Source organism: Symphalangus syndactylus, chromosome 13, assembly GCF_028878055.3.
Source record: "Symphalangus syndactylus isolate Jambi chromosome 13, NHGRI_mSymSyn1-v2.1_pri, whole genome shotgun sequence".
NCBI classification, from domain to species: domain Eukaryota; kingdom Metazoa; phylum Chordata; class Mammalia; order Primates; family Hylobatidae; genus Symphalangus; species Symphalangus syndactylus.
Genome location: NC_072435.2, coordinates 64,368,257 through 64,440,345, shown reverse-complemented (window position 1 = coordinate 64,440,345; position 72,089 = coordinate 64,368,257). Strand labels below are relative to the sequence as shown.

Here is a 72,089-nt window from a genome sequence, read left to right as displayed (position 1 = left end):
TTATTCCCTAGCTCCTTCTGTACCAGGCTATCATTTGGCTGTAGCTACTTTTCTCTACGTAATACTGCCACCCAAGTCAGAGCACTTGTCAGGTTAGCCCCAGGCCACCAGCAACAGCTCTCGCTGGTAACTGCCTTCCCTTACCCTTTCAGGGCCAGTAGTATTAATGACTTCCCATTGATTCTAGTCACGGAATGTAATTACCATTCTCCACCTTTGCAAGAATACTGGTTACTGAGTGTGCTGTTTGTTTACTGCTTGAACACAGACTTCGGAATGATCGCTAGAGTCTCCAGAGACCATTCGCCCGTGCATTCCACCACCTCTTGCACAGCACCATGCTTTACAGATTCCATATTCCACCTAACGGATCAGACTTTCTTCCTTGCATTGAAGCTGAGACAGCTTCTTCAGGAGTGGTGCTCCCAGTACATGAGGTAGCTGTGGCTCCACATAAAGTGTCTTGAAAACAAGTGAGCTGGCTTTGAGAGGATAATGACTGCCATTGGTTGGATATGTGGTTCCAGGCATTCAAGTGCTCAATTTCAGTTCCTCACCTGTAAAGGGGAGAATAGCAACCACTGTCAGGATTGAATAAGGTTAAGTATGCAAAACAGCGGGGGTAAACAGCAGACAGCTTTACGAATATTAGCTATCACCTTTCGGGAGCTTGGCACTCTTTCCATTTATCTCCACTATTACATTTTTCCTTGTGCTAATTAAGTTTCTTATTGGTAACAAATTGATGTTTTAATTAGTACTACAATCCTGGTGGTCTAAATCTTTGTCCCAGCAAGAAAGGAATGAGAAAAGAAAAAAAGGCAAGCCTGGGGTCGCTAATGAAAAGTCATTTTCACTCCTGAAAAGATAACACTGTGCCAGGGGCCCTAAACTTTCTCACTTATTAACTTGTGGTGGACAATTGGCAAAAAAAATTTTGCTGTGGTTTGTAACTTTGGTCAGTCAACAGAGCCTTTGGCCTTGGGCTGAAATAGATAGTTTAGAGTCATTTTGACGGAATGAAACCAGAGTAAAGTGTGGCCAATCTGCTGATTTCCACGGCACTTTGGGTCCCAGTTGTTCCAGATCTCTTCCAGATCTCAGACAGCTTTTAGGATTTCAGCTAAAAGAGTGGCCGGGACAGCTGGACAACATGGCAGAGTTTTAATAGGTTTTGAATCCTGACTTTCCATTTTATTAAAGAATCATTTAAAATATTTAGGGGGCTCTAATTACAACCAATAACAAAGGACATCTTAAAGAAGGCAAGCTTCATATAATTATAAAAGATTAAGGTTTTTAAAGAATTCACAGGTCTAGAGAGAATGATGTAATTGTATGGGAAAGGTGAAGATTTGCTTACAAGATGCAGGTAAAATTTACCAAAATTCTTCAGGATATTATTTAAAAAGAGAAGGTCTACATGATGAATTATTCTAATATCATCAAATATTCCAAATCTAAACTGAGTCACAGCCAGGCACGGTAGCTCACATCTGTAATCCCAGTGCTTCGGGAGAACAAGGCAGGAAGATCACTTGAGTCCAGGAGGTCGAGACCAACCTGGGCAACATAGTAAGACTCTGTCTCTACAGAACATTTAAAATATTAGCTGGGCATGGTGGTGTGCACCTGTAGTTCTAGCTACTCTGGAGGCTGAGGCAGGAGGATCACTTGAGCCTAGGAGTTTGAGATTATAGTGAGCTACGATTGCACCACTGCACTCCAGCCTGGGTGACAGAGAGACCCTGTCTCTATAGACAAACAAACACAGTCACATTTAAGCCCCAAACTAAGGCATGCCTGAACTAAAACCTATGGCATTAACTCTTCCATTATGGTAAGAATTTACAACTCAGTGACTAAACATAAACAGGCTTAAGAGAACAACGAGAAAGGTACCTGTCTGCTGACATAGCTATTTAACGTACACCTACCTGTAGGAAAGATGGCCCAAGCATTTAATAATTGGCATTGCTTGGCACAAGTACCAACCGGGTAGAGCAGACTTTACCATGATCTGCTATTCGGCTGAACCAGGGCACGCCACCTGAACACCATCTCTGCCTACATTCTATGAAACAGCTCTCTGCTCATCACCTGCAGCGGCTCCTCAGCCTATGACAAAACCATCCACCATTCACAGCACTCCATGTTTCCCAAAAATGAAGCCTTTTTTTCCCCAAAAAAGTCCAAATTCTTTAGCATTATTTTATTCTTCACTGTCTGTCTTCTCCATTCCACCACCAAAGCCAACTTTGTAACTTCTTGGCAACTTGCAAGCAGATGGTTCTCCCAAGCAAGCAGAGAATGCTGTCCTGAATTAAGAGATGCCGCCTTGAAGGGGGCAGCTGGCCTCAGTGAGTCATTGCTCCTGTCTCTTGAGGATGCAGCTCTCCTCACCTTTGAAAGGGTGATGAGGGCGTGGGCAGCTGAGCAGAATCAGGCCTGTTGAGACGTCTCTTACCACTCAAGCCTGGTTACACTGAACTCCATCCTGATTAGCCCAGCGAAAAATAAAAAACAAAGAGTTCCAGTCACCAAGGAGTTGGCAAGCTCAGCAGCGAGTAGGTTAGGTGGATTTATTTATTTGTTATTTATTTATTTATTTTACTTGAGTGGCTTTTCTGGGCTTTCATAACCCGCTGCAGTTAGCTTTTGCTGTTCCTGTGCTGGATGGAAATCATTTCCTTAGACTTCTGTCTTTGCTGCTACTACTCCTTAAGGGCAGGAGCTTTGTCTCATTCTTTGCTATATTCCCAGAGCCTAATCCAGTGCCAGGCATACCTGCCATGTACTCAGAAAAGATTCGTTGAGCAAAACAGGATTGGGCTTAGAGTAAAGAAAAGATTGCACTGCTCTAAAACAGCAGTCTCTCTGGATCCACTTTGTGGTTAATCCAATATAAGAAAATGATAATTAGATTACATTTAATGTTTTATAATTATATATTTCTAGCCTAAGAATTTTAGTAGCTGGTGAGAATAAACTTGACGCCCACGGACTGAAGCTCTCAAAGCATACTTTTAGTATTATACATATAAACATGAATCAAAAGTAAACCAGTATTTAGAAAATATATTTTAAATTGCTTAGCATTCTCTTTTTAGAAATTATCAGCCAAGCATGGTGGCTCACGCCTGTAATCTCAGCACTTTGGGAGGCTAAGGTGGGTGGATCACTTGAGATCAGGAGTTTGAGACCAGCCTGGCCAACATGGTGAAACCCCATCTCTACTAAAAATACAAAAATTAGCCAGGCATGGTGGCGGGCACCTGTAATCCCGGGTGGCTACTCGGGAGGCTAAAACAGGAGAATCATTCGAAACCGGGAGGCGGAGGTTGCAGTGAGCCGAGATTGCACCACTGTACTCCAGCCTGGGACACAGCGAGATTCCATCTCCAAAAAACAAAACAAAACAAAACAAAAACAAAAAACAAAAAACCCACAAAATTATCTATAAAATCATTTTCTTTACAAACAGCAAAGTAATCAGTTTAGTAAAAAAAATTTTTTTAGTGATCCTGGAATAAAGTTTCCCACAAATGAAAGTTATAACTTACTAGGAGATAAATAGAGATGTGAATTGTAGGAAACAGGTCCTGTTCCTTCTATTAAAAAAAAAAAAAAGCAACAAGCTTTTACTGGTTTGTTTTTTATTTTAAAAGGAACAACTTTTCATTGATAAAACTTTGACAAATATGTATGAGGGATTTAAAAAAATCATCCTAATCTACATTCCATAATCAGTTCAGAGAGTTTGAGTATTTCTTTTTAGTCTTATTTCTATACATCAACATAATTATTACATGGTTGAGATTGTATTGTTTACATGGTTTTACATCTGGTTCCTTTTTTACTTAATGTCATAGCTTGAGCCCCATTTAAAAAACGGTGATGCTGATACACTTTTGGTCAAGACCATGTTTGGCCTTGCCTTTTTCATGTCGGTGAGTGACAAACTGACCATCTCACCCTTGTCCCAGTACCATTCCTGGGGTAGAGATGGGCTGGGCTTAGCAGTATAGTCTCTGGCTTTATGCACAACTGGGCCTTATTTTTAATGTATCTGGTGATGTCTCAAAACACGTGACCAAATATCGCATCTTAGGAGGGGCAGGAGGAAGAGCAGTACCCAGAGGAAAGCAAAAAATGTGAAAGGGTCGTTTAAGGAAGGAAAGAACTGGGTTGCTTTCCCTGAACAAAGAGGAGAATAGTAAGAGTGAGTGGCCTGGCTCACTGGGAGTCACGACTGATTTGCTTTCGCTACTCTGCTAGGTGTCTGCCTGGGCTCCTCCCACCCTCTCCACCTGCTTGGTTCCTGGGAGGCTGACCCGCTGGAGCGGCTCCACAAGCTCTCTTGCCCTGGGACTTCGAGCTGGGCTGGCCAGTGGGGAGACCTGATGGGCTTAAGGAGAATGACACTGGTATATTCACTCTCCAGCTCTCTTTTGGTGGAGTCATTGCAGACTGGCTGTATCTCCCCACTAAAAGCCACACATGCCCGGTCATGCGCCCTCTCCATGGGGCCCTCTGACTCTGCCTTCTGGTAAGCACCCTCTCCTCTTGTCCTGTCAGGTCTGGGCATGGATGGGGGACAGAGGGGTGGTAGCAGTGCTTGTCATTACTAATTCTGGGCACTGCACTACCCTTTTCCCTACACTTTGCCGATCTTTTTAAATAGCCTTCTTTTAAACTCTTCAAATTATCCAATATGAGGGCACCCTCTATTTCCTGCCAAGATTCTGAAAGAAATACTGAAACCACAGGTCCCTCCTCCAAGGCTAGCATATTTCATTCAATATTCAGAATCCAACTATTACCTGAGTTTCCTCAGCAGGGTCATTTGAGGATAATAAATGTATAAATAACCCATCTCCAGTTCCAGCAAGTGGCTGTTTCTAACGGCACTGCTGCTGCTGGCAATGATGAACAGTAATGCCAGCTGCCGTCATGTACCCATTCAATGCCTGGGCCACATACTCTTTATGACTGGGCTTGATCCTCAGAATAATTCATTAACAAGGTGGCTTTTGTTCCCACTTTGGAGTTGAGTAAATCAAGTATCTAGAAATTTAGACTAATGTGTGCATATCCATTGCCTCACCTCCTTTAAACCTTGACTCAAATGACATTTGCTCAGTTAGGCCTTTCCAGGCTACTCCAATTTTAACACTTCCTATGCCCCTTCTCTGCTTTATTTTTCTCCTCAGCATATCATTGGCTAATATACCTTTTTCTCCTCATTTGTCTTGATTAATGTCTATCTCACTCCACTTGAATGTAAGCTCCATGAAGACAGTGTTTTTTTTTTGTTTGTTTTTTTGTTTTTTTTTTTATACAGTCTTGCTCTGTTGCCCAGGCTGGAGTGCAGTGGCTCAATCACAGCTCACTGCAGCCTCGAACTCCTGGGCTCAAGTGATCCTCCCACCTCAGCCTCCCAAGTAGCTGGGCAGCTGGGACTATAAGCATGTGCCACCATGCTCAGCTAATTTTTAAAAAGTTTTTCTTAGATATGGGGGCCTTGCCATGTTGCCCAGGCTGGTCCTAAACTCCTAGCCTCAAGTCATCCTCCTGTCTCACCCTCCCAAAGCACTGGGATTAGAGGTGTGAGCAACCATGTCTGGTGTTTTATTCACTGCTTTATCCCAGCACTTAAAATGACCCCTGGCACATAGTAGGTCCTGAGTGTGTGTGTGTATGTATATATATATGTATGTGTGTGTATATATATATATACACGTGTATATATATATACGTGTATATATATATATATACATGTGTATATATGTATATGTATATATGTATGTATATATGTATATATATGTATGTGTATATATATATACATGTGTATATATATGTATATACATATATATATATATATATACACATATATACACACACATATTTATTCAGGACCTACTATGTGCCAGGCATATATCAATCAATACATTATTATTGCTGGCACATAGTAGGTCCTGATATATATAGCAACTCTTCTCCCTCAGCCTAACAAGTAGCTGAGATTACAGGCGTGTGCCACCATGCCTAGCGAATTTTTTGTATTTTTTAGTAGAGATGGGGTTTCACCATGTTGGCCAGGCTGGTCTTGAACTCCTGACCTCAGGTGATCCATCCGCCTCGGATTCCCAAAGTGTGGGACTACAGCTATGAGCCTCCGCGCCTGGCCTTGAATAAATATTTTTAAATGAATGGATGATAAAGCCAGAATTCAGAGTCAGGTCTGTTTACCTTGAAGTTCTTTGTTTTTCTACAATATCCTCCTTAGCTAGTCACAAGCAATGTAACTAGATAATAGCCTCAAAGAGAAAAGACAATAGCATTATTTTGTACTAGATGTAACAATTATGCAACCTGTTATGACTGTAACATGAGACCACTAATGAAAGAAAACAAAATGATGCTGACATATTTGTTTTTAAAAATGTGTTTATTACCAAGACAACCAGACATATGGTAAGATCATGTGGGCTTTCACAGAAGTGAGGAACCATTTGGAGTGCAGAAGAAAGAATATTGAGCAATGGATTTTGGTGCAGACAGCAGCCACTCACTATTGACTCAGTGCAGGTGCAGGTGCTCATGGAGTGAATAGAAGCTTTCTTCAGGGTCAGGAGAGACAGATGACATAGGCATGCAAGCTGAGAATGCATGGCCAACTGGTGGGAGCATGGGTCTGGAAGAGGCAGACATTCTGGAACTGAATCCTGAATGTTGCCTTCTCCTTGGTCTTTGAGTGCTTTATGCTTCATTTCCCATGGTATTTAGGAAAGGGGAAAGGAATAGTAATGACTGAACAGATTGGTGGTAAGAAATACATTCAGTGGCGCCTGGGCGTGGCGGCTTATGCCTGTAATCTCTGCACTTTGGGAGGCCAAGGTGGGTGGGTCACAAGGTCAAGAGATCGAGACCATCCTGGCCAACATGGTGAAACCCCGTCTCTACTAAAAATACAAAAATTAGCTGTGCGTGTTGGTGTGTACCTGTAGTCCCAGCTACAGGGGAGGCTGAGGCAGGAGAATCGCTTGAACCTGGGAGGTGGAGGTTACAATAAGCCAAGATCACGCCACTGCACTCCAGCCTAGTGACAGAGCGAGACTCGGTCTAAAAAAAGAAAAGAAATACATTCAGCAGCAAGTTGCAAAGTCCTTGCTTTCCAACTGTGGATATTCCAGAGAGATCAATGATTACCTGCTGACTAGAGCATAGGCTGTGGCCTCAGACACACCTGGGTTTACCTGCTTGCTCCACCACTCACCTTGATCCATGAGCAAGCTACTTAACCTTGCTAAGCATCAGTTTCCTTGGTTACATAATTGGATAATAATAGTATTGATTTCATTGTTATAAAGATTCCAGGAGATAACCCTTGCGCCTAGCACAGAAGAGGTGCCCAATAAATAAGTGTTCAAAATCACAGTTATGTTGGACTAATAACTGGATTTGGATGTAGTCAAATTGCTGACCAGAGGGAGTTACCATTTTCTCCAGCATAAGGTCTCCTGTCATTATAGGGAAGGGTAATAGTGATAGAGGACCTCAGGAACTTATCCTGCCCAGGATCTGGGACCTCTGACATCACTAGGTAACAGTTTTTCCTTCTCATAGAAAGCGGGTAGAATTAAAGGACTGGACTATTGGTTCAAAGTTCTCTGGGTGCCCCTTCCCAGAGAAAGGCTCTATTTTGCCCAAAATCTTCTTAAAGATTGTGCCTGCTTGCTGTTTAACATTTCTATTAGAAATATGTAGAAGCTTGCCCTTTGGCATCCCAAACGACATAGGAAAATTATGAGTGATTGTCACAAAGGGTCTATAATTTATTCCTTGAAAAAAATAATAAAATGACTGAGAAGACGCCTCCCACCTTAGGAAATGCAGCCCACCAGGACTGCTGGAATCATCAGCAATGCATGAGCATGCCCTCTCTTTTCTACCCCCAAGAATGTAGACATTACCTACTAGCCACGTGAGGGTATTTAAATTTAAATTGATTTAAAAATACTAAAAAGTCAGCTGTTCAGTGGCATTGACCACATTTCTAGTGCTCCATAGCTGTATGTGGCTAGTAGATACCGTATTGGATTCTGCAGATATGGAATATTTCTATCATCATGGAAGGATCTACTGGATTGTGCTGTCTAGTGGGTAATGCCAGCTCAAGGCTCAGAGTCATTCAGACAAAATAAAAAGCTTCATTTTCAGACCAGTGTTGCAAGTGGTAAGGGCAAATTGAATATTGCTTAGCATGGAATATCATGGAGAAAATAAGAGACCAGGTAGGGGAGGAGCCAAGATGGCCGAATAGGAACAGCTCCGGTCTACAGCTCCCAGCGTGAGTGACACAGAAGACGGGTGATTTCTGCATTTCCAACTGAGCTTCGAAGAGAGTAGTGGTTCTCCCAGCATGCAGCTTGAGATCTGAGATCGGGCAGACTGCCTCCTCAAGTGCGTCCCTGACCCCTGAGTAGCCTAACTGGGAGGCACCCCCCAGTAGGGGCAGACTGACACCTCACACAGCTGGGTACTCCTCTGAGACAAAACTTCCAGAGGAACGATCAGGCAGCAGCATCTGTGGTTCACCGACATCCACTGTTCTGCAGCCACCGCTGCTGATATCCAGGCAGACGGGGTCTGGAGTGGACCTCTAGCAAACTCCAACAGACCTGCAGCTGAGGTTCCTGTCTGTTAGAAGGAAAACTAACAAACAGAAAGGACATCCACACCAAAAACCCATCTGTACGTCACCATCATCAAAGACCAAAGATAGATAAAACCACAAAGATGGGAAAAAAACAGAGCAGAAAAACTGGAAACTCTAAAAATCAGAGCACTTCTCCTCCTCCAAAGGAATGCAGCTCCTCACCAGCAACGGAACAAAGCTGGACGGAGAATGACTTTGACAAGTTGAGAGAAGAAGGCTTCAGACAATCAAACTACTCCAAGCTACAGGAGGAAATTCGAACCAATGGCAAAAAAGTTAAAAGCTTTGAAAAAAAATTAGACAAATGGATAACTAGAATAACCAATGCAGAGAAGTCCTTAAAGGACCTGGATGGAGCTGAAAACCAAGGCACGAGAGCTACATGACAAATGCAGAAGCCTCAGTAGCTGATGCTATCAACTGGAAGAAAGGGTATCAGCGATGGAAGATGAAATGAATGAAATGAAGCAAGAAGAGAAGTTTAGAGAAAAAAGAATAAGAAGAAACGAACAAAGCCTCCAAGAAATATGGGACTATGTGAAAAGACCAAACCTACGTCTGATTGGTGTACCTGAAAGTGATGAGGAGAATGGAACCAAGTTGGAAAACACTCTGCAGCATATTATCCAGGAGAACTTCCCCTATCTAGCAAGGCAGGCCAACATTCAAATTAAGGAAATACAGAGAATGCCACAAAGATTCCTCAAGAAGAGCAACTCCAAGACACATAATTGTCAGATTCACCAAAGTTGAAATGAAGGAAAAAATGTTAAGGGCAGCCAGAGAGAAAGGTCGGGTTACTCACAAAGGGAAGCCCAACAGACTAACAGCTGATCTCTTGGCAGAAACTCTACAAGCCAGAAGAGAGTGGGGACCAATATTCAACATTCTTAAAGAAAAGAATTTTCAACCCAGAATCTCATATCCAGCCAAACTAAGCTTCATAAGTGAAGGAGAAATAAAATACTTTACAGACAAGCAAATGCTGAGAGATTTTGTCACCACCAGGCCTGCCCTAAAAGAGCTCCTGAAGGAAGCACTAAACATGGAAAGGAACAACCGGTACCAGCCACTGCAAAAACATGCCAAATTGTGAAGACCATCAAGGCTAGGAAGAAACTGCATCAACTAACGAGCAAAATAACCAGTTAGCATCATAATGACGGGATCAAATTCACACGTAACAATATTAACTTTAAATGTAAATAGGCTAAATGCTCCAATTAAAAGACACAGACTGGCAAATTGGATAAAGAGTCAAGACCCATCAGCGTGCTGTATTCAGGAAACCCATCTCACGTGCAGAGACACACATAGACTCAAAATAAAGGGATGGAGGAAGATCTACCAAGCAAATGGAAAACAAAAAAAGGCAGGGGTTGCAATCCTAGTCTCTGATAAAACAGACTTTAAACCAACAAAGATCAAAAGAGACAAAGAAGGCCATTACATAGTGGTAAAGGGATCAATTCATCAAGAAGAGCTAACTATCCTAAATATATATGCACCCAACACAGGAGCACCCAGATTCATAAAGCAAGTCCTTAGTGACCTACAAAGAGACTCAGACTCCCACACAATAATAGTGGGAGACTTTAACACCCCACTGTCAACATTAGACAGATCAATGAGACAAAGTTAACAAGGATACCCAGGAATTGAACTCAGCTCTGCACCAAGCAGAACTAATAGACATCTACAGAACTCTCCACCCCAAATCAACAGAATATACATTCTTTTCAGCACGACACCACACCTCCTCTAAAATTGACCACATAGTTGGAAGTAAAGCACTCCTCAGCAAATGTAAAAGAACAGAAATTATAACAAACTGTCTCTCAGACCACAGTGCAATCAACCTAGAACTCAGGATTAAGAAACTCACTCAAAACCGCTCAACTACATGGAAACTGAACAACCTGCTCCTGAATGACTACCGGGTAAATAACGAAATGAAGGCAGAAATAAAGATGTTCTTTGAAACCAACGAGAACAAAGACACAACATACCAGAATCTCTGGGACACATTCAAAGCAGTGTGTGGAGGGAAATTTATAGCACTAAATGGCCATAAGAGAAAGCAGGAAAGATCCGAAATTGACACCCTAACATCACAATTAAAAGAACTAGAAAAGCAAGAGCAAACACATTCAAAAGCTAGCAGAAGGCAAGAAATAACTAAGATCAGAGCAGAACTGAAGGAAATAGAGATACAAAAAACCCTTCAAAAAATAAATGAATACAGGAGCTGGTTTTTTGAAAAGATCAACAAAATTGATAGACTGCTAGCAAGACTAATAAAGAAGAAAAGAGAGAAGAATCAAATAGATGCAATAAAAAATGATAAAGGGGATATCACCACCGATCCCACAGAAATACAAACTACCATCAGAGGATACTATAAACACCTCTATGCAAATAAATTAGAAAATCTAGAAGAAATGGATAAATTCCTCGACACATACATCTTCCCAAGACTAAACCAGGAAGAAGTTGAATCTCTGAATAGACCAATAACAGGCTCTGAAATTGAGGCAATAATCAATAGCTTATCAACCAAAAAAAGTCCAGGACCAGATGGATTCACAGCCGAATTCTACCAGAAGTACAAAGAGGAGCTGGTACCGTTCCTTCTGAAACTATTCCAATCAACAGAAAAAGAGGGAATCCTCCCTAACTCATTTTATGAGGCCAACATCATCCTGATACCAAAGCGTGGCAGAGACACAACCAAAAAAGAGAATTTTAGACCAATATCCTTGATGAACATCAATGCAAAAATCCTCAATAAAATACTGGCAAACCAAATCCAGCAGCACATCAAAAAGCTTATCCAACATGATCAAGTGGGCGTCATCCCTGGGATGCAAGGCTGGTTCAACATATGAAAATCAATAAATGTAATCCATCATATAAACAGAAACAAAGACAAAAACCACATGATTATCTCAATAGATGCAGAAAAGACCTTTGACAAAATTCAACAACTCTTCATGCTAAAAACTCTCAATAAATTAGGTATTGATGGGATGTATCTCAAAATAATAAGAGCTGTCTATGACAAACCCACAGCCAATATCATACTGAATGGGCAAAAACTGGAAGCATTCCTTTTGAAAATGGACACACGACAGGGATGCCCTCTCTCACCACTCCTATTCAACATAGTGTTGGAAGTTCTGGCCAGGGCAATCAGGCAGGAGAAGGAAATAAAGGGTATTCCGATTAGGAAAAGAGGAAATCAAATTGTCCCTGTTTGCAGATGACATGATTGTATATCTAGAAAGCCCCATCGTCTCAGCCCAAAATCTCCTGAAGCTGATAGGCAACTTCAGCAAAATCTCAGGATACAAAGTCAATGTACAAAAATCACAAGCATTCTTATACAGAATGTCTTATAACAGACAAACAGAGAGCCAAATTATGAGTGAACTCCCATTCACAATTGCTTCAAAGAGAATAAAATACCTAGGAATCCAACTTACAAGGGATGTGAAGGACCTCTTCAAGGAGAACTACAAACCACTGCTCAATGAAATAAAAGACGATACAAACAAATGGAAGAACATTCCATGCTCATGGGTAGGAAGAATCAGTATCGTGAAAATGGCCATACTGCCCAGGGTAATTTATAGATTCAATGCCATCCCCATCAATGACTTTCTTCACAGAATTGGAAAAAACTACTTTGAAGTTCATATGGAACCAAAAAAGAGCCCGCATCACCAAGTCAATCCTAAGCCAAAAGAACAAAGCTGGAGGCATCACGCTACCTGACTTCAAACTATACTACAAGGCTACAGTAACCAAAACAGCATGGTACTGGTATCACAACAGAGACATAGATCAATGGAACAGAACAGAGCCCTCAGAAATGATGCCGCATAGCTACAACTATCTGATCTTTGACAAACCTGACAAAAACAAGAAATGGGGAAAGGATTCCCTATTTAATAAATGGTGCTGGGAAAACTGGCTAGCCATATGTAGAAAGCTGCAACTGGATCCCTTCCTTACACCTTATACAAAAATTAATTCAAGATGGATTAAAGACTTATATGTTAGACCTAAAACCATTAAAATCCTACAAGAAAACCTAGGCAATACCATTCAGGACATAGGCGTGGGCAAGGACTTCATGTCTAAAACACCAAAAGCAATGGCAACAAAAGCCAAAATCGACAAATGGGATCTCATTAAACTAAAGAGCTTCTGCACAGCAAAAGAAACTACCATCAGAGTGAACAGGCAACCTACAGAATGGGAGAAAATTTTTGCAACCTACTCATCTGACAAAGGGCTAATATCCAGAATCTACAATGAACTCAAACAAATTTACAAGAAAAAAACAACCCCATCAAAAAGTGGGTGAAGGATATGAACAGAGAGCCTTCTCAAAAGAAGACATTTATGCAGCCAAAAAACATATGAAAAAATGCTCATCATCACAGGCCATCAGAGAAATGCAAATCAAAACCACAATGAGATACCATCTCACACCAGTTAGAATGGCCATCATTAAAAAGTCAGGAAACAACAAGTGCTGGAGAGGATGTGGAGAAATAGGAACACTTTTACACTGTTGGTGGGACTGTAAACTAGTTCAACCATTGTGGAAGTCAGTGTGGCGATTCCTCAGGGATCTAGAACTAGAAATACCATTTGACCCAGACATCCCATTACTGGGTATATACCCAAAGGACTATAAATCATGCTGCTATAAAGACACATGCACATGTGTGTTTATTGCGGCACTATTCACAATAGCAAAGACTTGGAACCAACTCAAATGTCCAACAATGATAGACTGGATTAAGAAAATGTGGCACATATACACCATGGAATACTCTACAGCCATAAAAGATGATGAGTTCATGTCCTTTGTAGGGACATGGATGAAACTGGAAACCATCATTCTCAGCAAACTATCACAAGGACAAAAAACCAAACACCGCATGTTCTCACTCATAGGTGGGAATTGAACAATGAGAACACATGGACACAGGAAGGGGAACATCACACACTGGGGACTGTTGTGGGGTGGAGGGAGGGGGGAGGGATAGTATTAGGAGATATACCTAATGCTAAATGATGAGTTAATGGGTGCAACACACCAACATGGCACATGGATACATATGTAACAAACCTGCACATTCTGCACATGTACCCTAAAACTTAAAGTATAATAATAATAAAATTTAAAAAAAATTGGAAAAAAAAGAAAAAAAAAAAGTAAGAGACCAGAAAATCTTTTCAACTGGACTCTAAGTGTCCTCAAACTTCCGTGTCATTGTGATTTTTTTTAAAGTGTGATCCAATCTAGAGAGAGCATTGTGACTGCATTTTGCCACATCTTAAAATAACGGTTCAAATCTTCTCTAAAATATAATTTTATTGTAGAGCTGTAAGTCAAGCACACACTTACAATCCTGAAGAACCCTCACTCAGGTCCTTACTGAAGGCTCAAACCCTGTGTTTCAACTAAGGCAAAAAAGGTTTTGGAGATTTTTAATGAAACAGGGCCCTGGCTCTAGAGGCCTGGGTACCTCACGTGACTCAGATCACCACCTACTACCCTGACACCCCTCTCCCTTATGTCTTCTTCCCCCAAAACACATTCCCTCGGCCATCTCTAACCCTTTCTATTCCACTTCCTGTGTTGCCTCCCAACCTCTGCCTCGGTTATTGGTCATTAGTATTGGTCATTCTCAGTCAATTAAAGCTCCTGTGATGGATGAGGGATGGGTCAAGTAGGGTGGAAGGTCCTTAAAACCTTGAAAAGTGGGCCGGGCATGGTGGCTCACACCTGTAATCCCAGCACTTTGGGAGGCTGAGGTGGGTGGATCACCTGAGGTCAGGAGTTCAAGACCAGCCTGGCCAACATGATGAAACCCCGTCTCTACTAAAAATACAAAAAAAATGAGCCAGGCTGGTGGTGGGCACCTGTAATCCCAGCTACTCAGGAGGCTGAGGCAAGAGAATTGCTTGAATCCAGGAGGTGGAGGTTGCAGTGAGCTGAAATCACGTCATCGCACTCCAGCCTAGGTGACAAGAGCAAGACTCTGTCAAAATAAATTAAAATAAAACCTTGAAAGGTGAATGGAACAAGAGAGTCGCAGAGGCCCCTGTGGCAGTCTGATTGCAAGGCCACAGAATAAAGCATCTAAAAAACAACCTGAGCTTTTGCACACAGTGAAAAACACAAACACAAAAACAAAACCTCCTACTAGCATTTTCGTATTATGCTAAGAGTTGTTGTCTTCTTCTTGGTTTTGAGTTAAATTTTAAACAGCTCTCTCTTATTACTTTAGCCTCAGTAGCTGTTGAGCACTAGGAAAGCAGGCATAAAAAGACTTGTTCTGCCACACTGGCAACCTTGAATAGCCCACAGGCACACATGGCTATGCTACATCATCAGTGCCAAATAAAATGAGAGAAGTTTCTGAATATAAGCAAGAAGAGTCTTCAAATATCCAAGCAAACAAGAACGATCTTATTTCCAAAGGAAATAATGTAGGGTGGTTGCCCCCATAGTTTAGTTAAAGGGCTAATAAATTCCCCAAGTCAGTGTTTGTGAAGTTCTTTATATTTCTTAGAAAAAAAACAGCCCAGTGGTCCCTCAAGTTAATATCATCCCATTGGGCAGTTTACATTCCTCACACAGTGTTTCCACTGCTCTGGAAAAAGCCTACTGTGGCCCAGTGGTTTTCAGAATCTGCAAAGCTATGAAAGCTGCTCTTAAATGAAATCTGACAAGAAGCCTGATATGTAAAAGAGATGGAAGTGAAGCTGCTCTGGTTGAAGGAGGAAGGAGGCCCAGGCTGTCGCCTCGGAGTCCCTGTGGAACCTGGAGGGCTTGTGGAGCACCATTCAAGCTTCACTACCCCATATGGACTTATTAGAAACCTCACACTGCAAATTTCAATATCAAGGATACTCGGGTTGGGGAAGATTATCATCTGTCACTTTCAAAAGAAGTTTGTAAAGGATGCTGCAAGCGATTACTTCAAGGACCAAACAAATTCAAGGATGCCGAGAATAAAAAGAATTATTCATCCACATTTATTATTCGTCTGCCACACTCATGCAAAAGAGTGAATTCTTTGCAGCTTTAGTGTTATTTTAATAGGTTATTGCTATTGCTTTTACCTTTATGGCATGAGAGGGCTTCTGTACCTGTACAGACCGATGTCCAGAAGTCCAGTAAGTGACCACATGAAAGAATAAAGCAAACATTTCATTAAAACTTTTTTCTTTTTCCTTTTTTTATTGAGGTAAAATATACATATGAAATTTACCATCTTTACCATTTTTTTTCTTTTTCTTTTTGAGACGGAGTCTCGCTCTGTCGCCCAGGCTAGAGTGCAGTGGTGAGATATCAGCTCACTGCAACCTCCACCTCCTGGGTTCAAGGATTCCCCAGCCTCAGCCTCCCGAGTAGCTGGGATTACAGGCACCCGCACCACACCCAGTTAATTTTTGTATTTTTAGTAGAGATGGGATTTCGCCATGTTGGCCAGACTGGTCTCGAACTCCTGACCTCAGGTGATCCACCCACCTTGGCCTCCCAATGTGCTGGGATTACAGGCATGAGCCACCCAACCTGGCCTCATCTTTACCATTTTTAAACATACAATTCTGTGGTAATAAATCTGCTTAGAATCTTTTTCCCTTTATTTTCCTCTCCTGCAAAGGTCTCATTTTCAATTTACAAAACTTTTTACGAATTATTGCTTAAAGATGATCACATTCTAAATTTTTATTTTACAATGCATAGCATTTTGGTGCTAGGAGAAGAAAAAGAAGATATTGGTGTCAGGGGCAGCTACAGGACAATAGGGGAAAAAAGAAGAAAATTTTCAGGGGAGATTTTTGGTGCTCTTAGAGGTGGCTTTCATGCCCTGTAAAGATTGCTCAGGTCTTTTCTACATTCCTTTACATTTTAAATGACAACTGAAAAAGTTTTGTTCTTTCTTAAGATGTCAACTTATAAATCTTATTGTTGCATTTATTAATACAAATCTAGAAGAGTTCAATAATCACATTTTAGCTTTTACAGCTTAATCTTTTAAGCAGTTAAAATTATACTTATAATTTTAATATAAATAAATTTTTTTGCCTTAGTTGGTTATCAAATGAACTTTATTGTATATTTATGTAATTCTTGTACATCTAATTAAATTTACAAAGATGATTAAACTTAAGTTCTTTTAATTATTCCATTATTGCTTATAATCCAAGTAAAATTATCTTATTCTCTGAAGTCTAAATCACCCCAATTAACTCTTTCTAAATTGGAATCACAGCTTGCTAGATTCCTTAAAATGCCAAATTCTTAAATACTGCAAGCACTTAGAATACCAGAAAAACACGGATTATTCTAAACTTAACATAAAAGTATAAATAATTTGAGTTTTATTTATTTCATCATTTTTCTATTTAATAATAAATCTTTTCAATGAGAAAATAATGTCAGCCCAAACCATAGTTGATGTTTTTGACCCAGTGCACTGAGCTTCTTAATTGTACACAGAAAGCTCCTGTCCAGACCACAGGATTCCATCCTTTTACTTAATTCTAATGGGTCACATGAAGCCCAAGTCCTATTAATAGTGACCATAATGAGGTTCTATAATTTTCAAAAAGGGTGGGTGTCCTAGACCATCTCCTTGAGTTTAAATCATATTATTACCTAATTATCTTTATTACTGGAAATCTGTAACTCCATTAAAATTGTAACTAACTCTTGACTTCTCTGGGTCTCCTAAGATAGAAATTTTGTTTAATTCTTCTTGCCTTGAGGATTGGTCTAATTAGTCACAAATAAAATCATGCTGATAACAAATAATAAAGAAAAGGACTGTGGAATTAAATACAATTTTATAGAAAAGCTTTGAGCCCAAAAAGAGAAAACACAATCGCAGATGAAGGAAATAACTAAAAAGTTAGTTAAGTGGGCATTATTTAAGACCTTTTTTGGAGACAGAGTCTTGCTCTGTCACCCAGGCTGGAGTGCAGTGGGCAATCTCGAAATCTCGGCTTACTGCAACCTCCACCTCCTGTGCTCAAGCAATTCTCCTGCCTCAGCCTCCTGAGTAGCTGGGATTACAGACACACGCTACCACATCTGGCTAATTTTTGTATTTTTAGTAGAGACGGGGTTTCACCATGTTGACCAGGCTGGTCTGGAATTTCTGACCTCAGGTGATCCACCTCCCTCAGCCTCCCAAAGTGCTAGAATTACAAGTGTGAGCCACCACGCCCGGCCTCTATTTAAGACCATTTAAACTAAGTGTACCATCTGGTGGGATTGTAAACATAGAATAAAGGATAAAGAAAAAGAGAATTTAATTCCAGATGTGCCATTAATTACTAGAAACAGTTTTGTCAACACGGCTAAATATTTAGCTACATAAATTTATAGCTCTGTCACCTGAGCCTGAATAAATCCAAACAGGAAAGTCCTCTGGGTTGTTATTAGAAAATCCAGGTCACTATTTAGAATACCTAAACTCTACTATTTAGAGTTTTGCCACAGACAGATTTCATGAGAAAGTAAACATTTTGACCAGCCTGGCCAACATGGTGAAACCTCATCTCTACTAAAAGTGCAAAAATTAGCCGGGCGTGATGGTGGGTGCCTGTAGTCCTGGCTACTCGGGAGACTGAGGCAGGAGAATCCCTTGAACCCAGGGAGGCGGAGGTTGCAGTGAGCCAAGATTGCACCACTGCACTCCAGCCTGGGTGACAAGAGTGAGACTCCATCTCAAAAACAAAACAAAAACAAAAAAGTAAACATTTTATGCATTTAATGTATCCATTTTATTCATCTACTTATTTATGTATATTAGTTACTGCTCTTACCCTAAACAATCAGTGGTTGAACACAGCATAAGTTTAATGCACAATCATCTCATGCAGTAGTCCAATGTAGGTTGGAGAGGGGTTAGACTCTCCTCCCCACAGTCATTCAAGGACCCAGACTTCTTATATTCAATGTCCTCTGTTGAATCTCTGAGTTCTGCCCAGCAAATGGGAGTAGGGAAATCACATGGCAAACTCTGGGAGAGGTTTTATGGGTCACCCTCCTGACTTCTACCTGCCTCCTTTTAGTCAGAACTCAACCACGTGGCCCCACCTGCCTGGAAGAATGTCTACTGGATCCAGGAGGAAAATAGAACAGCATGGTGAACACCTAGCCAGTCTGCCACATTATAGCATAGCTGTAGACTGATATTTAGGGTTTCATTCTGTAATTAAATCAAATAGATAAAGTTTATCATCAACATACAAATTGATGTGGTAAAAGAAAAGCGAGTATAATTTTATCACGCATGAAGGTCATGCCACAGCCAGATAAGTAATGACGTTCACACTCCTGTATCACTTAACTTCTGATGCACCACATTTTCACAAGTGCCTGCAAGTTGAGACTAACTACAACATTGAAATAGATACTGTGAAAGTGAACTTTTTTTTTAAAAGACGACAGTTATGGTCAAATTTTCAAATACAAAATTTTTAGTAGATCACCATGATTACTTGATAAGAGTTCATCTTCATATAATGCTTCACTTTATGAAGTATGGGTTTATAAGAAGGGAAATAATTTACTATGCCTTATGTTTAGCATGAAGAATGGAGGAGGGAGACATGGAAGACGTGAAGGCTACTACCTGATATTTCTTGGTCTGAATCAGGCCTGGAAATGAGGAGAGGAAGGATATGGGAGGTTGGTAGAGATGCTCTGAGGAAGTGACAGAGCCATTGTGAGGTTTCTGGGTTTCTGCTACAAGACACAAGGAGGACAACAACATCATTAGTTGTGATGGGTAGCTCTGGAGAACTGGGTAGAAAAAACAAGGTTTAGTTTTTTAAAACAAGATTTTGAGATTTCACAACATAGATAAGTGATGAAAAGCATGTGTTTGTTTGTGGCCAGTAAGACCTAGTTTTGAGTCTCTGATGCACCACTTGCTAGCTCTGAGACCTTGGACATATTAACCTCTATAACTATCTGTAAAATGTGGATAAGACCTATCTCAAAGAGATGTCATAATAATTAAAATACCTATTTTTCTCACTAAAATTTAAAGTTTATGAGGCTGGAAACCTCTTTCTTACTCATTGTTATATTCCTGCCACATGCTAAGCTCCCAGTATCAGATAGTTTTATGATTTTAATAACAGTTTACTATTATCATCCATGTAAATATGTCTAGCAGGTAGCCAATAATTAAAGTTTATAATTCAGGAGCAGGGCTCCCCTGAGACACACAAAAGAGGGGCCCTTGCCTTGGGCCTGGGTTTCAGAGCAGTGCAATTCATGAGGTGGTCTAGGGATCAGTCAGTCCACAGATGGCTTGTTACTAGGTCACTGAAATAAGCACAGAAATTGAGAGTAAGCATTTAGAAACCTTTGTACCAATCTGACATTGGTTCATTGTCTCATTAAATAGGGTATAGACCAGCTATGGTATGGTCTATACTGAATCACACATGATGTAGATTCCATACTGTTATGGACAATACAACTGCTTTTCAACATGTGATATATTCAGGTTAGTCACCTGTAACCTAAAAGTTAGTAAAATATAAATAGATGAGAGCATTTCTTTTTAAGTTTTTTAAAACTTATTTTTAAATTTACAAATAAAATATATTTAGTTGAAAGCATTTATTTTTATAACTTATGATTTATATCATTTTCATATTAATTAAGCTAGTCTTTAAAAAATATATATATATATATATATATATTTGGCTGGGCATGATGGCTCATGCCTATAATCCCAGCACTTTGGGAGGCCGAGGCAGGCAGATCACTTGAGGTCAGGAGCTTGAGACCAATTCCACCAACATGGCGAAAGCTTGTCTCTACTAAAAACACAAAAATTAGCTGGGTGTGGTGGCACATGCCTGTAGCCCCAGCTACTCGGGAGGATAAGGCAGGAGAATCGCTTGAACCCAGGAGGTAGAGGCTGCAGTGAACCGAGATCACACCACTGCACTCCAGCCTGGGAGACAGAGTGAGATTCTATCTCAAAAAAACAAACAAAAAAAGTATATATATTTTAACCTAATGGCTAAAGTAAGAATATAAACTTTATAAAATTTATTTTTAACCTTAATTGGCTAATTGGGAAACAAGTTTTACAAGATTTCTTTTTCAAGAAGCAACACACATTGCAAATGTTGTAGTTGTAGTAAACCAAATGACAATGGAAGTTGATTCTGAAGAAATAGAGACCAAAAAAGTTCATACTCATTTTATTTGGATGTATAATTCTCATGTGTTGAGTTCACTTTGTAGTCATCATTGATGATAAAATGCTAAAACTATAGTGTATTATTCATAGCACTGTGCTGACTAATGAAGCAATGAAACCATTAAAATTTAAGTGGCATTTGCATACCATATGTAAAAAATAAGAGCAAAATCAAAAGAATTCTTTGAAAGAAGGAGTATTGAATTTAAAACCTGACAGAAGCAGATGTTAAGTATTTCACATGAAAGAAACTTTGCAGGCTTCTTATAAAGTAGTATTTGGGATTGCTAAGATCAAACATATATACAATTGCCAAGATATGAATGCAAGACTGCATCAAAGATATTGGCTTAAAAATGTTGGGTGATACTGTGCAAGAGAAGTAGCTCAAATGCCATTTTCTAGTGAAACTATAGCTCAACACATTTGGGAATTGGCTAGTGATATGGAAAGTTAACTCACAGGGAAAAAATGAAATTAGCAGAGTATTTCTCATTGCAACTAGATGAATGCACAGATCTAGTTATGGCCATTTGGTTATTATATGTATGATTTCAATGTGATTGCTATTGGAAGAAATAGTTCTTTTATTTTTTTAGCCTCATAGCCAATAAATACAACTGTGAATTGTATAAAACTCTAAAGGATTCCATTGTTCATAAATGTGTCTGGAGTTTAGGATTTTGTGTAGGATTATATTCTGATGGCACAGCTGCCATGACTGGAAAACATTCTGGATTAGTTACCCAGTTTAAGGAACTTGTGCCAGAATGTAAATCAACATTCTGCTTCGTTCATCAAGAAAGAAGTCAGCTGAACATAGGCTGGTCTCAATTCATGAGCCTGAAATGCCTTTCATAGAAAGATAATTTAAATTTCATTATAATTTTAGAAGGTAAGCTGTTGGAACTGGCTACTGATGAAGGATTGAAGATGAATTTTGCTCCATTTTGTATAAAAATCAAAAATGAATGACCTGAGCTTGCTGAAATTACTCTGAAATATCATTCCATCCATCCATCAAAATACCCCTGTGAGACCGGTTTTGTTACAAAGCATGAAAACAATTTAGAGGTATGTTATTACCTATAAGTGGTATTTTATCAACTCAACCAAGATTGAACAGGCAATAGGCAAACTCATTTGTCACATTAAAACTCTTAAATATTGAAATGAATGGTGCTGTGTGCTATAGACATCTAATACTTGGGAATCCTATTTTATTCATAAAGTTTTTTTATGGCCATGGAGCAATCAAAGTTATGAAGAGGGTAGTGATTGCACATGTTAATTATCTGTACACATACAGCAACAATGTTGATTTTGTGATTTTTTTCTCTTTTATGTTTTTATTATATTTATGGAAATGTTATTTTATGCCTAATAATAAGAAACATGGATTTGTATTTTGTACGTCTTTGTTTTTATTTCACTTTTTTAGCAATTCTTTTTTTCTTTTTTTTTTTTTGAGAGGGAGTCTTGCTCTGTTGCCCAGGCTGGGCTCACTGTAGCTTTGACCCCCCCAGACTCAGTCATCCTCTCATCTCAGCCTCCAGAATCGCTGGGACCACAGGTACGTACCACCATACTGCCTAATTTTTAAAAAAAATTTTTTGTAGAGACGAGGTCTTCCTATGTTGCCCAGGCTGGTCTCAAACTCCTGGGCTCAAGCAATCCTCCTGCCTCAGCCTCCTAAAGTTTTGGGAATACAAGTGTGAGTCACCGTGCCTGGCTACTATTCATTTTGTTGCAGTACAAAAAGTGTTGATCTGTAACAGATAGGAAGTCAAAAAAAAGGAGGAAAGATCTTTCATGACAAATTGAAAAACGCTGCTTTAGAGGGTCAGTCTAGTGCAAGGGGTCTGTGGGGCCAACAGAGCATGCTTATCCAGAGCCCATGGTCAGTGTTCCCAAAGAATCCCAGCCCCAGAGGCCCGAGTCTTCCTGGGAGGCCCATGCAAGTTTCTTCCTTGGGAGTACATGCTGGGGTGAATGGTACCACCAGTGTGCAAAGCCCAGAACCTAGAGTGCTTGTGGGATGTGTGAGTAGAGCTGGGAAGTGCAGTCTGTGTGTGCACAAGGCCTTTCACAGTGTGCAGGGAAAGGAGGGGGCAGTCCAGGGGCAAGAGCCAGCTTGTTCCATGCCACTGTGTTCCAGCATGAACTCCACAGAGTCCAAGAAGTCTAAATTTAATCTGTATTGTTAAGAAGATATATTTGTCAAGCAGGATAATAGAATGTACTTAACAGTTGATAGTTTCACTTATAACTTTAAAAGTTTCAGACATTTAGAATGCAAGCTCCATTTTGGTTTTTGTATGAGCCCCATAAATGTTAGGAAAGAACATGTCCAGGAGTTACATCAAAACTACAGCCATAGGTCAGGGGTGGCGGCTCACACCTGTAATCCCAGCACTTTGGAAGGCCGAGGTGGGAGGACTGCTTGAGGCCAGGAGTTTGAGATCAGCCTGGGCAACATAGTGAGACCCCATCTCTACTAAAAATAAAAAAAATTAGCCAGACTTCATAGCATGTCCCTGTAGCCCCAGCTACTCAGGAGGCTGAAGTGGTAGGATCCCTTGAGCCCGGGAGTTCGAGGTTGCAATGAGCTATGATCACACCACTGCATTTCAGCCTGGGTTACCAAGGGAGACCTCATTTCAAAGATAAAAGCGAAGCAAAGCAAAACAAAACAAAACAAAAATAACTGAAGTCATAGATGGAGCAGTCAGCATGGAGGAGATATTTGAAGCTGAGGGAGACGCAGTAGAGTGTAAAGAGGGCAAGTTCTACATTCAGACTGCCTGGTTCTAATCCCAGATCGGCCACCTACTAGCTGTAGTACTTAGGGCTACCTTCTGTACCTTGATTTTCTCATTTGTGAAATGGAGATATTAACAGCACCTCATGGGAATGTTTCAAATGTCCAGTGAATTCATCCATGTGAAGCACTTAGAAAAGAGTGGCATAGAGTAAGCTCTCAATACCATGCAAGTGGCTAAATAACCTGCAGAAGGAGCACAGAGCAAGAACAGAAGATGCTCAGGGAAGCCTTGGAAAGAAAGCCTAGAGGCGCATGGAGGGCAGACAGTGTCCCCAGCACCCAATGCAGTGCCGGGCAGGTGGCAAGTGCTCAGTAACTGTGGATGGATTTGTAAAAGATCCTGGAAAGGAGACTGAGAAGGAGCACTTAACACATCAAATGAAGCAGAAAGGTCAAATGATGGGAGCCCTTAGATTCCTAATCGGGAAATACCTTTAAAAGGACATTTCGATTCACAGAAAGTCAGATGGCAGTAGATTAAAGAATAAGTGGGTAGATACTTCTCTTTTTACTTTAGCTTAGTAACTCTAGTGGAAGTTACTCTTTTTAAAGAGTTGACAATGAAGGGAATGAGAGGAATAAAATAGTAGCTGAAGGGGGATGCAAGGTTGACAGAACTTCCTTTTATGTTAGAGGAAATATGTGCAGACATGTTGCTAAGAGAAAGAAACCAGCGGAGAGGAAGGGATGATTAATGGAGCAAGAATCTAGGAGAAGGATGGGAGGAAATGGAATCAAGAGAAAAAAGCATAGGAGTCAGTCTTATAAAAGAATGCCATGCCTGAGGTGAAAGGAAGCAGGATGATCAATGAGGATATAGAGAAGTATTGAGGCATAATAAGTTGAAGAAATTCTTTCAGTTCAGGGGAACTTGCATTACTGGAAGAGCAAATACGCACAGCTGACTAATAGGGAGCACATTCCTTTACCCATTGTGGTGAGACTCTAAAGAGGCTCACGCACTGTAGCCTCTGCCTAGCTTGTGTCCCTATTCCATGGAGCGGTAGTTGGCAAACTACAGCCTACGGGCCAGATTTAGCCTGCTGCCTGTTTGTGCACAGCCCCTGAGCTAGGAGTAGTTTTTGCTTTTTTTTTTTTTAATTGTGATAAAATATCCATAACATAACATTTACCATTTTACCCACTTTTAAGTGTACAATTCAGTGGAATTAAGTAAATTCACAATATTATGTGACCATCACCACTATCCATTTCCAGAATGTCATCATCCCAGACAGAAACTCTGTATCTATTAAACACCAACTCTCCATTCCCCTCTCGTCCCAGCCCCTGGAAACATCTATTGTACTTTCTATCTCTATGAATCTGCCTATTCTAGGTACCTCATGTAAGTGGAATGATACAATATTTGTCTTTCTGTGTCTGCCTTGTTTCACTTAGCATAATGCTTTCAAGGTTCATCCATGTTGTAGCATTTATCAGGATTTCGTTTCTTTTTATGCCTGAAAAATATTCTATTGAGTGTATATACTATACTTTATTCATTCATCTGTTGAACGTTTGGGTTGTTTCCACAGTTTGGCTATTGTGAATAATGCTGCTGTGAACGTTGGGACATAAGTATCTAATTGAGTTCCTGCTTTAAATTCTTTGGGTTACATACTGTATTAGTCCATTCTCACACTGCTGTAAAGAACTACCTGAGACTGGGTAATTTATGAAGCAAAGAGGTTTAACTGGCTCACAGTTTCTCAGGCTGTTCAGGAAGCATGGTTCGGGAGGCCTCAGGAAACTTACAATCATGGCAGAAGGGCAAAGGGGAAGCAAGCACCTTCTCCACATGGCAGAGCAGGAGAGAGAGAGAGCCAAGGGGGAAGTACTACACACTGTTAAACAACCAGAGAACACATTGACTATCATGAGAACAGCAAGAGGGAAGTCCGCCCTCATGATCCAATCACTTCCCACCAGGCCTCTCCTCCAACATGTGGGGATTACAATTCAACATGAGATCTGGGTGGAAACACAGAGCCAAACCATATCACATACCTAGGAGTGGAATTGTCAGATCATACAGTAATTCTTGAGAAACAGCTAAACTGCTTTCCACAGCAGTTGCATCATTTTACATTCCCACTAGCAAGACACAAGGGATTTGATTTCCCCACATCTTCATAGTACTTGTTATTTTCTGGGTTTTTAAAAATTAGGATGGCTGCTAATGAGTAGTCATGCTAACAGATATGAGGTGAGATCTCATTGTAGTTTTGATTTGCATTTCCCCATTGGCTAGAGAGGCTGAGCATCTTTTCTTGTGCTTATTGGTCATTTGTATGTTTTCTTTAGATAAATGTTTATTCAAGTCCTTTGCCCATTTTTAAAGCAGGTTGTTTTGTTATTGTCATTGTTGTTGAGTTTTAGGAGTTCTTTATACATTTTGTATATTAATCTCTTATCTGATATGTGATTTGCAAATTTTTTCCCATTCTGTGGGTTGCCTTTTCACTCTTTTGACTGTATATGTGAGAGTTTGAATTATCATAAAAACTCATATGTGAGTTTATGTGTGTTAGATGTGAGCTACCTAATACTCCTTCAATAAAACTCTTCCTGCCTCAACAGTTAGGGTGGCCTCTGTTGTCTGCAATCAAGAACTCTGATTGATACATCCAGTGAAGACAATTATATTATACTTGGCAATATTTCCTTAAAAGGTAGTGTTTTATGAGAAACCCTTAATTTCGATTGGGACTTTTGTACCAATGTTTATAGCTCCTAACCTTCCAATGTTTGTAAAACTGGTTTAATAGAATTTATATGTCACAAAGGGGGTACAATGAAGATTATAAAACTAATAGATGAAATTTAGACACAAAAAAGTAAAACTCTGAATGAGAAACCATAACTGAAATAGCACATTTAATTGTAGGAGTTTAACTCCACATACACTCGATTTTGCTGCAACTGGAAAAGAAAGAGATACATTTCTGAGAAAAAAGCAAAGAAAATCAAGTCCCAGGAGTCTAAGTTTTTAGAGCAGAAATCCTAAGAGTATCTCAAAAGAAGCGAGATTGTTGATCATGGAAGTGATTGATTATCATGAGGTTAACACACCTTGGAGGAGATGGAAATAAGCAGGTAGAGAAGGAGGTAAATGCTCCAGGCCCAAGGTAACAATTCAGGATTCTAATCTCAGTTATTTCACTTACATGCTGAGTAAGTTTCATTCAGAGCTGCTCCTATTAATTCCAGCCAATGATTATACTCTTAAAAAAACAAGGTGCGCAAATTAGAATGCTTGCTTTCTTGTTATTTATGCATGTTCTCTATCTCTCCCACACAGCCATGTGAGTAATAGTGACCTCATAAAAAAGAAAAAAAAAACCAAAAACTCCTCATGTAAACTCTGCTCCAGGAAAGCACGTGTTTTTCAGACCCAGACTTTTTTTTTCCTGTTTGATGTATCTCTCTATTATTGGAGATTTTACTTTTTCTTCCTGGTTTGCACATGCTGGTCTTATCAAGAGAGAAACACTTCTGTCCTATGTTCACCACTTCCATAGAAACAATTCTTTTTTTAGAGACAGAGTCTCGCTCTGTCACCCAGGCTGGAGTGCAGTGGCGCAATCTCGGCTCACTGCAAGCTCCGCCTCCCGGGTTCACGCCATTCTCCTGCCTCAGCCTCTCCGAGTAGCTGGGACTACAGGCGCCCGCCACCACGCCCGGCTAATTTTTTGTATTTTTAGTAGAGACGGGGTTTCACCGTGGTCTCGATCTCCTGACCTCGTGATCTGCCCGCCTCGGCATAGAAACAATTCTTTCCAATCTGTCTAATATGAGAAAAGCTGGAAGGCAGAAATGAAAAACACAATTTAAATTGGAATAAAGTTTTTTGTTTTTTTTAAAAGCACACATCCACTTCAGCTGACAAGATGATTCCTGAAGAAATCAGAACGGACAAAGAAACAAGATAGAGAGAGTAGGTAAGCTAGTACTAAGTGAAAGGTTGACAGGGAAGTCAGTTCTCTTAGGAGCAAAGCACACCCTGGCAGAGGTGAGAGGGCGTTTAACTCTCCAAGTCCACACCCAGTGGAGTGCGTCACCCAGGCTCTTACCTTTCGTAGCTGAAGGACGCCCTGTGCAATGGCCTGTGCCACAGCCAGCTAATGACATGCAGCATCAGGCATCTGAGAAATAATTAACTGCCTGCCCTTCATTTTCAGCCTACAATTAGACAACTGTGGCTGCAATTGTGTGTCCAATTTTCCAACAACAAATAATTGTGGCTAAAGACATGCTTGCATTGTGAAAGGGAGACATAATTGGGACCCCCCTTTAATAAGTTAGTACCTAAAATGTAAACAAGTATATAATTTGGCTAGTGGAAAGACAACCCTGACTTTTTTTTAATTACATTTTTATATTTTAACAACTGCTTTCCCTAGCCCACTTGCAGACCTCACTGCAGCATTGCTGGCATAGAACAATCATAATTAAACTATAAGTAAGAAATGCCACATCACAGATGAACCAACACTGAATCCTAGCAGACTGTAGAGTGCCCTGTATTCAATGCAGAAGAGGCACCAATAAAAGGCCCAAAAAGCAAAGGATGCAAATTATTTCATTCTACTTGAAATATTAACAAAGTCAACCGCTGGGCACCCAGCACAGTGCCCAACACGTGGAAGACACACGTGCCTCTAACTGATGCTGTGTTGAGTCCCCTTCCTTGTGCTCCTGCAGCATTTAAAAGGTGGCTTTACTTTAGCCCTTAGTGCTTCCTGTCTTCTTTCCGTTTGCTTGTTTGTCTGTCTCCCCCACTGTCCTGTGAGCTATTGGAAGGAAACATCCATGTCTTTTTCATCCTTTATTTTCCTGAGCATATTTCTGTCTCTGGTGTCAGAAAGCCACATTAGCCTCTGTCAAACAAAACAAAACAAAACAAAATGACAGGAAAACGGGGAGCTCTTAGCAGGATTCCCTTTCTTTCCTCCATCTCATGGGGTTGCCTCCTTTAGGTAGCTGGCCTCGTTCTCTCTGCTGCAGGTGGGTGTTCTCTATGTGGGTAATAGTATAAGCGGATGGCTCTTCAGTCAGACTGCCTCAGCTTGAATCTGGTTCCACCACTTACTTAGAATAAATTACTTAAGCTCTTTGAGTCTCAGTTTCCTCATCTGTAAAACAGAGACAACAACTATAATAATACCTACCTACCCTATAAGGTGGTTGTAAAGATTAAATGAGATGATAATACACAAGCAGAGCCAGGCATGGTGGCTCATGCCTGTAATCCCAGCACTTTTGGAGGCCAAGGCAGGAGGATTGCCTAAGCCCAGGAATTCAAGACCAGCCTGGGCAACATAGTAAGACATTGTTCTACTAAAAATAATAAAGTTAACCAGTCACAGTGATGCATGCCTGTACCAGCTACTTGGGAGGTTGAGGCAGGAGGATGGCTTGAGCCCAGGAGTGCGAGGTTGTAGTGAACCATGATCTCGCCACTGCACTCCAGCCTGGGTGACAGAGCGAGATGCTATCTCAAAAAATTTTTAAAAAGGCACAAGCAACTCACAGCAGTACCCAACACATGGAATGTGCTCAATAAATGTATGATAATATACTATTAGTGTTGCTATTTTTGTGGAAGAGGTAGAGAGATAGGCATGACTATAGACATTTCTAGGTGATATCATCCTAACTTAGAGACCCCAAAGGAAAAAGGGGAACATTTATATCCCAGTATCTATATAAACAATTTCCGGGAGGGACCGATTAGCTATGTGTTGTAGAGTTCACCACAAGCCAGGCACTATGGTAGGTGCTTCCTATGCATCATCTCAGTGAATTTTTACCACAGTTCTATGATGTAAGTACTTTTTTTTTTTTTCCATGAGACAGAGTTTCTCTCTGTTGCCCCGGTGAGAGTGCAGTGGCAGGATCTTGGCTGACTGCAACCTCTGCCTCCCAGGTTCGAGCAATTCTCCTGTCTTAGCCTCCTGAGTAGCTGGGACTACAGGTGCACACCACCACGCCTGGCTGATTTTTGTATTTTTAGCAGAGACCAGGCTTCACCATATTGGCCAGGCTGGTCTGGAACTCCTGACCTCAGGTGATCCACCCACCTCGGCCTCCCAAAATGCTGAGATTACAAGCGTGAGCCACTGCACCCATACGTAAGTATCATCTAGATCCTTGCTTTACAGGAAAACCAAGGCTTAGACAAGTTTATTACTGATAAAACCAAGGCTTAGAGAAGTTTATTACTGATAATTCAGGGGTTGTAAAACTCTCTTCTGTAAAGAACCAGGTATTAAGTATTTTAGGATCTGCAGGCTAGATGGTTTCTGTCACAACTACTCAACCCTGTCACTGTAGAACTGAAAGCAGTAATAGACAATATGCAAACAAATGAACATAGTTGTGTTCCCACCAAACTTATTTTATGGGCACTGAATTTTGAATTTCATATAATTTTCATGTGTCATAAAATACTATTTTTCTTTTATTTTTTTTCATTCACTTAAGAATATAAAAGCTATTCTTAGCTTAAGAACTCTACAAATAGATGTGGCAGCTGGATTTTATCCTTGGGCTGTTTGCTGATTCCTGTTTTAGTCACTTTCTGAAGGCCACATAGCTGAAAGTGGAGGATCAGCCAGGAGCAGTGGTGAGTGCCTGTAGTCCCGGCTACTTGGGAGGCTGAGGCGGGAGGATCACTTCAGGCCAGGAGTTCGAGCTGTAGTGCATAATGATCACACCTGTGAATAGCCACTGTATTCTAGCCTGGACAACATAGCAAGACCCCATTTCTAAAAATAAATAAATAAAAATGGTGGCTCCCAGCTTCAGGTCCAAGTACCATGACTCTTGGGGTCTGCACACTTAACCACAACTATGCCAGCAAAGCAAACAATTTTTTTTTTTTTTTTTTTTTTTGAGACGGAGTCTTTCTTTGTCCCCCAGGCTGGAGTGCAGTGGCGCGATCTCGGCTCACTGCAAGCTCCGCCTCCCGGGTTCACCCCATTCTCCTGCCTCAGCCTCCCGAGTAGCTGGGACTACAGGCGCCCGCCAACACGCCCGGCTAATTTTTTGTATTTTTAGTAGAGACGGGGTTTCACCGTGTTAGCCAGGATGGTCTCGATCTCCTGACCTCGTGATCCGCCCGCCTCGGCCTCCCAAAGTGCTGGGATTACAGGCTTGAGCCACCGCGCCCGGCAAAGCAAACAATTTTTGATGGAAGGAAAATGCCTCCTCCCTCCATGAAAAAGCCAGTTTTTGTATCTATTTGTAAATTCATTTTAATATTCCCAATCCATATATGTGTCTGTTCTTTGGATTTTCCTTTGAACTAGTTGTGACATCAACCTGATTCCCTCAGTAAATAATGAGTGAAATAATATCTTTAACATGTATTCACCTTATATCTGAAGGAGAATCAGGATTTTACTTTTTCTTAAAATTATCCTCTAGGAAAAGGCACACCTGTAATCCCAGCACTTTGGGAGGCCAAGGTGGATGGCTCACTTGAGCTCAGGAGTTCAAGACCAGCCTGGGCAAATGGCGAAACCCCATCTCTACTAAAAATACAAAAATTAGCCGGGCATGGTGGTGCATGCCTGTAATCCCAGCTACTCAGGGACCTGAGGCAAGAGAATCTCTTGAACCCAGAGGCAGAGGCTGAAGTGAGATCTTAACCACTGCACTCCAGCCAGGCCAACAGAGTGATGTCTCAAAAAAATTTTTAAAAACTTTTTTAAATTAAAAAACTAAAATTATCCTCTGGCAGTTTTGGAGGTCTTCCACTGAGATGCTCAGTGGGTTCACCTGACAGAGCCAGGTAAACTCCATCAACAGAAATGGGCAGCTTCATAGGCAGCTTAAGTCCAGGCACATCCATTCTTGATTTTTAGAGGCGAAATCAAAATGACAACAGAACTTTGCTCACTCCTTGCTTTTGTTGTTGTTGTTGTTGTTGCTGTTGAAACAGGGTCTCACTCTGTTGCCCCAGCTGAAATGCAGTGTGATCTCAGCTCACTGAAACCTCTGCCTCCCAGGCTCACCTCAGCCTTCTGAGTAGCTGGGATTATAGGCATGTGCCACCATATTGGGCTAATATATATATATTTATATATTTTATATATATATTATATATATAATATATATATAATAATATATATTTATATATTATATATATTTATATATTTTATATATTTATATATTTTATATATATATTTATATATTTTATATATTTATATATTTTATATATATATTTATATATTTTATATATTTATATATTTTATATATATTTATATATTTTATATATATATTTATATATTTTATATATATATATTTATATATTTTATATATATATTTATATATTTTATATATATATATTTATATATTTTATATATATATTTATATATTTTATATATATATATATTTTTGTGTGTGTGTGTAGAGACAGGGTTTCGCCATGTTGCCCAAGCTGATCTCTAATTCCCGGGCACAAGTGATTCACCTGCCTCAAACCTCCCAAAGTTACTCCTTGTTTTTCTAATTTTAATTTTCCCTCTGCCGATTTTGTGTTTTGTTTGGTTTTGAGATAGGGTCTTTCTATTTTGCCCAGCCTGGTCTCGAACTCCTGGGCTCAAGTAATCCTCTCCCCTCAGCCTCCTGAGTTGCTGGGATTACAGGTGTGCAACCACCATGCCTGGCTTGTTTTTGTTTTTGATTTGTTTATGGCTGATAAGTTGTTCCTCACTGGTGACAGCAATGACTGGGAATTTGGTTTATGGTTTGACCATTTGGTGATTTCTGTAAATGAATTATTGAATTATAGAGATCTATTCTTTAAATGATTTGTTAGACTTTTTACTTTTGTTTGTATGTCTACTTGACTATTTTCAGCTAAATCAGGTCAGAAATAGAGAGAGATTTGTAGATACTTAGTTGCTGGCTTTGAAGATAAGGGAAGGGGCCACAAGCCAAGAAATGTAGGTAGAAAAGGCAAAGAAATGCATTTTCTCCTAGAGCTTCCAGAGGGAATGCAGCCCCTTGCTTTTGCCCTTTAAGACCCATCTGAGACTTCTGACCTTCAGAACTATAAAATGATAAATCTGTGTTATTTTAAGCCGGTAAGTTTGTAGACATTTGTTACATTAGTATTGCTTTGTCAGCAATAAGACACTAATAAAGAGTCATTAATAATATGTCCTTTCACCAGAATATAATTGGAAAAATCTGTTATTCAACCAACACCTAGAATGTAATTTTTGAGAATAATGTTCATTTAATCAGGTATTACAACAAGCACTTTTAAGGCACTAAGATGGCCTGTATGGAGCCAATAATCACAAAGCCCTTCCAGGAAAACTGTCCCAGTATTTGGCTTAAAGGTCCCAGTCTTACAGGTGAGAAGGAATTTGTCCAAATTTAAAGGTACTGCAAGTGAAATCTAGTGGGGAGTTTCTTGGCCTTGGTTTCTTAGCCTCAGGAAATAATAAAGGTTTTTAAAAGTCCAATCACATTCTTCATGAAAACTTTCAGCAAAACAAACTTAGATGTGTTTGTCACGGCCTGTATGGTAAATTTACATTCTTGTTACGCCCATGTAAATAATCAGGCCAAATTTAAAAACTGGTGATCAAGAAAAACCTATTTTTGAGGTTGTTTTTACTAAGAAGAGGAGACTATAAGGAAAATTTTAAAACTTTAAAACAAGCAAAAGAGACTGCTGGGTATTCTTCCACGAAAATGCTAGAGCCTTCAGAAATTCATTCTATAAGGATATGCACATTTTTTTGACTAGGCTATATTATAACTCTGTAACTTATAGAAAAATGATAGCATTGCAAAACATTTTTGTCTACAGACATGCAAATAAATTATTATGCATCACCTTTGCTGGCCAAGGCATCTTCTTAGTCACGGCATGAAGCTCCACTCTTCTGTTGGCAGAAACAGACCTCATGATAGCAGATGGCATCTGCATGTCCTTCTTCTCATTCTAGTTGCTGCAAGACCCTCTCGCCGCACCATCTGTTCCTCGGCTGGAGCTTGAGCCACACAAGGCCGCAGTTCCCAAACAAATGCCTCCTTGGGGTGAAGAAAACGAAATGAGTGAGGTACAGTGGACATTCTCTTCCAACAGCTTCTAGAGCTGCTGATAGAACTGTTTTGGTTTTTACCATCCTGTCTCCCCAGGTCCCTCTCGACAGTCTCTGATGAAGAAAATCTGGTAAGAAGTACAGTCCCTGTAAACAGTATAGTCCCTGTTTTACTCTGGCTTGACTACATCAGCTCTCCTCCCTCAACCTGACTTCTTTTGCCCTGAGGCCCCCTTGGTCTTTCCTACTGACCCTCTCCTGATGGAAATTCCCCCACCAGACTCTCAGATATGCCTCCATGTGACAGATTCCTGAGCCCTTAGCCCCCCTACTGCACAGGAAACTAAAATACAGGCAGACCATAATCCATGCTGTATTTTAAATTATATCTCTGATGTTATAGATTGACTGCTTATTTAATTGGAACCCTATGGGTTTCACCCACTTCCCTTGTTTCTCTCTTTTTTTTAAAACAACTAAACAGTTTGAGAGACATAAAAATTAAATTGTGGTGATTAATTATGGAATTAGTGTTTTTAACATTTATCCCTAAAAGTAACATTGAAACAATCTGATGCAATTTTGAAATTAGAAATTCAATTCTCCAGAATTGGTTTAAGGCTTAAAAAACTCTAAACCTTTAACTCAAATCTAAGTCATGCATCACTTAACAATGGGCATACATACTGAGAAATGTGTCGTTAGGCAATTTCATCCTTGTGCAAAAATCATAGAGTGGACTCATGCAAGCCTAGATGGTATAGCCTACTTAGGCTATGTTAGTGGAAAAACCGAGCTCCGTAAAATATTTTAAAGAGGTTTATTCTGAGCCAATATGCATGACTATGGTTTGGGGAAGTGCACAAACCCAAGAAGCCTTCACTGAGTGGTCCCAAGGCAGCTAGGTCACAACTCTGTTTCATACATTTTAGGGAAGCAGAAGTTACAGGTAGTCATAAAATCAAAATATATGAGGGTCATGCATTGGTTTGGCCCCCCAAAAGTGGGATACCTTGAAGTGGGAGGCGGGGCTTATAGGTGATAGATGGATTCAGAGATTCTTTAATTTGCAGTTGGTTAAAGGAGTAAAGCTTTGTCTAAAACCTTAGAGTCAGAAGAAAGGAATGTTTTAAGTTGAGATAAGGAAATCTGTTAACCAATATAGAGTGAGCTATAAGGGGTGTGTGACTTAACCCTTGTCCGGTATGGCCTTAGGTCCTGTTTATAATGTGGTGTTATATTGTCACAAAGAGACTGTTTTGTTCATCTTATGATCTCTATTCTAACATTAATGCTGGTCAATTGTGCCTAAACTGCAAAAGAGAGGGGATATAACAAGACATGTCTAACCTCCCTTCCCATCATGGCTGAGAATTCAATTTTTAAGGTTTCCTGGGGTGTCTTTGGCCAAGAGAGTGTCTGTTCAGTTAGTAGGGGATTAGCATTTTATTTTTAGTCTATAGCTATACACTTTAGCCTATTGCTCCTAGGCTACAAATGTGCATAGCATGTTACTGTACTGAATACTATATACAGTTGTAACACAATGATTACATATTAGTGTATCTAAACATACCTAAACATAAGGTAATTTGTTGTGCTACGACATTATGATAGCTACAACATCACTAGGCAATAGAAATTCTTTAGCTCCGTTATCATCTTATGTGGTCCATCATTGACTGGACTGTCACAATGCGGCACATAACTGTACTGTGATTTTAAGGATTTTCATTTCTTGGTCACCCCTTCAGAACACCTTATAGTGTATCAATTGGTAAAGAAAAAATTATTCTGACACTTGTTAAAATGGTAATACAGGGGAGAAAAAGTAATATCTTTTCCTTACCCATTGCAAGATTTATGGCTGACATCCCTATAATGAAAGATGGATTAACAAGAGAAAAGCATAACAAATTTATTTCATCAAAGTTTTCAGGTGACACAAGAGCCTTCACAAATGAAGACTCAATGACCAAGGAAAACTGTATTTCTATGGACAGTTATGCAGAAGTGTGATTACAGGACAAAGGGTCTGACCTGTGTATTAGTCTATTTTGCCTTACTACAAAAGGAATACCTGAGACCGGGTAATTTATAAAGAAAAGAGGTTTATTTGACCCTCTTCTGCAGACTCTGTAAGAAGGATGGTGCCAGCATCTGCATCTGGTGAGGTCCTCAGGAAGCTTACAATCATGGCGGAAAGCAAAGGCAGAGCAGGCGTGTCACATGGTGACAGAAGGAGCCAGAGAGAGGGGAGGAGGTGCCAGGCTCTTAAATAACCAACTGTTGTATGAACTGATAAAGTGAGAACTCACTCATTACCATAATGACAGCACCACGCCATTTATGAGGGATCTGCCCCCATGACCCAAACACCTCCCACTAGGCCCCACCTCCAACAGTGGGGATCACATTTCAGCATGAGATTTGGAAGGGACAAATATCCAAACCTCATCAATCTGTTAAAGAAAATTGATGGGAGGCCATTGTTTTGGACTGAGTTCCTGCACCAAAAACCAGGAGATTCACAGCAACCAATTACACAGGGCCCAGTTTACTTCAGCCAGCATGATAAGAAAGTCCCCTCTGTTTTAAGCCTATAAGAAAAGTAACTTTATGATGACCAATCCAGTTTTTGTTCCTTGTTTCTCCTTTCTTCTGCCTTTTTTGCCTATAAAGCCCATCTCCTCTGCTCAGCTCATCTTCAGATGGAATACTGCTCAACTTATGAGTCGATAATCAAAGTCAATGAGATCTTTACACATGTTGAAATTTTGTTTGTTTGACAGATCTAATGGTAATAAACTTGGGGTAACTTAGCAAGGCCTGTTTGTTCAGAATCTTCTACCTGGCTATAGGGCAGATCCCCCTCTGGAATGAAGGTCTTATGACCTACTTTCAGGGGAGGTGGATCAGAGAACTCTTTCTATGGCCTCAGGGGAGAAAAGTGGAGAAGGTCAGAGTGTGATCTTTCTGCTTCTGCTGTCTTCTCAGTTTCCAAGGTGCCATATTTTGGGGTATCGGGCTGAGAGCCCCAACAGTAAGGAAGACTTTATTCAAAACTGCAATAGGGGAGAGAGATCAGGCTCAACAAAGATAGCTGGGGATTTATAGCCAAGGGGCAGAGTGAGGGGTCAGTGGATAGAAAAGTAAAAATAGGAGACATTTGGGGTAGGAGGGTTCTTGCTGAAGGCAGGCCAGAGTGGTCAGATATCAAGGGTGGAGAGATTCTTGCTAAACTGACTTAGTGTGATTCTTGCTACAACTAGGCTAGGCAGGCAAAGTCAGGATGGATACCAAGTTCTTTGAAGCTTCACTGAAAAAGGAGCTCAGGGGAGCCTGACTAAAGTTTGGTCAAAGAGAGAGTCTTTGTCACATCGTCATCTGTTCTAAAATCTGACTCTTGAAACTGAACAATTCAACACAGACACAGTCTGACCAGTGCAGGATAGAGAACGGATATGTCCTTTCTGGAGATGTATGCTAAATTTCTCTAGCATGTTGACATCGGACTGCTGTGCAGCCATGAAGCCCCATTATGGGTTGGCTCGTGTGATATTGTGAAAGTGAACCATATATTTGATCTTCATCCCCATTTCCTGGCATAGAACTCCTAAAATTTTGGAATCTTCAAAGCGATAAGTATCTTTCTACACTAATGAGATGGCTGGTGGCTGGCAGCCCCTAGGGAGCTTCAGGATGGGGGCTTGTCACCAGAAAAACCAAGGCAGGATTAGAGGGTTCAGACTTTCAGTCCCACCATTCAACTTCCAGGGTTTAGTCAATCATGCCTACATAATGAAACTTCCATAAAAGTCCAAAAGGACTGGGTTCAGAGAGCTTCCAGATAGCTGAACATGTGGAGGTTCCTGGAGAATGGAACACCCAGAGAAGGTCTGGAGGTTCCGTGAATCTTCCCACGTGCCTTGCCCCATGCATCTCTTCATCTATGTCCTTTATAATAAACGAAAAAATGTTGAGTAAAGTGTTTCCCTGAGTTCTGATTTGATTAATTTAGCAAATTAATCAAATCCAAGGAGGACATTGTAAGAGCCCCAACTTGAAGCCGGTCAGTCAGAAGGACAGGTCAAACGGTCTGGAGCTTGTGATTGGCATCACAAGTGGAGGACAGTCTTGTGGACTGAGCCCTCAACTGTGAGTTCTGATGGTATCTCTGGTAGATAGTGTTAGAATTGAATTATAAGACACACAGCTGGCATTCACTGCAGAACTGACTGGTTGTTGGGGGGGAGAAATCCTTACATACTTGTCGGTGACAGAGGTCACAGAAGTCTTCTGTGTTGATTGTTGGTGAGGGAGAGAAGAGAAAAAACACTTGATTTTTATCCTATATTCTCAGAGCTTGTAATTAAGATTGCAGACAGCTAAAACATCAGGTCCTTTCTCCTAAGAATGCTCTCTTTCCAATTTATCCATCATACAACCCAAGTTATTTTCCCCAGGTAGACCTGAGCAACCACCAATTGCCTACTAAATAAAATCCATCCATCTTAACAGAGTGCATTAACCTATCACAACAAGTTCTATTAGTTTGAGCAAATTCCCCCAAATTTGAGAACATCAAGGTCTAATCCAAACCGTCCTCCCTGAAATAGTGTCTTGGGGAGGAGTGGGACCTGAGATTGCTTAATGAGGGGCGGGGCTTCTACCTAAGACCCCAGCAACATCAGGGCATGATGCCAAGAGCCGTGTCCTGGAGGGCTATTGAGGTCAACACCAGCAAAGCGAGTCTAGAGGTGACCAGGGAGACTGAACACAGAGGAGAAGATTGAACACCAACTCCCAACTAAAGAGGTTCCGTGGAATGGGTGAGGTGGGAGGGAGAGAAGCCAAGAGTATCTGTCAAAGCAGGCAAGGGGTAGGTCAGGGGCTCAGGACAAATTCTGGAGATGGGATTTGGCTTCTGCAATTGATTCCCTTTATTCTTTAAGTATGAATCTGCATGCCCAGGACAGGCTTGATCACAGGTGCTACAAAAGTTCTGACAGAATGAGAAATTTTCAGTTTTTGAGACTGTAAGGCTGGGAATTTGACTTAGAACAGGAAGAGTAAGTAGGTTTTGTCTCCTGTGTCACCTCTGATAGATCACTGGTTGCTTGAAGCACTAAGTTGAGAAGGATTCTGAAGATGCATGTAAACTGCATGGGAAAGTATGTCCAAATGGACCAGTGACATCCGCCAATAGTGTGGGGCAAAAGTGAGAGGTGGCCTGGGAGCCATGTATCGCTACCCTTGTCATGACGCTGCCACAGAAAAGTCCCACCCCAAGGATCTGCTGGCATTTCTATACCTGCTGCCACGTGCCCCTCTATCTCCAGTACCTTGCATATTCATCTCCAATATAAGTTTTATTTCATAGTCCTCAGTTATTCTCATGCTCTTATGCATATTTATTTCTTAGATAACTTGGTCCAAAACTACCCACCTTTTTTTTTTGTTTGTGGCACTCTCAGAGTCTCAGTAAATTTTTCAGTGCCCTGTCCCTAGACCAAAAGAAATACCTACCAGAGCTATTTGTTAATTAAGTCTAAACAACTTGATAAATATTTATGACCTAACAACTTAGCCTGAAAAACTGTATATAAAAATTGAAAGAAAACAATTTTATTTCATTCTTAAATAATTAAAGTTACCTATTAATGGGATGCATTTTCCTGTTGAACACTGCATAACTTCTGTCAACCTAAAAGGAAGAGGCTGAGGTACAAAATGTAATTTAAAGAGTTTACTTGAGCGAAAGTGAGGACAGCTGCCCCAGAGATTCAGACCCTAGGAATCTGGAATACAAGCTTCCTTTGGCCTTTGTTAATAAGCAGGTTTTTAAAGGCCAAAAAAAAAAAAAAAAAAAAAAGAACAGGGAGTAAGCTGATACAAAGTTATTTATCAGGAATTCTCATTAGTTTACAGAAATAACATTGATTAGTGATAGGCTATACATTGTTAAGCTATAGGTTATGGGTTATATTGTCTGATGCAACATTATTAGGTTAATTTATAGATACTTTTAGCAATAGCAAGCAATTTCAAGAGATGAATATGTAGCTCAGAATGTGATTGCTGTCTGATTTTAATGTCTCCCTGGGCTTGGTAATTTAAAAGGATTTGGATTCCTCAGATAAAAGTTCTTTTCTCCTCTTCTTTTCTATTTTCTCCTCTTCTCTTAGCTGCTGCTGCTGCTGCTGCTGCTGCTGCTGCTGCTTCTTCTTCTTCTTCTTCTTCTTCTTCTTCTTCTTCTTCTTCTTCTTCTTCTTCTTCTTCTTCTTCTTCTTCTTCTTGTCTCTCTCTCTCTCTCTCTCTTTTTCTCTCTCTCTCATTTCTTTGTTTTGTTTTGAAACAGGGTCTTGCTCTGCTGAAATGCGGTGGCATGATTATAGCCCATTGCAGCCTCCAACTCCTGGGCTCAAGCAATCCTCCCACCTCAGCCTCCAGAGTAGCTGGGACTACCACTGTGCACCACTAGACTCAGCTAATTTTTATTTTTATTTTTGTAGAGACAAGGTCTTCTTCTGTGTTTCCCAGGCTGGTCCCAGATTCCCAGGTTGAAGCAATCTTCCAGCCACAACCTCCCAAAATGCTAGGATTGCTGGAGTGAGCCTCCACGCCCAGACTCATTTCTCACTTCTCAAGCCTAGGAATTAGACTGGACACCACCACCCTCATTTCCTGTTTCATGTTTCTGCATGTAGTGCCGCAGGATAGGCACAGTAGACCCAGCTTCACAAGTAATATGACATAATCAAAAGAAGTGTTGAAATGTTGCACAGTCTAATGGTGACGCTGTCAACTACCTTGAGCTAATAGTTTGTGTGGTACCTGAATGGATGTCAAGTATCACTGTGCTTCTCTTACAATTCTAAAATATCCAGTGGCACCCCAGGGCACCTTGGTACACAGCCTGGAAACCGTGGGCTTGGAAGGCACTTCATCCATTTCATATTAGTACCTGTTTTCTCTAAAAATAAAAAACCACTTTAAGAATATTCTCCTACTGGACAGAGTCCTTCTATTAATGAAGCATCCTCCATGAGAAAAATACAAAAAGGCCATTAAAAGTTCAATGAAAGTTATGAAAAAAAAAAATGAACTCAGGAAGTCTTCAAAAATGAGACAAGGCACCATGATCTTACTAAATCATCCAACATATGTCAAAATGTGTCATAAAACACATTTTTCCTTTGAATGCTAGCCAACTTCTGTTGTTTGCTTTGATTGACAGCTTGGATAGACTGGAACAGCAGGGAACTGGTGAAACTACACTCCCTAGACAAAACAGGTTTCTTCGTTTTGTTTTGTTTTGTTTTGTTTTGAATCTTTGAAAACCAAGGAAGAAAGGAGAGGGAGCAGAAGAAGAGAAGAAGGCAAGAAGAGATCATTGCTGTCCTCACTTACACAGCTATTTTTTCCATTTAGTTATACATTTGGCAAATATTTATATTCTCTTGCCTAGAGGCAATCATATTTGCATCAAATACTTGAATGCAGGATGTTAAAGAAACAACAGGCTGGTCAGAGCCCAGGCTACAAAGGCTTACAAGATCCTTAGGCTTGCACTAAGCACCTTTCCTCTGCCGCCTTCTGCCCCCGCTTTGGTGAGGTGACATTGTCCAGGCCTGCTCAATTCTTTCCTTTGTTGCACCCTAAGCACCTTCGCACCCCAATCTCTAGGTCCAGCAGGACCAGAACAAGGGAAAGCAAAGCCTCACCACAGGACAGTGTTGTTCAGGGAGTGCAGAGCTCTTAAATCTTCAGTCATTCAGAAAGAAGGGACTGTTGTTGCTCTTCACCCAGGAAGAACTTTAATTGTCCAAATGCATGCGGGCCCTCATGGGTGGTTCCTTAAAATTTATGTGAATCATACAATCAAAAAAAAGAAAAAGCAGATCCTGAAATCTGTGAGTAATAGAGCACAGTTTCGGAAGCAGGGGTACATTGTTTTTGCATTTGCTTTCAGATTTCTGAACTTAGGTTTCACTCTATAGAAATCTGAGCTGGTGGTAAAAGGAGCAAAAATGAATGTGTTATGAGCCCCTTGGTTCGTAATGGGCATTTTCTTGTTGCCTCGCCACGGAACAAGGAGCAGCAGTAAGATCTTGTTCTCATCGCACAAAGCAGCTGCGCTGACACTTCAAGCAGCTGGCTCTAATGTCAGCAATTGACGTTTACCGTTGATCATTTCACCACCTAAGTTAAACACACCAGGCTTGCTCATAAGTGCTGGCCATGAAGAAAGTGCTCTGGAAGGCAAACAGCCAGTGGAAAAAACCAGCCCCTCAGCACACAGAGGAGAAAGTTTCCCTTTTTATAAACTATCTAAAAGGGGAAAAGGGAGAGGCATCATATTTTAAATTATGAATTAGCTATTTCATGCTGCAGCCAAAGCACTTCTCTGTTGGAGTGAGCATATCCCTGTAATGGCTTTTTTAAGGATGTTTGTAAAGTTAAAAGTCTACAATATGAAAGATTTAACTCATTTGCACCATCATTAAAGAATGAATTACAGTCATGGCATTTAAGAGTTGACTGTGTTGTTGTTACACGACAAAGAAACATCCTTTGAGCATTTCCCCAGAGCCTAAGCAGGCTCTGGATTTCAGGAACCAGCAAGGACCAAGTAAGTGCAATTACTGAAGGTATATGAAATCAAAACACCTGCCCCAAAACTTTCGTTTGACTTTAGGAGCTGTAAATTTCCAAAGCCAAACTGAAAAAAAGAATTGCTAGCCCCAACCACATCATTAAATGAGCCTAGCAATGAGGCACTTGGAGGAATCACAACTGTAAACCAAAAGTATCTGCGACAGGACTCAAAGAACTTAGAGATTTTTTTGGCTAAGGTTAAGGATGCGCCCATGACACAGCCTCCTGTGACCTCTTGACACAGGAGGTCCTGATGTGCCCAAGGTGGCTGAGCCACAACTTGGTTTTATACATTTTAGGGAGACATAAGGCAAGGCATCAATCATCCCATGTAAAATGTACATTCATTCAGTCTAGAAAGGTGGGACAATTGGAAGCACCTGGAGGTGGGGTGGCTGCTTCCAGGTCATCGGAGGATTTAAAGATTTTCTGGGCAATTGGTTGAAAGAGTAATTATCAACGGAAAGGAAGGAAGGAATGTCTAGGTTATGATAAGGGGTTGTGGACACCAAAGATTTATCATGCAGATGAAGCCTCCAGGTAGCAGGCTTCAGAGAGCCTGTAAATGTTTCTTATCAGACTTAAAGAGTCTGTTCTGTCAGTAATTCCAAAAAGGAAGAGGGTATAATGAGGCATGTCTAGCTCCCACTTCCCATGATGGCCTGAACTCGTTTTTTCAGGTTAACTTTGGGATACCCTTGCCAAGAGGAGAAGTCCATTCAGAGGGTTGGAGGGCTTAGAATTTTATTTTTGGGTTACACAACTCTACCATGGGAGAAAGTTTGGAGGTGAACCTCAGACATCCAGTGGAATCTAGTTTAGACCTGGGTAAGAAAGATAGTTTAGGAACAAGGAAAATGGAAAAATATAGGTTCCATGGCTTCAAATTCCACCAAAGAAGAGAAACAAGAAAGGAATATATAGAACATTTATAATCTAAACCATACAGAACTCTGATAGTATCTGAAACGTTGTGGAGAAGTCAGGAACCCCAGGTGTTTCTTTCAGGGCCAAATAGATCGTGACCCTGAGCAATTGCCCAGCTACAGACTGGGAAAGAAAGGAATGAGTGGAATCCTTGGATCTGGGGTCTCAAGGGCAGATTCTGCTAACAATAGCAATGATAGCAACGTGCAAATTTTTTCCTCCCTTATGGCCTTTGGGCTTGCTCTTCCTTCTACCTACAACCCCCCTGATCCTCATGTGCTGGCTAACTCTCCCCATTCACAACCCTGCCCATGTCATAAGACTTTCCCACCCACCAGTCACTCTCGGCCACATCACTCTGCTCAAATTCCTTCACAACTCTTACTACCACCTGAATTTACCTTATTTATTATCCGTGTATTTGTTAATGGTCTGTCTCCACAGTGGGGTAAGTGTTTAACAACTGGCTGTGGGAGAAAAGGAATGTTAGTAAATATATGTAGCACACAACTTCCAAGTAATAATCAACTATACAATACCCTTTATTGTAAATTCCATGTGGTCAGTTGAATCTCACTAAATGCCTTTGTTGATTTTTGCCAAACTCTTGTATCTGTGACTGCAACTGTGGCTGCCGTTCAACCATGATTTGACAAATGGAGTTGCATCCCAGTCTGCTAACTCTTTTTTCCATGAAAGTATTGCCATTTGATCTGATGTCATCTACTGTTAAACTATTTCTCACCCTTGTACGAATTCTAGTCCCTAAATTGAAATCTCTTTCAGCTTCAGCCATGCTGTTTTCAACAATGCTAGCTATCATTTTTGTATAGTTGTAAGGACTGAAACAGTGTTTAATAAGAGCTTGCAAAAATTTTGAAAATATAACAATCTGCTTTCATGGGTCAACATGAGCCCTGTGCCTCTCCAGCTTGGATGGCAGTAAGTTTTATGAGAGGACAAAGGGCACCTGGCACATATCAAATATATACTGACTCTTCATAAAAAACATACTAATATCAGCTGGGCATGGTGATTCACGCCTGTAATCCCAGCACTTTGGGAGGCCGAGGCAGGCAGATCACTTGAGGTCAGGAGTTCCAAATCAGCTTGGCCAACATGGTGAAACCCCATCTCTACTAAAAATACAAAAATTAGCCGGGCGTGGCGGCGTGCACTTGTAATCCCAGCTACAGGGAAGCTGAGGCAGGAGAATCGCTTGAACCAGGCAGTGGAAGTTGCAGTGAGCCAAGATTGTGCCACTGCCCTCCAGCCTGGGCAACAGAGCAAGACTCCATCATAAATAAATAAATAAATAAATAAATAAATAAATAAATAAAGTCCACTAATTAAAAAAAATATTAATCTTGGTTTTGATTCTCTTATGTATACCATCATATACCTAATTCTTCATCTTCCCAGGATGGAAAAACTGGGAAAAGTGCTATCATCCTGGTCAACTAAGGTTGCCCATCTGCTAAGGATGGCAGTTACCACCCTCATTATTAGAGGTTTCTAATGATCAAAAATTTTGGTCAGACATGAGATCTTCTCCCTGTCAGACTGTCTTTTTATAGACATTGTGTCACGGGTTCTGAAATGTTGAAAGGCTACTTGATTCTGCCTATTCACAGAAGTCTGCAGCACCCACCCAGGCTGGCCATATGATTAGATATGGCCTTTCTTTAGCTCTGCAGATATGTGGATATATTCATTTGCTAGGGCTGCAATAACAAATACCACAGTCTGTGTTGCTTGCACAACAGAAATTTATTGTCTCACAGCTCTGGAGACTAGAAGTCCAGGATCAAGGTCTTAGCCAATTTGGTTCCTTCTGGGGGCTATGAGAGAGACACTGTTCCATGCCTCTCCTAGCTTCTGGTGGTTTGCTGGTTTGCTGGCCATCTTTGGCATTCCTTGGCTGGTAGCTGCATCACCCTGATCTCTATCTTTATGTTCATGTGGTGTTCTTCCTCTGTTCATGTCTCTGTCTAAATTTTCCCCTTTTACAAGGACAACAGGTATTTAGGGACCCACCTTGCTCCAATATGACCTCATCTTAACTAATTACATCTGCAATGATCTTATTCATTCTGAGGTACAAGGGTTTAGGACTTCAACATATGAATTTTTAGGTGACACAAAGTAACCCAATTTGATAGTAGATGCTTTTTATTTGCTTGCTTAACTTTATTTTTTAATCTTTTAATCTTTCTTTGAGACAGGTCTTGCTCTGTCACCCATGCTGGAGGACACTGGCACAATCATGGCTTACTGCCTCCTCAACCTCCCCGGTCCAAGCCATCTTCTCATCCCAGCCTCCTGAGTAGCTGGGACCACAGGCGTGCACCACCACAACCAGCTAATTTTTTTTATTTTTTGTAGAGACGAGGTCTTGCTATGTTGCCCAGGCTGATCTTGAACTCCTAGGCTCAAGTGATCCTCCTGCCTTGGCCTCCCAAAGTGCTGGGACTACAGGCATGAGCTACCATGCTTGGCTATTTGTTTAACTTTAACGACCTCTGAACTAGATGAGATTCTAAGAAGACAAGTGAATGTATTTTCTATCTAATAACTTAAAAATGTTAAACTTTATGGGATCTTGCATTCTTTCATAGCTTTAGGACCTTGCAACTTTTAGAACTGTTTAAAGATGTCTCACATGGCTTTGTCTGTCTTACAGTGAGAACTTGGGAGGTCCCTCTTTTGATAATCTGGTTTGAGTCAGCAGTGTGCAGTGCTAGATGACATGCTGACAGCATACATTTTATTTCTGGTATCCACTCTGACATCTCTATTTGTTCCTTCTATACTTGCCCTACAAATCCAATAAGAGAGTTCAGTGATTACGTACTATAAATCAATTCTAAGGTGAGCATTTCCTTCTACACTTTAACGTTTCTGAAACCAGAATCTGTTTAGGAACTCTGGTATGCCAAAGTTTCATTAGCAACATTTTTTTCTTTTAGGTGAGATATAAAATTATATGATCTTAATTAATGTTGTCTTAGTTCCAATACAGTATTGAGTATCTATGATGTGCAGACACTGCTAAACATCTGGAATGTAAAGAATAGTAATAGCAAGAAGAAGCAGCTAAAGGTAAACAATACATTTCAGTGTAGTGATCTTTGGAGATAAGTCTCTCTTCCAGTCTCCTGATTGTCACATAGCCCTTTTCATTTGTATTGATTTGTAATTATCAGTTTACCTGCCTGTCTTCTCCTCTAGCAACTCGAGGGCAAGTATCCTGTCTTAATCACCGTTGTATTCCTGCTGTCCAGAACTGTGCATGGCCTCATAGTCAACATTAAATGATTAAGTGAATGGATGGTTTCCCTCAGCCCACATTGTGCTAGGAAGTCCTACTAAAGAAAATTTAGAATTTAGTTTTAATTACCAAGATATTAAGTCAAGTTTAATTGCCTACTCCAACAGGACTTTCAAGCAGGACTGCCCAGAATGCATACCATTAAATGGCATTTTTGCCTTAGTGGTTTTTGGTAAAAGTTGGAAAATCACGGTAATGTGTAAGGATTGTTCTGTGTTTGTACTGATTTCATGGTCAGCTGTCAGCTTGGCTACAATAGCATTCAGAAATGTGAAGATATGTAGAAATGTGGTGACATGAAGTCTTCCCTTTTCTCCAGGGAAGGATTCTGCCACCTTGATGGTCCTGTTGTTGTCAAGTTCAGACAAAATTAAGTCTAGATGAGCTTTACATTATTATTATTATTATTATTATTATTTTCAGACAGAGTCTCACTCTGTTGCCCAGGCTGGAGTGCTATGGTGCGATCTCAGCTCACTGCAACCTTCACCTCCCGGATTCAAGCGATTCTCCTGCCTCAGCCTCTGGAGTAGCAGGGATCATAGGCACGCGCCACCACGCCTGGCTAATTTTTGTATTTTTGGTAGAGACAGGGTTTTGTCATGTTGGCCAAGCTGGTCTCGAACTCCTGACCTCAAGTGATCCGCTCACCTTGGCCTCCCAAAGTGCTGAGATTACAGGAATGAGCCACCACACCCGGCCTACCTTATGTTTTGAATAGATAAATACATCCACAATTAAGAAATAGAGGCAAGATTAAGATTTAAGCGAGATGTAATAAAAGGCATGTGAGTTAGTTTTCTATCACCGCATAAAAAGTTATCACAAATTTAGCAGCTTAAAACAACACCCTTTTACTACTCCAGTTTCTGTGGGTCAAGAGGCTAGACATGGCTTAACTGCACCCTCTGCTTAGGGTCTCCCAAGACTGCAAGCAAGGTGTCAGCCAGGCTACATTTTCATCTGGGGGGCTCACCTGGGAAAGATCTGCTTCCAAAGATTGCAGGTAGAACTCATTTCCTTGTGGTCATAGGACTGAAGTCCCTTTTCTCGCTGGCTGTGGCCAGGGGCTACTCTCAGCTCCAACGGTCACTTGAAGTTCCTTGCCAGGCAGTCCTCTCCTTTCTCTCACAACCTGGCAGTGTACTTCAAAGCCAGCCGCAGAGAGTCTCTGACCTAAGAGAGAGTCCAGTACCCGATTAAACCAGGTCCATCCAGGATAATCTCCCTTTTGATTAACTCAGAACACACTGATTTGGGGCCTTGATTACAACTACAAAAATCCCTTTACCTTTGCCATATTCTATTGATCAGAAGTAGATCAGAAGTCTTAATCAAATCCAAGAGGAGGATGTTACATGGGGTGAATGTCAGGGGGTAGGAATCTTGGGACCTATCTTAGAGTTCAGCCTACCTCAGCCTGTATAGCCTCTCACTGTAACATCAGGGCAATGCCATGGGGAAACTATGAGGTTAACTTCCTGGAATTCCAGGGTTGAAAAGGGCCTCCAGAGTCATTCTCTGCCCCAACATGAATAATCCTTAACCAAACCTGAAAAATGAATGCTTATCCTCGTACAGATATCCAAGAAAAATGAATCTCTTTGTAATTAGTCCTTGTGGATAATAAAAGTTAGTGTTGCCAGGAGGAAAATAGGTTTCTTGTCCCACAACATGTCCATTTCCTTGGCAGTGGCTTTTCAGCGTTCTGGAGCATAGAGTTGGGAGGATTGTGACGCTAAGGGCTCGAGTGAAAAAGACTTCTGGGATCAATTATTGATGCCTGCTTGAGAAGGCAAAACAGAAACATCCATGTGATATAGTTACCAATGTTGTCATAAGAAGATGACTAGGCTAGAAGACTTCCATTCTAGTCCCAGCTCCACTCTAGCAAGTGATTTTGAACAAATCACTATCTCTTGGCACTTGTTTCTTTCTCTGTTTGTTTTTTTTTTTTTTTTTTTAAGGCTGCCTCCTAGGGTTTTCATGAAGATTAAATGATATAACTCAGATGAAGGTGCTCTGTAATGGTAAATCAATAAACAACCATAAGATAATATTGCCACTGAGCTTCTTGAAAGAAATTATTCCAGTCCATCTTCTGACACAGTTTTTGGCCCAGTATCTTATTTCTGCCTTCTTTAAATTTCAAGTGAAAAATAACCTTCTCAAACTTGGACTTGGTGAACTGACAACTTCCTGCAATAGCTGTCTGGCTTATCATACGGATAAACAATGTGACAACACCATTGTGACTGGTGAGTCAACCCTCATGTCTTCTGGCTCCTTTGAGTTTGCTATATTAAAATCATGGTTCACCCAAAACAAACAAACAACTTTGTTTTAATATCATCGTGTGAGTCCTCGGATTGCCAAAAGTGTGGCCTATACAGGTACATGAAGAACAATCTTGGGATCAGAAAAGCAAATATTCAGAAAGTAAATGCAATACAACTTTCCTGGACTCTAAAGATAGGAAATGTCAATTCGGGAGCTCATACCTTCAGGCTCTGCTCTTCTCCTTCTTCATAACTGCAGAAAATGCAAGAGAGGAAACAGTCACCATCCACTAAACCCTTATTACTCAAAAGTGTTGTCCGTGAACCTCCAGCATTGGCATCACCTGAGAACTTATTAAAAATGCAGAATATTGGGCTGAACCTCAGACCTGCTGAATCAGAATAAGCATTTTAACAAGTTCTCCAAATTATTTGCATGTACATTAAAGTTTAAGAAGCTGCACTAAATTTTCCAGGCATGGAAAATTCATGTTTAAATTACTAGCATTTTAAACATGATCCAAAAGCAGTGTTCTGGCCATTATTTTGTAACCACCCAGTGGGTTCACCTTGCCTGATGCCTAGACAGAGCCAATTTATCCAGACAGGGGAATTGCAATAGACAAAGAGTAATTCATGCAGAGTGGCTGTGTGGAGACTGGAGTTTTATTATTACTCAAATCAGTCTCCTGGAGCATTCAGGGAGCAAAGATTTTAAGGATAATTTGGAGGGTGGGGAAGGCCAGTGAGTTGAGAATGCTGATTGGTTGGGTTGGAGATGAAATCATGGGAAATTGAAGCTGTCCTTTTGAACTGAGTCAGTTCCTGGTTGAGGGCCACAAGATCAGATGAGCCAGTTTATCGATGTATAGGTGGTGCCAGCTGATCCATCAAATGCAGGGTCTGCAAAATATCTCAAGCACTGATCTTGGGAGTAGGTTAGGGAGGGTCAGAATCTTGTAGTCTCCAGCTGTATAACTCCTGAACCATAATTTCTAATCTTGTGGCTAATTTGTTAGTCCTACAAAGGCAGTCTAGTCCCCAGGCAAGAAGGAGGTTTGTTTTGGAAAAGGGCTGTTGTCGTCTTTGTCTGAAACTATAAACTAAGCTCCTCCCAAAGTTAGTTCAGCCTACGCCCAGGAAGGAACAAGCACAGCTTAAAGATTAGAAGCAAGACGGAGTCGGTTAGGTTAGATCTCTTTCACTGTCTCAGTCCTAATTTTGCAAAGGCGGTTTCAATTTCATATTGCTGGCAGCAATGTACAGTCCGATCTATTAGCAGTTTCTGTGTAAGATGAGAGAGCACACTGTTAGGATTCTACCAACTTATATTTAAAAGGTTTCACTTGTGATCTTCTCATTAGAAAACAGTTAATCAGGAACTGATTGGACACAGTTACAATCCAACACCAGTTTGGCAGTATTGCAATGACCAAAATGCTGATATCCTTAATGATTATTTTACATAGTAGAACCTCGTATCCAACTCTGCTTCATCTAAATGATGTATGAGGTTCCTGTGAACTCCAGAGGAACCCTATCATATCCACATCTAGATCCCCTATAGGGCCTAATAAAGTATTTTGTAGCAGAAGTATAATTACTAAGGGTACAAGCTTAGAAAACAAGGCTGTAGATGTAGAAGAAAAGGAAAATAAATAATGGTGGGGGAAGGGGGGCAAACAGAAAAAGATGGCCTGGACTTCATTTATCTGTAGCCCAGGTGTGATGGGTCCTTGGGAGCCATCTCCTCCAGCTTTGAAAACAGGGTTCAGCCTACATCACATCTGCATCAAGCAAAGGCTGTTCATAAAGCTTCAGAGAACAATGTCAATCTTATCAGATATTTTGTGGAAGACAAAGAGATGGCTTATATCACATCTGATAAAAGAAAAACTTCAGCTGAACTAAATTTAAAGGAATTTAATTGGGCAATGAATGATTTGTGAATTGGGCAGCCCCCTAAGCCAGAATAGGCTCAGAGACTCCTGCACAGCCACATGGGGGAAGAAGATTTACAGACAGAAAAAGGGAAGTGAGGCAGAGAAAACAGAAGTGAGGGTAGAAACAGCTGGATTGTTTACAGCTCAGCATTTACCTTATTTGAACATGGTTTGAACAGTTGGCTACATTTGCTTGCCCAAAACTCAGTGATTGGCACAAGTGTAGGCTATAGTCTGTTTACACCTCCACTTGTTATAGTCTATGATGTGCAGAGAAACCTTTAGGCTGAACTTAAATATGTCAGGAGGCAGCTCTAGGCTAAACTTGATTTAACAATTCTCCCCTTTTGATCATCTTTTCAATTTTGAGAAGTTGACCAAAGCTTTAGTCATTGATGTCACTATCACCATTGTAAATGTACTTATTTGGCCTTAGTATTAGTCCGTTTTCATGCTGCTGATAAAGACATACATGAGACTCAGCAATTTACAAAGGAACGAGGTTTAATGGAGAACTCACAGTTCCATGTGGCTGGAGAAGCCTCACAATCATGGCAGAAGGCAAGGAGGAGCAAGTCACACCTTACATGGATGGCAGCAGGCAAACAGAGAGCTTATGCAGGGAAACTCCCCCTTATAATACCGTCAGATCTCGTGAGACTTATTCACTATCACAAGAACAGCACAGGAAGGACCTACCCCCATGATTCAATTACCTCCCACCAGGTTCCTCCCACAACACGTGGGAATTCAAGATGAGATTTGGGTGGGGACAGAGCCAAAGCATATTGTTCCATCCCTATCCCCTCCTAAATCTCATGTCCTCACATTTCAGAACTAATCATGCCTTCCCAATAGTCCCCCAAAGTCTTGACTCATTTCAGCATGAACTCAAAAATCCACAGCCCAACATCTCAACTGAGACAAGGCAAGTACCTTCTGCCTATGAGCCTGTAAAATCAAAGGCAAATTAGTTACTTTTTAAATACAATGGGGGTACAGGTATTGGGTAAATACAGCCATTCCAAATGGGAGAAATTGGCCAAAACAAAGGGGCTACAGGCCTCATGCAAGTCTGAAACCCAGCAGGGCAGGAAAATCTTAAAGCTCCAAAATGATCTCCTTTGACTCCATGTCTCACATCCAACTCACGCTGATATAAGAGGTGGGTTCCCATGATCTTGGGCAGCTTTGCCCCTTTGGCTTTGCAGGGTACAACCTCCCTCCCGACTGCTTTCATGGGCTGGCGTTGCGTGTCTGCGGCTTTTCCAGGCACACAGTGCAAGCCGTCAGTGGATCTACCATTCTGGGGTCTGGAGGACGGTGGCCGTCTTCTCACAGCTCCACTAGGTGGTGCCCCAGTAGGGACTTTGTGTGGGGGGTCCCACCACACATTTCCTTTCTGCTAGAACCTCCAAACAAGCTCTCAAAACAATGGCTTCCCATAATTTTGCTTTAAAAAATTCCCCCTTTTTGATCAGGTTCTTACTTAGCTGAGACTGTGATCAAAACTTAGGGCCTTAGCGCCACCCATAATTTTGGGTTTCTGCTCTCAGCATATTATTCATAGGTTATGGTGCCCTCATGTTCACATACTCCTTTCAGCTCTTGTCATTCCAGTTAAAGAGAGACCATTTGACATTCCTGAGATGGCTGCATGCAACATTTAAAACTTTTGAGGGAATACAGCACACTAGGGAGACTACTATTATGACTATCAGGAGGATAATACCAAATGTTTGGAGTATGCTCCTTATCCAGGGTCCACTAAACCAAACCATCTAAAATGAAATACATCAAAGAATGAGCTAGATAAAGAATTGACTCACTTAACTAAGCAGTCTCTTCATTAATCCCCTACAACTGAATCTCAATAATCTGCATTTGATGTATGTCTCCATAGACCACAAATGCCAGCAGCTGCACAAATACTTTTCCATTTAGCCACTAAATAATCTGGAGCAATTCTGTTATTTAGCATAACTTTCACAAGAGAATTTATAGTCTATTGTGTAACCATAGCCTTTACAGTAGAATCTGCTATAGAGCCTATCATGAGGGATACATTTCTAATCATTGCCTCTTTTACTCCAAACCATGGAAAAAGGACCTAGCAAATGATGCCCTTCTAGAAGAGTGAAGGCCTCCTGGCAATGTTCTCTTTAACCCATGATATGGATTAAGAGAAGTGAATCAATGTTCTGTTTCTGACTGACTATGAAGCAACACATGTAACATTAGTTTTTCATCTACATTGGGCCTTAATTTTTCATCTATCAAGGTATAAGGTTATCCATGTATAAGACTGGCTGCAAAATCCTTCACAAATAAAAGTATAACCCATGAGTGCACACAACAGACCCCTCTTTCACTTCTATTGTCCACAGAAGCATAACCAAGGAAAAAATATCCAAAGATAAGAGTCTCATGATAGTAGAGAAATCATGATCTGTGATCTTGGGAAAGGCTGTTCATATCAAGTATGCCATCTTCTTCTGGGGAGAAACTTCCCTGGTTAGTTTTACCTAAAGGGTTCCAGTGGGTGTACAGTTCCAAGAGTGTGGAGGGACATTTCTCAGTTGTGAGATTATGAACACAAGGTTCAAGGTCCCCAAGTTTTGCTGCAGTGTGAATGACAAGGGCAGGCTTTCTCTAATGTTCCCAGAAGATCCAATCTTCAGGTTCTAGATTGTGAAGGGGTTGATTGTCCTCAGTCGGTAAACCATAAAAAGTTTTCTTTACCTAGTGAAAATATACTCTGGCATAATAACCTACTGTTATAACATCAGCCCTCTTGCATGGGAGACCTTTTATATAACCGGAAAACACACATTGAAAATGACAGTTGAATGAAATCCCTCTATAAATGTTTAAATGGCCCATCAAGTAGCCAAATGTACCTGAAGCTTTGATTGTCTTCCCAAGAATATGAGTTAAACAAACCAAACACTGGTCATAAACTATTTTAGTAATTTAGAAATCACCACAACAATATATGTTTAATTTGGATCATTGTATCTTTCCCATGATGAGTCATGGAATGCAGAACTTTTAATAACAAAAGCTTTAAGAACTCAGGAAGGACAAGGCAGCTGTCCTGGTTCTCTGTGATTCCATGCTTAACACTGGACATATGTCCTCTTGAATACAAGTTGTTTCTCCAACTTAGGTGTATAGCACTGATAACTAATGGGTTATCATAGGTAATTTGACTTAGACCATGGAGTTCATTCAAATTGTATATCTAAACAATTTCAGTATCAGCTGATTTAGCATGAAAATCTGGCAAAGTATTTTCTTGGTATTCAATTAATTTTTGTTCTACTTGAGTTAGCAGTTTTGTAAACCAGTCAGTCTTTTCATTAAAGCTCCAGGAATTCTTACCTAGTCCAGATGATATGATTCTAAAGTTACCAGAAACCTGTATTCAAGAGTACTTTTCAGAGTCCTTTCCATTCTTTCATGAACCTCCTAAAATATGCCATATTCTAGGATTTTGCATGCTTGTGAAGTTTTCAGAAACTATCAGCATTAAGCAATTAACTGTGGAAATGACTTTAAGCAGTCATAGTTAAAGACACAACTGACAAGCATATTTGGTTATTTCCATGGTCTATAATAATTTAACATAATAACCATATTTATGATTGATAGCATATATTCAAGCATATTAGAATTTTAGAAATCCCATACAATTTTGGAACATATATTAATAACATTCACTAAAATGTAACCTGAAGAAAGTTAAGCATTGTTTTTTATTTTGACAATGCTTCCCATGTAACTTAACATGTTAAATAGTCTTGTTTACCTCTCTTTTTGGTGCTTCAGGGGCCCTCTGTAGTATCCCAAAGTTAGAGGTCAGAAAAGACAATTTTGAAGCTGAAATTTGATTTTGTGGAGCCTGTCAAATATGTTAAAGGTTTAAAACACTTGCTATTATGAGATAGAATTCCAGGTCACTATAAGTCATTCATTTTGCCAAAATGATGACTCAAAAATTTTAAAAAGGCAGAAACCTTTACTAACTGAAGACTTAGTTTTCCAAACAATCTGTCTCTTGTGTTTCTCTTCTTTTTCCTGTAGCTTATTCAAAAGGCAAACAAAAATACTTGATTATCCTTAAATATTATGTGAAAATCTTGTTCAAAAGAGAAAGCCAAATTTCACCCTTGCATTAGCATACTATTAATGTCAACCCCAATCTTTAATAAATCATAGAGGCAAATTTATCCAATCTTAATCAGTTTGATCATAAGGTGAGATTCTCATAAATCTTTTATAACCCTTTACAAATATTTGTTAAAGAGCAGATCAGTGCTCTAAGAAAACCCTGTTGTGCCTTTATATCAATATTCAATTTACAGAAAAAACAAGTAATACCCCTTTAAATGTAGCCAATATGTTCACACACAGAATTTTCTTTTTTTTTTTTTGAGATGGAGTCTCACTCTGTCGTCAGGCTGTAGTCCAGTGGCATGATCTCGGCTCACTGCAAGCTCCGCCTCCCAGGTTCACGCCATTCTCCTGCCTCAGCCTCCCGAGTAGCTGGGACTACAGGCGCCTGCCACCACACCCGGCTAATTTTCTGTATTTTTAGAAGAGATGAGGTTTCACCATGTTAGCCAGTATGGTCTCAATCTCCTGACCTCGTGATCTGCCTGCCTCGGCCTCCCAGAGTGCTGGGATTACAGGCATGAGCCACTGTGCCCGGCCAATAATTTTTTTTACAAGATTAATTTTTCATAAATCTTCCATAATTTGCTCAAACCTTCAGCTTTATCCTATCTAATTTAAAACAATCCTTTAACCCTCTAAACTAGATAAAAATTTACATTCCTGCTCCTTCTTATAATCTTTTGCTAAAAGCATATTTCACTTTCCTCACACACCTTGCGTGTAAAATGGTTTTTTCAGTGATCTCAGTTACATGTTACAATGTTAACTCTTAGCAATTTTTATTTTTGGTGAAAAACCCTGGTAAGTAGCTGATTTTAATTATGTACCAGGTGTGGAGCCTAGGACACCAAACAGAAGTATAGATAAAGTCTGACTCTTTTTAGCATAGCCAGGGGGCTTGGCTAACTTTGCATGTCCTCAGACCTCACTTCGAATCTAAAGCAGACTCCAAAGCAGGTAAGTTGAAAAATTTTCAAAAGTCAAAGAAGTAGTTTATTACCTTAAAGTATTTAGCAAATCTAGGCTGGGTGCAGTGGCTCACGCCCATAATCCCAACACTTTGGGAAGCCAAGGTGAGTGAATTGCTTGAGGTCAGGAGTTTGAGACCAGCCTGGCCAACATGGTGAAACCCCATCTCTACTAAAAATACAAAAATTAACTGGGCGTGGTGGTGGGCGCCTGTAATCCCAGCTACTCAGGAGGCTGAAGCAGGAGAAATGCTTGAACCTGGGAGGCAGAAGTTGCGGTGAGCCGAGATCATGCCACTGCACCCCAAGCTAGGGGGTTATTTAGCAAATCTAATATGTGACCTGCCTAATTTAGACCAAATGTCTTTACTTATTTCCCAAAGCTTACTAAAGTCACATGAACTAAAAGGCATTACAGTTTTAATTTTTCTTACAAAATTTTTTTATTTAAGTGCTTTTCTTTTTAAGCCAATTAATCAGAACTCTTTTATATACAAACATCACACACAGAACACATATAAATACATAGAAACACAGAAGATCCAGTAGTTGTAAGATGTTTCATTTGCCAGTTTTTAAATTTCTTAACTGGATTACTGGATTCAGGGTGGAGTCCTTGGAGAAACAGGGCTAAGAAAGCATACAGTTTCTAGGTCCTAATAAGTAAGCACAGCTGGAAGGCAAAACAGATCTCCAAAAATACAGAATCCCAATTTTATATTGGATCCTGGATCCTCAAAAGAGAAATGCTATGGAACAAGACAGTGCAATGATTTGACCGTGCATTTCAATGCAAAGCCACCTAAAGCTGATCAGACCATTCTGTGATTAGCCCACCCCAATGGGAGTCTTATCTCTTGGTGGGGGATGGGGACATTTCCATACTTTCCAGATGGCCAAGAGCATGCTTCTCTGATCCAATGTGCAAAGAGCTGAGTATTTCCCCAACTGCCATTTGCCATCCCTAAAATTATATTTAGCCTTAGATTTTGAGAGAGAGCTATCTGCTTCTAATTCCTGGGGTCTCATGAGGAAAACAGAGGTTTTTCCCAAAATGGGGTCTGTGGCACCTCCTCTGTTTTTCCCAAGGAGTCCCAGGCTGTTAGAAGTTACCTTAGGTCCTTTCATGTATGCATCAAGACTGGCAAGAAGAAGAAAATGGAGAAAAACAATTCAGTTGCCTGAAAAGAAAAAAAAAAGATCCAAAAAGAGAAAAGAACCATAAAGGCCTTTTAAATATACCTGTAGCTTGAATATCTACTTTTAACTGAGTGTTTTGTTTTGTTTTTTGGGGGACAGAGTCTCACTCTGTCACCCAGGCTGGACTGCAGTGGTGCGATCTTGGCTCACCTCAACCTCTGCTTCCCGAGTTCAAGCGATTCTCTTGCCTCATCCTACTGAGTAGCTGGGATTACTGGCACACAGCACCATGCCTGGATAATTTTTTTGTATTTTTAGTAGAGATGGGGTTTTGCCATTTTGGCCAGGCTGCTCTCGAACTCCTGACCTCAAGTGATCTGCCCTCCTCGGCCTCCCAAAGTGCTGGGATTACAGGCATAGGCCACTGCACCTGGCCTATGCTGACTTTTAACCAAATATTTTTTTAACCAGATTCTATCCAGAACAAATAGCAAATATTTCTGGCTTTTGAACTTTACCAAAGGTAACCTCCTAGGTGCTCAGAGAAAGAAGAATTCAAGATGGGAAGTCAAAAGGAGAGGGAGAGAATCAATAAATAGCAATAGCCACTTAGGTATCAAACCAGAAAGGACTCATCCCCTAAGCCAGGAATTGAATCCTGGCTGCCATTGAGAAGAGACAAAGCCTTCGCCACGAACCTACAGCATTGGGCAGTTTCCGTTGTTTCCTCCCGGAAGGAGCCTAGAGCAGTCAATTTTGAGATGCAATGGCTTTTAAATGTTCACAATAATTTTTAAAACTAAATGTCACATGAACCCCCAAATTCCTGTTTCCTGGATGGCAGAGGCCAAGAGAAAGTACCACCCTGTGGTTACAAGGTCAAGCTCCCAAGGGCATGAAACAAGACAAGAGGGAAACCTCATCCAGTTTGTTGTTGTTGTTGTTGTTGATGATGTTTGTTTCAGGGACCTGCAGCAAAGTTTATAACGACCAGTTTGCTGGGTTGGCTTGAGCAGCAAGCTTACGGGGGCCTAGGCCTGTATTCCATCTTATGGTACCCTTTTTTATGACTGAACGATGCAGAAAGACAAATTCATAGCAGAAAGTACACCAGATTCGCTACAGCTTAAGACCAGCCTCACGAATCCTTTTCTCATTAATTAAAACTTTACAAGAGATAGTAATTTTTTTTACCATTCCTACAACCAGTTTGCACAGAGAGAGAGGAAAGGAAAGTGAGAAAAGCATTGCTCGTAGCAGGGTAAAGAAGGCAAGCCACTCAGGGAGGCCAGAGTAAGACCCACCCATTGTAGCAATGCTGAATCAAAAGTTCAGATGACCACGTGTCAGTTGCGAAGGAATATTTTCCAGCAATCCCATCAGCCCTCAAGTTTCCCCCTTTGGGAAAGGTTCCCCAGGTCCCATGATCCTGTACATGCCTAATCCTGTCATCCATTGTCATCGGCAAAAAGTACAAGACACATTAATCCAAAGAGAATAGCAGTTAACAGCCCATAGTGCCAAATCCATTTTTAACCAAGAGGGACTTCACTGAGGGGAGGGCCTCTAACCCAATTCTCTAACCCAATACAGGTAAAATGTACTCCACTACTTACCCAAAGTCAGCCAATTGGTGCTGCAGTTACTTCCTTTGGATTAGAACAGTAACTAAGACAAAAGGTTAGCAGATTTAATTTTTTTAATCAATTAGTCACTTAAGCTTTTTATTTGCCTTTTATAAAGTCTTCAAATAAAAATACTGAAATCTTTTTACAAGCTTCTGCATATCAATACACATCCCTAGATGAGACTAATTTGGAAGCCCTCATTTTCTAACACACTTCAGTGCAGTGTTGTTCATTTGGAATGTTCCACTGTAAGTTATCTTTAGTAAGATTTAGTAAGATTTTGGCATTTCTTTAAGACTTTGCTGCTTATAAGGCCTAACACTTGTGCATGTATAAGCCAGAAGGAACTCAGTTCTTCAGAAATTAAGGATCTCATTTTTACCTCAAACATTGGCTTTGCTTTCAGCTTCCCTTGATCAACTTAGCCAGTGATTTTTTTCCTACCTAAGTGCACAAGAAAAATGAACCAAAGGGGTAGAACACAAAAATCCCTGTGAATTTCCAAAGCCAAATTTTACACCCCCTGCAATATTGCCATTTACTACCGGTTTCCTTCTGACCCAGTCAGATGTAAGAAGCCTCTAGCTGGATCCAAACCAGTTAATTACTGGACCCAGTCCAGTTTCTTGTCACAACTTCCAAATCCAGTTTGGATCAGAAACTTGCTCAAAGAAACTTGGAGAGCTAAAAACACAAATCCATGGAGCTTTGGAATCCAAGAAAGAACTTACCACAATCCCCAGCTGCTCCAAGAGATCAATGGACACAATCGGTCCAGAGAGTTCCTCACTTGGTCACTCAGTGCTCCTAGGGGATGTTAGAAGCTCTACTTCAGATCCCACTTCTGACACCATCTGATAAAAGAAAAACTTCAGCTGAATTAAATTTAAAGGAGTTTAACTGAGCAATGAACGATTCCTGAATTGGGCAGCCTCCTGAGCCAGAATAGGCTCAGAGACTCCAGCACAGCCACATGGGGGAAGAAGATTTATGGACAGAAAAAGGAAAGTGACATACAGAAAAAATAAGTGAGGTACAGAAACAGCTGGATTGGTTACAGTTCAGTGTTTGCCTTATTTAAATACGGTTCAAACAATTGGCTACATTTGATTGGCCAAACCTTGATGATTGTCACAAGTGTAGGCTATGGTCTATTTCTGCTTCCACTTGTTACAGTTCACGATGTACAGAGATACCCTTAGGCTGAACTTAATATATGTAAGGAGGCAGCTTTGGGCTAAACTTGATTTAACTCATCTTAAACTGCGAACAACCTAATAAGATTCCCCATTAGAGCTTTCTGTTATCCACCAGCTCTGGGCTGCCCTAGAACATGTCGCTTAATCCATTTTCCTCCCATACTCCTAATTTTCCACATCCCCCCACCCTTTAATCCTTTCCTGTGAGAACAATATGTCTCTGTCTCAAATCTTTCAATTTTGTATCACTGCACATTACTTATACTATCTTTAAGAAGGATGATTCACTTTGCAGTCAGGAAACAAATGATGCTCCAGTTGCTGGGCTCTACCTTCCTATGGGCTGCAAGGGATCAAAAATATTCAATGACTCTGCAGTCTAACCTAGCAGTTGAAGGGTTTGGTTCTGGTGTCAAGATTCCATTCTGTGATCTCATGTAAATTACTTGGCCCCTCTAAGCCTCAGCTTCTTAATCTGTAAAATGAAATGTGGACCCTGAGTAATAAAGACTGCATCTTGGGTAATAAAAATAATGCCTACCTTATGCATTTGGGGAGGGTCATGTCAGATATTATATGACAAGGACTTCTCTAATCCCAGTGCCTAGCACAAGGTATTATAATAATTATTAAATCCCTCCCGGTCTTAATAATTCTAAGTATTTGACAGTTTACTAATAGAACTCCAAATACTCATTTAATAAGCATCCATTTAATGACTACTATTTAATATGTGCATAGTACTACAAAAAATAAATAAGGAGGAAGGAAGGAAGGAAAAATAAACATCTACTGAGAGCTATCTATGTGCCAGGCACTTTACATAAATCATCTTGTTTACTCCTTCAAATAACTTGAGAAAGATTTGTGTCCTCACTTCTATGGATGGCACAGAGCTATGAGAGGTTATATAACTTGCCTGTAAGGCACAAATCTGAGTTGGTACCCAGGTCTGTTTCACTCGGGGGCCCTTTCTCCTCCACAAATTTCTGTGCCTCACAAGTAGAGTGTATGTCTCAAACTGACCAAACCTTAAATTCAAAAAGAAAAGGGAAGAAAAGAGGGGTCAGATGAATGGAAAGTGGAGGAGAAAGAGGGAAGGATAGGAGGAGGAAGATCGGAAAGAGAATCAGATGTTGAGGAAGAGATAATGGAACAACAGGGGGATGCCAAGTAGCTCCTCCACATCCATCCGTTGCAGTGGCTGGTGGAGAGCCAGCCCCCTTAGCTCATCCTTATCACCTTAGGTGACGTGTCCCTGCCAAAGCAACTAGTGCCAAAAGGAAATACATCATGTCTGTGACTTCCCACAAACTCGAGCTAACCAGAGCTGATCTCACCCTCTCCTTTTGGAAGCTCCAACAAAAGCACTATAGCCTTCTAGGTAGATTCTAACTCCCTGTCTTATTTACAGTTTAATTTTGTACTGATAATTGTCTCATGTGGGTTCATCTTATTCTCACACCCAAGCTATAAAATATTCAATGCATGCATTTAGATTTACTCTTCTGCAAGAAGATGGCCACAGATGAAAGCACACTACAAAATTTTATAAGACTTTTCTGAGAAGAAACTGAAAAACTCTGCCCAGAACTTGGGGTAGGTACTCATAGATTACTTGTTGGGGTACAGAAAGTTACTTAAGAGCAAATAGCATAAACTCTGGAAATATACTGCCAGATGTTATGAGGTTATCCTAATAACCTCATATATCCAATATCCAATGGTCCCATGATGATGGGGGTGTCTGCTGAAGGGAATAAGCCCTTGTCATTGGGAAGAGGTCAGTTTGAGAGTAGGGAACAGAGACTCTGGAAGGAGCTTACTGGTAGTGGTAGGAGGAATATTTTCTTTGCTCTAGATCTGGCCAATGCTTGGCAGTCTCAGGGTCATGCAATTGCCCGAAGCATTTCTGTTGGTGGAGGGTGGCTTTCCTTGTCCCTGGGCGATTACCTGCGAGAGAACCTCGGAATGTGCCAAGGAAAGGGCCTCGGGTTGGGTCCTGACTCGGCAGTGCATCTGAATCATGCTCTGTGCCACGTGTCCTTTCATCATCAGTACAGTCTGTCCTGCATTGGATCAGGGAGGGGTCCACACCCACACCTTTGTCAGGACCATGGAGGGAAATGCTGGATCCCTTCCCTGGAGGTCAGATGATGGTGCCAACAGAGGACAACAGGGCTCAGCAGCAGCCGGAGCACTGCCTAGGGGTGTTATCTTGTAATACGAAAAGAAGCAATATCTCCCTCTCAGTTGTCACGAGAATTAGAGGAAAGATGTGCAAAGTGACTGGAATTCATATCCTCATTCAACGTTTATTCATCTCATCACATGTTGTAGTTACTTCATGCCAAGCTCCAGGCAACAGGAATACAGCAGTGAGGGAGCTGGGTCAAGTTGCTGCTCTCTTAGTTTATATCCTCTTGAGAAGTGGGGACAGACAGTAAGCAGATAAACATACTATCAGGGACTGAGATGGGGATTTGGGTGCATGTGATTTATTGAGGATGTTCTCCTCAGGAAAACCTGTAAAGGGTGAGGAAATCAGGATGGGGAAGGGGAAGAAGCCAGGTGCTGTAGAAAAATCTAGCCTGGGCCTGATCCCTGGGGGCCCTGAAGTGCAAATCTCACCTTCAGAGTTGTCCTTGAAGGCAAGAGTGGGGAGCTTTTGTAGCCGTCTGTGTCAGTCATTGGCCACTCCAGGGTGTTGCAGTAGCCTCTCAGGTAAAGAGGCTCCTTAGGCAAGAGCGTTTCTTAGAAGAAGACCATGGGTGTGAGGTGTTAGCTGCTGCGTGCACAGGAGTGGGGCACACGGGCTGGTTATGGGGCATGCGCAGAGTGTCAACAACATCGCCTACATCTCTTCATAGGGGAAAAGTCAGGCATTGGGAACTGCTAGGAGAGAATGGAAATTCAGTGACAGCAGAGGGACTGTACCATCGCTTTAGACTGCGTGGCCATGAAACAGGGGTGGATTCAGATTTTATAGATTTTGAGACTTACAATTTGGAGGGGCCTTTTTAAAGTAAAAGACTGTGAAATCATGAATACGAAGCTAGTACAAACATGAAAATTTATTCAAAATGAGAAGACAAAGAATTACAAATAAAAGCTAACAAATAAGCATCACAAAATCTAGAAAAAAAATTAATATTTAATTAAAGTTAATAAAACTTTCTGACATACCTCTACAATTCCTTTTCCTACATCATTCGGCCATATGTATTTTGATTACATCCTTATATGATAATGGCTTGGTATTCACTTTTTATTAAGAGACTAGAAAGACATTTTGGTCTTTCCCTTAAAGTGGTAAACCATTCGTTGTTAATACTTTTAAAAACTTTTTCAGCTTCACAACTTGTTATTTGGTAAAATTATGTGAATTTTGAGGATTATTGTCAAGATTGGGAAACCCTCAATTAAGCTTCTTTCATATATGAGCTATAAGCTTTGAAAAGATGCCCCACAGATAGCTTCTGACTCCACACATTTCAAACTCACTTTTGCCAGGCACAGTGGCTCACACCTGTAATCCCAGTTATTAGGGAGGCTGAGGTGGGAGGATCCTTTGAGCCCAGGAGTTTGAGGCCATCCTGGACAACATAGTGAGATCCTATCTCTTAAAACAAATTGGTCGGGGGAGGTGGCTCACACCTGTAATCCCAGCACTTTGGGAGGCCGAGGTGGGTGGATCATCTGAGTTCAGGAGTTTGAGACCAGCCTGGCCGACATGGTGAACCCCATCTCTACTAAAAATAGAAAAAAAATTAGCTGGGCGTGGTGGTGGGCACCTGTAATCCCAGCTACTCGGGAGGCTGAGGCAGGAGAATCATTTGAACCCTGGAGGCAGAGGTTGCAGTGGGCCAAGATCATGCCATTGCACTCCAGCCTGGGTGACAAGAGCAAAACTCCATCTCAAAAAAAAAAAAAAAAAAAGAAAAGAAAAGAAAAGAAAAATAAAACAAACTCACTTTCCTTCTATACTATCCTTGTCTTCTGGTGCTGGCGGTTGTAGGACATTTTCATATTGAGATGTCTTCGTGTGACAATAACAGGTGGTCGGCAGTGAGTGATGAGTATTCCAGGAAATCATTGCTGTACAAGGGTACCACACAAGGAAGTGACTGCAAACCACTTACATACTTCCCCTCAATTCAATGAACCCCTAAATCAACTTCCCCTTTGCCAGGTCCTCCAAAGGCCTATAGCCACTCCAATGCCAATGGAACAGAGGCAAGAGGGAGAGAAAATTGGAATAAAAAGAGAAAGTAGCCTTAAGTTTTAACTGATTGTGGTTAAAATATTTTACTTTTGCAACATGTACAAAAATCCACATGCATGTGAAGAGATCACTAGGGTCCCTCCCAGAACTTACTAAGGACCCCTGCAAGTGAGGGGCTCTGAAATGTAAGGCTCATTGTTTTCACCATAAATCCACCTGTCAGTCAGGGACTCTTTGAGGAGATGACATGTAGCTGAAAGCACTTAGATGACGTTCAATAAGTTATTATTAATTGGAGACTCATGGTAAATCTACTGCAGTCTTTGAAAGCAGAGATCTCTTGCTCCATCCTGAGTCTCAGACTAACTTATACAAGGACAGGAAGACAGCACTTCCCCAGGAAGGCCTCTTTAAAAATAGGAGTTGCCTGTGTCAGAGACCATCCCAACATTACCGCACTTTGGCCATCCATGCATACAGGGAATGCACGGTAACAGTCTGAGTGCCTCTGCAGCAATGGTTGGAATCTATAAAGATCTGAAATCAATGCCTTGTTTGGCTGTGATTTGCATCCTCTTTTTCTTTGCTGGCTCTGGGTCTCTGGGGGAAGGAGTCCCTTGTGCCTGCCAGGTGCTCTTGATTAGAGTTTGGGGCTCCCAGCATTGTAATTATTTGTTTACCTGCCTATCTCCTTTGCAAAAGTGAGCTGTGCCAAGCAAGGGCCCTATCTTATTTATGCTTGCATCCCCAGGGCCTAGCACACAGCCTAGCACACAGAGGGCACTCCATTCATGTTTCCAGATGAATACATAATTGCCTATCCAGGAATGTATGAAAGAAAAAAAAATCATTCCACCCATTTCTTGATTTCATCTCAAATTCTTCAAAACAGGTAAGTTAATACTTTGTTCAATTTGGTCAGTAATGCAATGTTTGACCCTGAATCACTTAAAAATATTTCTGTTTTTCCAATCATTTGCAGAAGCCGTGAGCGAGTTTACATAAATAATTTTCACTCTTTGATAGAAAGCATTCACAAAATCAAGGAGAAATAACATACAATATGCAGTTTTCACTCTGGGTGCTCTGCACTGAAAAATGCAACAGATTCTCTTTCTTATTTTTGAGAAGGACAAGAGAGCTGCTTGTCTAGAATCACTGTTCCCTTTGTCAATAAATAAAAGGCCCTTGTATTTGCAAGGATTTCACATGATGTTACAAAAAAAAAGAAAGAAAAGGCGTGTAAAGTTTTCCATAGCAAGTGTGCTCACCAAATTTGGCTGTACTGCGTAATTACAGAGGACTCAGAGGGAAAACCCAGAGTTCTGCACAGTGCTATTAGAAAGGCTTCAGGGTGTCTGGGTGTCTTTTCCTTGGGGTCCCCTCTTTCCTCTCTTTCACAAATTAAAAAAAAAAGTTAATTAAAGCTGAACAGTTGAAGCTGATTTCCAAGGGACTGACAACATCTGACACCAAGCTGAATTAATAGCAGAGAAAATATTATTTTCCTGTATTGAAACTACCAACAGTGTTTAGCAAAAGTGATTTAAATCCTTTATAAAGTTTCTAGAGTTCTTAAATAAACACTAGACTAAGATAAAGGCCTAGTTAATTTCAAATGTTTCAAAGAAGTTAAACAATATAAATATTTTCTTAAAAGTTTAAATGAAGATGAATCTCGAAACTAGTAAATGAAGATTAACTCTGGATATTTAGAAAAGATCTTTATCTATCAAATATCTACATTTGTAAGGAAAGAAGAGCCTTGGTTTCATTAAGGAAGGAATAGCAGGGGCTGGCAAATGGAATTTTATTAAGTAAAGGTCAATCCACATAGCATCAGGTGATAGCCCTGTCACCAACTGCCCTACTTCTATGGATAATATTTAATGATATTAAAGTTTTTGTCTAACTCCACTTAGCTATTTCTGCCCACTGTTGTACTATGTATGTGAAAACCCTGGCATCAGCCTCATTTAGCTCTGCTAAAATAAGTTAGTTCTTATTAATTATTAATACCTTATTGAATTGACATTTGCACTAGCAAGAATGTGAAAGAAAGAACACAGAGTAGGTATGTGGGCTACAGGGGTCAGGAAGGTTGAACACATAAAATGGTATCCTAAGAGTGATAAAGGCAGCTGTCCCTGGGAGAGATATCCTCTCCCTGGGTGGAACTTGTAGAATGAGGTGGTTCTGGATGACACCCTGGACTGTGGTCATCTCACCCCAGTCATGCCATCCTGAAGGCTTTTCAGGTGATGCCGGATCACCTTCTCCAGGGTGTGTTCTCTTCTCTCTCAGTGTGGCCTTGCAGTCGTGATCAAACCCATGGGCTCTGCAACCAGACTGAGGTCCATTGCTCAATTACAATTTCAGCTGTGCCACCTAGGAGGGGGTACTTTTTTGTTTATACATGTCTGCCCCATTAAAATGTAACTTTCATGAGGGCAGCAACTTTCATTCACAGCCATAGAAGAGGGCTCAGTGCATGGTGGGTGCTCAATACTTAATTTAAATTTATTAAAAGAATAAATGAATAAGTGACTGAGTGGATGAAGTGTTTAACCTCTCTGGGCCTAGTTTTCTCACCTGTAAAATGAGGGTAATGACAGCACTCAGTATGACATCTACACAGGTAGCAACCAATGTCAGAATGCAGCAACAGGGTTTACCTAGCCAAGGGGTCCTTTATGTTCTTCCTGTTTAGGGAGAATGTGCTTTCAGGATGTGCAGCTGCTGGTAAAAGGGTGAAAGCTAAAGCAACTGCAGGTGGGTCCTGTTATGTGTTGTTTAATCATGTTCACTTGGAAACTCACTCTGCTTTTTCAAGGAGATTTGGTCATACAGATGACCTTAGGTCATGCTGTTATTTTTGTTTTCACAGGACAGCCATTTGTATTTAATGAAATAAAAGAAACTCAAATAATGTGTAACTGAAGAAGGAAGAAGGATAGGAGCAAGACTTTCCAGTTATATCTCATGGTTCTCATTCTCATTTCACCTACACGACTTGGGTGGGAAAATATTTTTAGAATTCAGTATGCTCAGTTGCAAAATAAGTGTATAAACATTGGTATCTTTCCTACATATGGCTCTGTTCGGTTGGAAAAAAAATAATGAATATCGTTTTGCAATAGCAAAACTAAATATTAAATACCCATGAATAGACTTAACAACAAATACAAAGGCCTATGTAAAGAATCCTTTACAATTTTACTCAGAGACAAAAAAGGAAACAATCAAATGAAGTGACATACTTTATTTCTGGATGAAAAGATTCATTGTTATAAAGGCATCAATTTCCAAGTCAATTTATAAATTTAATGTGAAAACTTCCACAGCATGTTTCTTGGATCTATTTAAAATAATTTTAAACATTATCTGAAAGACTAAACTTATGAAAATAACCCCTATCACTTAGAAAAATCAGAAGAATATGGCTAATTATTTAATAAAACACACCATAAAGCTATAGTATTTAAGGTATAATAAATAAGATTGCTAGTCACGACCTCCTAAGTTATTTCATAGCCTACTAAGGGTCATGAACTGCAGACTAAAAAACATTGGTTTATAAATATCCAAAACTAAGCAGTTTCGTTAAATATAATATAGTCATAATGCAGAATATATGCAGTTATTAAAAATAATGTGATAGAACTATATTGGTATGGAAAGATGTTGACAATACGTGGGTGAAAAATTTACTAGAATCACCCTATTTTGAAAGGAAAAAATATCAGATATTTTTATATATGCAGAGAAAAAGCATATGGACAGAAAATTACCAATATATTAACAATAGCCCATTTGTCTCTAGCTGCTGGGTTTATGGGCAAGTGTAATCTTCTTTTTACTGTCTATAATGAATATGCATTAGTACTTAAAATATGAATTTTAAACATTTTAGACTTACATAATACATAGATTTTGTTCATTATTTTCAGTCTAATTTTCAGGAAAAATGCAGATTTGGTCCTTAATACATAATTAATATCCATTACATGATTTTTTAGCAAAGATATTATAAAGTTATAGTACTTAGAGTATAATAAGTTTGCTAGTCATGACCTTCTAAATTATTTCATAGCTTACTGAAGGTCATGAACTGCAGTTTTATTATATTTTCTGTCATTTTCTTTGACAGAAGATATGATAAAATGAAACATTCTTGATTTCTTTAACATTAAGTTTACAGCAGTAAGCAATCCTCAATCCAAATAATCATATTTTTAGCTGCAATATAGGAAACACTTCTTCCAATTCCTGTCATAGAACTTCTCTAAGAATAAAACAGCTGCTTAGCTATCATTGCCTTTAAAGGAAAAAATACCATCATTAAACTGCTGCTTTGGGTATTTGAGTCAAGGTGCTTTAGTGGCTATTGTAACACTGTGCCTCCTGTTATGCTACCAACCTGCTGGGTTGAGTGGGCCATCCAGGCTTAGAGCTGTCTTTACCCAAGAACGGTAGAAGTCAAGATTTATTTATGCCAGGGCTGCTGAATAAGGCAGTTACTCATGAGGACATTTTTAAACCGGTACAAGTAAACCCAAGCAACCTTTAAGGGGAGAAGTCACAAACAAACACATTAAGTCTGGAGTTGGACATGTGTCTTGGAAGAATGATGCTTGCAGATTTCCAGTGTGCACCTCCCTCTTTAGCTGTGGCTGGTAAAGTTACCTGAGTAATTGGTTTTCTTCCCTCTAGATGCTGCCCTGAATTTCACTTTTGTCTGCTTTCATAATTGAGTGACCAGAATAACAGTCTGTCAACCGCTCCACAAAATATTTGCCTCAAGTCAAAAATATCCTAGAAAAGAGTTGTTGGTGAATATAAGGCCAATTTCATGCTCTCTTAAAATAATGACACTTCCAAGAGTAGAAACTGAATAAGTTTCATAGTTCATGTCTCTTGTTCTAGACTTCTATATCAGGAAATGTTATAATTTTCAAGGCATATAGACTCAGTTAAAAAAAAAAAAAAAAACCAGAGAGAAAGAAAAGAACACTTGAACTCGGGAGGTGGAGGTTACAGTGAGCCAAGATCACGCCACTGCACTCCAGCCTGCTGACAGTGCGAGATTCTGTCTCAAAAAAAAGAAAAAGAAATGTTACAATTTCACTGCTTTCGGAATTCATTCATTCCAAAATTTTGTACATCTGTAAGTTGAAAGAACTAGATGAGATGGTTTTAAATAGAAGTACTGAGTGAGAACATTCTCTAGCACATTATCTGGCAATATGAGATGTTGTAATACAATGTTAACAGTATACAATGTAAAGATACCAATGTATACTGTTAACACTGTAACAGTACACACTGCCTCATAATATTAAAAACTCTTATAAACTTCATCTTAATGGCAGAATAATATTCCAAGATGTGATTAGGAAATCATTTTGTAAACCTTGTTTCCAATTTTTTTGTTATTTTAAACAATAATATGATTTCTAACTTTATGCAAAAAACATTTTCCAAATTTCAGGTCATGCCTTTAGGATAGATTCACAAAGTAGAATTACCGTAATAAACATTTTAAGGTTACATTGCAAAATTATTTTCTAAAAGGCTTGTAGCAATTTTCATCCCTACCTGCAACGTATCAATAGCCACTTCCTTGTTCCCTCATTCATATTAGGCAGCTCATTTTCAAAAATGAATACATACAAAAAAATTTTATAAAATATTTGATACATCAATAAGTTAAGAATTTTGTTCACTGTTGTTTTAATTTGGATTTATTTTTATTTACAGTGAGATTAAACACTTTTCCATATGTTATTTAGTCATTTGTATTTCCTCCTTTGTGTATTGTTGCACATGCCTTTTGCCTGAAAAGGACGATTTCCTTTTCAGTAATAATCAATATTAACTACCATGATGACTACTATGACAGGAGAGCTGATTCAGCTTGGGCTTGGGGGGAGGAAGAAACAGAGGTCTGTCTGCTGGAAAGTGACCTTTGAGTGGATATTCAAATGATGATGGTGGAAGGTAGAGAGATTGGGCAGTAGCTTTCCTGGCAGAGGGACAGAATCGTTTGTTTTGAGGCAGATCTGACCTGTGAGTCCAGGGCTGTCCAGAGAATAAGAATGCTGGCTCTAAGGGACATGGGCATTCTGGTCAAATGAAGAACATTTTCATCCATGCTTTGATGAGACAGACCTCAAACTACTATCATACTACTATGATACAATAGATGATGACTACTATGATATGATTTTTTTTCATTCCTAGACAATGTAGTATAACATAATCTCATATCAAAACTCAGGGTCTAAAACCTTCTCCCATCTAAAGTGCTACCTTATCATAAAATAATGAAAGGTTTTAAGATAGCTAAGAAATGTAGGCCAGGCGCGGTGGCTCACACCTGTAATCCCAGCACTTTGGGAGGCTGAGACAGGCAGATCACGAGGTCAGGAGATCGAGACCATCCTGGCTACATGGTGAAACTCTGTCTCTACTAAAAATACAAAAAAAATTAGCCAGGCGTGGTGGCCGGCGCCTGTAGTCCCAGCTACTCGGGAAGCTGAGGCAGGAGAATGGTGTGAACCCAGGAGGCGGAGCTTGCAGTGAGCCGAGATTGTGCCACTGCACTTCAGCCTGGGTGACAGAGCGAGACTCCGTCTCAAAAAAAAAAAAAAAAAAAAGAAATGTAATGCCCTACAAATTTATTATAATCATTTCTTGCCAAAGACATTTTCATTTATGCTGATATTTCAAATATAAGGACTTTTTAATTTCCTCTTTTTCCTAAATGCCATAAAAGTAATTGTAACTAATATGTTGGGCCATTAAGAAATTTTATTTACACAGGATAAAATTCCTTTATGAATGAACAAAATATTTTTTAATTGGATTGTATTGTGGTCCAAAAGATCTTAAAAAATAAAAGAAGCTGAATGAGCTGAAACTAATTCTTGATCTATTTTCAGCCATCAATAGAACTATTGCAAAACTTTCAGGACATACTTATGGTGTCACAGGGAAGGCAGTCATTATTTTGTTTTCATAAGTTGGGTATTTTATTAAGTAAAAGCACTTTAAATCAGTGCTTTTGAAACTGTGAATCATGATCATGACCATTAGTGAGTCGTGAAGTTAGTGGATCATACTGGCTTTTTTTTTTTTTTTTTGAGACGGAGTTTCACTCTTGTTGCCCAGGCTGGTGTGCAATGGCGTGCTCTCAACTCACTGCAACATCCACCTCTCAGGTTCAAGTGATTCTCCTGCCTCAACCTCCCGAGTAGCTGGTATTATAGCCACACGCCACCACGTCCAGCTAATTTTTGTGTTATTAGTAGAGATGGGGTTTCACCGTATTGGCCTGGCTGGTCTTCGAACTCCTGGCCTCCTGTGATCCGCCTACATCAGCCTCCCAAAGTATTGGGATTACAGGTGTGAGCCACTGCTCCCAGTCTTTTTTTTTTTTTTTTTTTTTTTAATGAAATAGAATGGAAGGGAAAAGAAAAGAGCATTGCATACAATAAAGGTAAGTATTGCTTCAAGTGGATGTGCCACGTTGCTATGTAAAATGCATCCCTATTGTAAGACTGTGGTCAAACTGGTTTAAAAAGCACTGGAATTCAGGCATGGTGGCTTATGCCTGTAATCCTGCCACTTTGGGAGGCCAAGGCAGGAGAAAGGACCACTTGAGAAGCTCAAGATCACTCTGGGCAGCATAGTGAGACTCTGTCTCTACAAAAAAAAAAATA

At 40.3% G+C, this 72,089-nt stretch overlaps 1 long non-coding RNA gene across 1 annotated transcript; it reads right to left on the bottom strand.

Moving 5' to 3' along the window:
* Positions 1-19,424: 19,424 nt before the first annotated feature.
* On the bottom strand, positions 19,425-54,948 carry LOC129459327 (uncharacterized). The gene is made up of 6 exons (XR_008649963.2): positions 54,838-54,948; positions 49,306-49,336; positions 47,781-47,980; positions 43,875-43,940; positions 33,678-33,874; positions 19,425-19,511 (listed from the first exon to the last, which is right to left on the bottom strand). It is a non-coding gene; the product is annotated as an uncharacterized lncRNA (long non-coding RNA).
* Positions 54,949-72,089: the final 17,141 nt, after the last annotated feature.